This window comes from Salvia miltiorrhiza, chromosome 2 (assembly GCF_028751815.1).
Source record: "Salvia miltiorrhiza cultivar Shanhuang (shh) chromosome 2, IMPLAD_Smil_shh, whole genome shotgun sequence".
In the NCBI taxonomy this organism is placed as follows: domain Eukaryota; kingdom Viridiplantae; phylum Streptophyta; class Magnoliopsida; order Lamiales; family Lamiaceae; genus Salvia; species Salvia miltiorrhiza.
Genome location: NC_080388.1, coordinates 4,543,691 through 4,604,638, shown reverse-complemented (window position 1 = coordinate 4,604,638; position 60,948 = coordinate 4,543,691). Strand labels below are relative to the sequence as shown.

The window sequence follows — 60,948 nt, the reverse complement described above, 5'->3', positions numbered from 1 at the left end:
TTATTGTAAGTCCATCTGTATCTTAACTTCAAATAATTGATCGTTTTCCTTGGGCAAGACCTCCTAGATGGTGTTTTATCACCGAATTGGATAATCATTTTTGGCGTACTATTCTTTACTGTTTTAATATATTATGTGATATTTGTATCATCATACATACTTACTTTATCTGTTGCGAGAATATATGTGTTTGGACACGTGACAATTTCAGTTAACTTTTGGCTTTCACGTAAGATTAAGTGCGATCATAATTTTCTAATTCAGGTTGAATTACAAAAAAAATTAAAAGTTCTACAAATTGACAAAAAGTATTGATTAAAAATAAAAAAATTAAGTATACTTTGCGCATTTATAGATAACTAGTTTTGCGCTCGTGCGATGCACGTGAGACATTATTTTAAAATATTTTTTATATTCAAAATTTAATTATTTATTAATATTATATGTGTATCAAAATTTTTATGTCATATAATATGTGGGTAGGAGCAACTTTTACCCGTTCTTTCAAATAAAATTTATCGTGGATATTGTTGAAGTAGGATGTGTAAGTGCTTGAAACAATGTCTCTTATTAGAACATCATATGATTTAAGCAATATATCTCCAAAGAGATCGATAGATGCACAACCATCATTATCGCTACTATCTGTCCATCTTCGATGCTTACATTTACTAAACATAAATAGTAAATGATTCTCCTATATATATATATATTAATCATTTATTTAGAGATTTATAATATATCAACTTGGCATAACGATTCTTTAGGAGAGTATAATTTAATGTGAAAAGAGGAGGTATTGGGTACAAATTGGGCGTACCGTACAACCGGGTTGATCCGCATCCTGATCTGAATCCGCATCCTAACCCAAGTCGTGTAAATGACACTATTCGATTATACAAATGACACTTGTCTGTAATTGACACCGTTCTGTAATACAAATGACACTGCGTATAAATAACACTATGTATAATTGTAACTATTCAGAAATATAAATGACACCTTCTGTAATTGACACTATAATATTTTAAATGACACTATAAGATTAAAAATGACACTATAACATTTGAAAATGTTACAGTGTCATTTATATAACCGAATAATAACAATTATAGGCAATGTCATTTACATAATTTAGGTCAAGATACGGGTTCGAATAAGGATGCAGGTTAGGGTGTGGATGCAGGTTAATTTGGTTATACGGTACACTCAATTGTATCCAAGTTTTTGTGGTGTAAAAATGCGTGAATTCATATTTAATTTAATGTAAAGTGATTATAAAAGAAAAGATAAATTAAGTTAACTCAAAAAAGAAAATATAGATAAGCAAATACATGTTAAATAAAGAAATATAAATTGTAGTTGGGAGAAGTGAAGCAGGCGGCGTGCCGCCTTGGATTGGAACAATAACTTGTTCCGCACTTGTATTGTATTGCCTCCTCTTTAACGTTCGAGAACCCTCTTTTAAGCCTTAAATCTCGGCTGCCAAATCTAATTATTTTTTAAATCTGCACCTCTTTTAAGAAAAAAAGTTAGTTCAAACCTCTATCCCCATGCAAGATGATGATTAAATAAAACAAGGAAGATATAGCTAGATATCACTTACATTCTCTGACATTTGTATATGTTAATTAGTGAGAGACATGAACGTTGCTGCCTTGCTCAAGATCAAGGTTCTTTCATGGTTGGCCTCTTTCTCCAATTAGCTTGTTGAAAATGCATTGTTGAGCTTATTGCAAAACATTGTGTTCATTTGTCAGGAGCCAAGAAACTGGGTTTCCTGTGGGCATTCGTGTTCGGATTGCCGACAGAAGCTTCAACCTGCACAAGGTACTTAATTAGTTTCTTTCATCATATACATATGGTTGAGAATTATATACTCCCTCCGTCCCATAAAAACATGCATTAGGACGACACGATTTTTAAAATTGGCCCACATTGATTGTGATGCTTAGTGGAAGAATTATTATTATGAATGGAGTATGCATGTTTTTATGGGACGAATGAAAAAAGAAAGCTATGCGTGTTTTTATGGGACGGATGGAGCATTTGGCAGGTCCCACTGAGACGCAAGAGCAGGTATTTGAGGGAGAAGCTGAAAGACGAGGAGACAAAGGAAGTGGAGCTGCCTCCGGATTTCCCGGGCGGAGCGGAGGCCTTCGAGATGGCGGCGCTCTTGATGTACGGCTACGGCGCATTAGTAGAAACGGCCAACGTGGCGGCTCTGAGATGCGCGGCGGAGTTTTTGGAGATGCCGATCCACTGCCAAGGGCTGGACATGTATCTCAATCAGGTGGTCCTGCAGAGCTGGAAGGAGACTGTGACGGTGCTGCAGAGCTGCCGAGGGACGTTGCTCCCCTGGGCAGAAGACGTGCTCCTCGTCACCCGCTGCATCGAGACTCTCGCCTTCATGGCGTGCATGGAGATTCTCGACCCCGAGAGGAGGCCGGGGCAGGCGCTGCAGCTGCAGCTGCAGGCGTGTTGGCCGTGGAGCGATGCCGTGGTGGGAGACGTGATGAGCAGAGATGTGTGGATGCGGGACGTGGTCGCCCTGCCCGTCGCCTTCTTCAAGAGGGTCATTGCATCTCTGAGGCGGCAGGGGATGAAGGAGAAGTATGTGAGCACCATCATACTCTTGTACGCCCACAGATATTCATCATCATCATCAGCTCTTGCTGACTTGCTGCCGGAGAGGGGCAGCAGAGTGATCCCCGTGGGGTTCTACTTGTCGTTGCTGGCCGCCTCCGGGGGTCTGAGGAACGAGAGCGTGGAGAAGAAGATTGCATCGATGCTTCATCTGGCTCAGCCGAGGGATCTGGCTGGCATCGAGTTGTCAGTGGTGGAGAGGATATTCATGGACTCGGACACCAGCTCTCCTGCCGTTGCGCAGTTATGGGACTGCTACCTAACTCAGATAGCTGCTGATCCTCACTTGCCCTGCACCACATTCATAGCTCTCATCCAAACAGTTATTCCCCATTCCAGCAGGCACACACACGATTACCTCTACGCGGCGCTCAACGTCTTCTTCCACTCCCACCCCAGCTTGTCGCAGGACGAGAAAGCCTCGCTCTGCAAATATCTCGACTGCCACAAACTGTCCCTGCCGGTCTGCATTGAAGCCATCAGAAATGAGGTGATGCCGCTGCGGCTCATGGTGCAGGCTCTCTTCGTGCAGCACTTGCACACGAACGACCACGACTACGACTACGAGTCCACCAGCTTCAGAATTGAGAATCTTGAGAAAGAGCTCATGTCCCTCAAGAGGACCCTCCACCTGCAACAAAGGATAAATCATCACAAGTCAGTTCCAGCCAGCTGCATACCAAGTCTCAGTTTTGCTTCGCACAGAAAATACGCAAATAGAATACTCCGGCGGCTCACCCTGTTTGGCGGAGGAAGATCAAAGAGAAACACACCTGCTTCTACTTAGTAATCTACCAAGCCACTCTAAAATCTTTATGTATCTACTTTTATATAATGACAATGAAAAACCAAACATATTTTTATATATATGAAAATCAGTGCTCAAGGCAGCCATAACTTTGCATTATAACAACATGAATGTGACATACAAAACTGTTTCCCCACTTCAACTGCATCCAAACAATGCAGCTGCTTTCTACTGGAAATTAAACTTAAAGGAACTGTATTTCTCTCTGTCTCCTTCCTTCTTGCTTACTCTATCATGAATTTACCTACCAGAACCTAAATCTCAACTCTCCACTCCAAAGAAATTTCAAATGTGCTAGATCAGTTGAACTTCTTGGAGAACGTCAGTACTTGATGCAGCAGCAGCATCAGTCCACAAACTAGACATCACCACCTCTCGGAGATGGTGGTGGTTGGTTATTGCGCAGACTAGGAGACGGGGGCTCAGTTCGCAGACTAGGAGACGGGGGCTCAGTTCGCTGACTAGGAGACGGCGGCTCATTTCTCTGACTAGGAGACGGCGGCTCATTTCTCTGACTGGGAGACGGCGGCTCAGTATCTCCTCCCGTCTTCTTCTGCAGGCTCCAGTACATGATGCTCGCTGTCAAGGTCAGCATCATCTTCTGGTTCACCTGACACCATCAGTTGCAACAGAAAAGGATGTGACTTTTTCATAATATTGGATATGTTGTGTGCTTATTTATGCTTAAAGATCGGACCAAAATCAAGGCCAGAAATAATATCTTTTTCAAGTGTTACTTGTGAGATGGTAAACTAACTAGTAGATAACTAGTTTACTATCAGAATATAGGCCAAGCAAACTGAGTTAATACTGGAATGCGCACATCCTAAATTTCCGCAATGACAAAGCCCAGAAACTACCAGGATATTTTAAATGCAATTGGTGAATGTACCTCAATTATATCCTCAGGCAATAAGAATATGGAGCATCCAAGCTTCCGTGCAACACTGATTATATATGTTGCATTTGATTTCTTATCTTCATCTGCATTTACAATTAAATTCAATTTCAGTTCCAAAAAAATATTAAACCAGGTCATGTTGAGAGGCACAATCAGACACAATAAACAAAAGTAGAGAGAAAATTGACGCAAGTTAATTACGATTTCAGAGAATGGTTAAGGCAGGAGGAATGTATAAAGTTCCCGAAATGTTTTTTGCACATATATAATTAGGAGTTAGGGCTATTGCTTCATTTGGCTCCTAAAATAAACTCCCTTCCTAATTACATCAATTAACATTTCAGCCATCCCAAGCATATATATTTGATTCATTGATCTCATTATCTGCAACAGAAGTTCCTAAATCACGCCATTCCATCTGTAGAGAAGAAGAAGTGATTGTATAGTTCAATAAGGACTCTCATACCGGTTGTGCCCTTTGTAACTAGGGCCCAGTTGACCACCCTTGGCTCCACAGAACTTAAAAGTTCAAGAAAGAATCTCCCAGTTGCGAGATTTTTATCCTGATAATGCCAGACAAAGACATATATTTAATATCAAATATATAAACAAAATGCATGATCAAGGTCTTCAACATTACCTTGAAGCTTTCCATTTGGGAACTTCTACCAGATCTCTTAACTTTTTCGTTTGCCCAGTTCAGTATGTCAGCATCTCCAATTTCCTTTCCTTGGGAATGGAGCCTCAAGTTTTTCAACAGTTGGAGCATACTAAATCTCATTAACTGCCACAGATAAGCTGCAAAAGATAAAAAGATAAAGTTATGGAGATGTTTAAAGGCGAATAAACCAAATCACCAGAATAAATCAAAGCTGAGAGACATCACAGTGCCTCTACTGAGTTTTTGCAGCTATCCATTCACAAATGTTAGTATCTATTATAAAATTACCCACCTCCGTCATCATGCTTACTAAGGAGAATTCTAAGTTAGAGCTGGAAGGGCCACGCTGAGGATGCAATCTTGATAAATAAGTATAGTAAATGAAGGCTTATAGCTGATGGTTTTGAGCTGCTAAAATGATGGTGGTGCAGCTCCCGTATTTAAGCGCAACTTATATAGCTCTTACCTCAGAAGACGCTGTGTCATCTTAGATGCTTTTCACAACCTTATGGTCAAGGAATCACCATGCCCAAATCTTTTCCATCCATTCATTATATCAACTCGATAATATTCCTTCAGTGAGTCATTTAAATTGATGCTTATGTAGAAATTTATTTTCCTCCCGATAAATTGTCACCCTTGCATTATTTACATTTGAATATGGAAAAGATAATTAGTTCAGAAGATTGATTATCTTCCACTAGTTGCCCAATTCTGGTGTTTAGCATGTAGTTTAACATGTGGATTAATATCCCTGACACTGTCCAATAATACTGGAAACAACCACTGCCATTCCAATAAAAATCTATACAGTATTTTATAAATTCACATGATTTCACCAAATAAATCCATTTTTTTCAGCAGAAGTGTGTGACAGTTACATATGGGGATAACATTATTGACAAGTAAACATCATGCAGGTGTCAAAAGAATTCAGTATGATATGAACATATGCAGCATGAAAAGTGAAGCTGTAGTGATAGCCACCCATAATCATTTTAAAATAAATAAAAACTGCATTTTACAGCACTTAAAACCTATGGATGAAACCAAGTTTAATATTTTGAATGAAAACAGGTGGAATCATAATATACTTTTAGCCATGACATAAAGTTGAGCAGTCTTACCTAATATGAGCTTCTTGTTTCCCTGCACAATGTCATTTCCAGCTATATTCACGAGGGAGAAGTTCAAATCCTTCCCAATACTCACAACTTGGTTGGCATTCTCAAGTTTCTTGAAAGGCATTTTAATAGGAGGTTTTGAAGCCTGTTTCCAGTTTACAGACCCAGGAGCAGCTTTGTCAAGTACTTCGAGTAGAACCCATCTGCATGCAGGACAAACCGAAGTAAAATAAACTCATAAAACCAAATGTCAAAACAAAGAAAAGGAACCCTCACCCTGCCCTGACATCGTCAAATAAATTATTGACGTGGGTTTCAACCCCAAGGCTGTTAATCCACAGCCGGAAGCATCTCTCTTCCCGTGAAGTTTGAGCATCATCTTCCATCATGTCAGCAAAAGATATCTTCGACTGGTCCACCGATAGTCCATTTCTGAAACAGTAATTCAATAATAACTACAACTGTATGACTGGACTCTTGGACATTGTACAAAAGGAGCATACTGCGAACACTATGCTTTATGATCTTTCTTTAAAATAAAATCAGAAATAAGCAGTTTATACCAGAATGGATAAATTATCTTCGATCCTATATAATGGGATTAGGCTCCCCTCGTGTCATTGTCTCGTTGAAATAAGCACGGTATGAAAATGTATAAAGGACAGCCACTATAACCGGCATTTCATCATAAAAATATATTATTTTGAAACTTAGCTCTCTTCTTCTAACATTGAAAAACATTACTATTGAAATGAAGTGGAAGGTTAGGTTTGTAGTCTAACCTGTGTTGAAATATTTGAGCAACAAATGCAAGATTTAGATTTGGTGATCCCTCAACAATGTCCTTTGGAGTAACATATCTTTTACACTCTAGTTTTTCAGCTTGCTCAATGATCAGCTTTGCTCTTTCAGTGGGATCTGTTGTTTCCAATGTTGTGTTCGTCCCAAGTTCTGGGGCAAGTGCATTGAGCAAGTGAGCATAAGCTTCTCCATCCTGCAATTAGAACGAGTTTATTGAGCTATGCAGACTAAACAATTGACAAAGTTTTTGTGAGTTCTAATAAGGCTCTTAGAGGCTTCTGCCCCCTAGTCTTTTTCTCAAGTAAGTGTTTTACTTCATTTTGCAGTTTTTGAATTCCTATTCAAGTTCCAACTTGAACATGATTAGTTCAATCTAGTTATCTTTCAAGCTAGGTCTTTTTTTTTTTGAGAAAACAGCTAGGACTTCATTACCATCTCCGATGGACTTCAGTTAGGACATCTAGAAGATCATCTTCCTTATGTATTGTTACACGTAGGTTCAGCATACTTCAATTATCCAAAAGCCCCAGAGAGAGTACATTTTCTTTCTTATATATCTTGTGCAGATTTTGTAGTTTCTATGTACGTTCTTATGTTTTTCTATGATATTATTTATTTTATGGATGTCCTAGTGCTTGGAAGTGCAGCTGCCCTTGTTTTTCTGTACACTACAACTATCCAAAAAAAAAACTCAAATTACTATATGTGTACCCAAACTAAGGTATAGTGGCACGGTCCGTATTTGACAGTCTCATGAAGAATATGAATATTTATGAACAATAGCAATTCTGTTGCAAGTGACTAACAGGATGGGAAGACTCCAAAGTAGTATCAACAATGGGCAAGGACAGTCCTGCCTGTTCTACTGGAGGTACATGCATACATATGAACATAAATTTTTATTACATTTTCAGAAAACTATGGTACTGACGGTCCAGTGCTAAGTTGCCGCATATTTAACAATATCAAAGCTGCAAAGGCCCCTGATTGAACATTTCAAGCCACTGACCCTTTAAAAGTGTACTCTTCTTACCTTCAAATCTGAGGAAAAATTTGTAACCTGCTTCTCGAATCCTGCTCTCTTCAGATGAAAGTTCATCCATTTCAGAAGAACTTTCTCCGGAGGTAATCCCATAAGCTCCTCTACATCCTGTGTCGGATCAATTAAAAGTACACATTAGATGCTATTAGCCATGAGAACAAGCTATAACATGAAAACAACTTTGAGAGTTTGACACCTTGGTATCCTCCACCAGCTCAACAAGTTGAGGAGTCTTCTTTAAATCAAGATCAGATAACAATTGTATCTGATGTTTGAGAAACAAGATAAAGCAGAAGTTAGCTATATTTTCAACTTATGCTATGCTACGGACCTGCAGAGTTTGATTTACCTTGATTATTTGGGACATCAACCCAACAACTAGATGAGGCTGTCAAATAAATAAGGAAGTTATCACAATTGATCCATTGCTGATGATATCTACTATGTATTGAAATTGAAAGATAAAACCACAAACGACTAGCTTACTCTAGCTTCAACTAGGTCTTGAGTGCCAATGTTGACCACAGTGCACCCAATTGCCTTTGCAGAATTGAGGCAAAGGGTATGGTTCTCGTTCCTCTCCCATGGATTTAGAACCTTCTTAGTATTGATGGCTCGCTCATCTATAGTACCAGCTACAGCTACATTTATGAGTTTACTGCACCAAATAATTACATGGGTGAGAAAAGAACAAGAGAATTATTCTTGTTCACATACATATATGATTTTACAGATATTCCATATGACAAGGGAAACTGGGGGGAGCCAGTACCATAGAAGAACGCCATCCTTTGCCAATTCGAAGATAGCATCGCTTGATGGATCTAAGGGGAGATAATCCTTCAAGAATGGATCGTCTCCAAGACAGCTGTTGATGTGGGCAACATAGGAGGCCTTCTCGGATTCACTAATTGTGTGTCGTAGTGTAGTTGTAGTCGCTTTGAGAAACGACGAGGAAGTTTTAGAACCACCCACTTTAGCTGAGGCCCGAGCTTGCAGGTTCAAATAATGCTACACATATTTGAAATATAGGTGATCCTTAGGTGCATGTCTCTATTAATATATCATGAGATCAGGAAAAAGAAAGGCTATTCTGCAAGAAACTCAAATTAAGATACATACCTTAAGGAAGGATTCAAAATCAACTTCTTGGTCCAAATCAGAAGACTCCTCCCTTAAGATGTCCCTGACCTCATCCTCTGTTAACAATTCAGTAACCGCCTTCAATTTCGCCAATACTGGCGGCAAATCTGCTAATGTAACCTTCCCAGATTGGTTCCTTGCCGAGAGAAACTGCAACATAGACATATTAATTTTTGAGTAAACAATGTGCATTTTGTCAAAAAGAATGAAATAGTACCTTAGATTTAAGGCCTCGCAGCTCGACTTGAGTGAATTGGCTCTGAAGCCAAGGATCAGAGACGATTACACCCACGAAACTGGACATATTCTCTTCTACTTCACAATTAAGCTCAGGAGAGCTGAATAAGGAAACTGATGATCTCCAAACGGAAACAAGAAAGATTAGCTGGAAACGATCGATCTATATATATATATCCATCCATGTTCTACAAACAAGGCACTGAAGGTGATCGATTCTGATCATACCAAACGCAGCTAATTAAGGCAATCATGGTATTAAGAAACTAATTCGATCGAATTGCATATTGCATGTGAAATCAAGCAACTATCTGTAATTCCTTATACATTGAAGCATACTAACAAACAATTGATGTGCAAAAGAGATAGAGACCGATTGGATTACCTTGTGATGATGAGTGGAATCAGTGATGATATCTAACGTTTACACAGAAAATGATCAACCCCATGCCATCTCTTGTTCATTTATTTGTAGTATCAGTGCGTGTGATTGGGATCAAGAGTTGAGAATGACAATAGAAATGGAAGTGGAAATGGAAATGAAAATGAAAAAAGAGGATATGATGGAGAAATTGCCGTTTCGGCTTACGGACCTGCGAATACTCAGGGAGCACAACACAACTAACAACTACCTCCAAATTCTATTTTTAGCTTTTCTTTGTCTTTTTAAAATCAGCCGTTAAATTTTTAAATTTACTAATAAAATAGATTAATGAATAGCAAATGCTCTATAAAACTATCCTTATAAATTGTTTAATTTTAAGCTTGCTAAGATGTTTTTAGAATTTATAAGATGTTGAGTATAAGTTGTTATAACACGTAGACAACATAGCTTAATCATAAACACGTCGAAATTGTAATTTCATCGACTAGAATATTTTCAAAAAGAGTTGGGGTTATTATTTAGGGTTAATACTGCTTTATGTCTCGAATTTTTAGCGTTTTTCACAAAATGTCTCAAACTTTCATTTTCTCTTAAAAAATCCTGAACTTTCAGTTTTTTTCATAAAATATTTTGCTATACAAAATTTGGTGATAAAAAGATGAATTATCTCGCTGAAATAAATATTTTGGGAACCGTCATTGTTGGAAAACCATATTAGGAACCACCATTATTGGAAAACGCTGAAAGTTTGGGGATGGCGAGATATTTTATGGAAAAAACTAAAAGTTCGAGATTTTTTAAGAGAAAATGAAAGTTCGAGACATAAAGCACTATTAACCCTGTTATTTAAAAAAAGAACTTCTAGTTATAGTTTTCAACATCTTATTTTGGTAACAAATGAATATCAGTATAAATACCCAATAATAAGTGAGGAAGAAGGGAGTAATACAAGTGACAATTGATCGTCGAACTGCATTGATTTATTAGTATTATAGTGATATGAAACCCTAGTACATTTTTCTTGAACAAATTTGAAAATGAAAATAAACAACTGGTCGTTGTTTATCAATATGAATGTCATGACTCATGAGGATGAGGCTATACGTAGAGAAATCAAATAGATTGATTATTGTTGACTGCTAGATCGATAGAGAGAGACATGAAATCTACAACTTTTGCGAGCTACGTTACATTTACAGCTATATCAACATCAACATATTATTATGATTAATCAACGAGTCTTTGTCTGATATTCATTATTCAAATTAACGTTTGCGAAACTTTATAAACGAGTCTTTGTCTGATATTCACTATTCAAATTAATCGTATAAAATTAGAATAATAAATAAATTAATATAAACTTACGAATATACTACTATTTTTAATGTATGAATAACCATTTGAAATTGAGGCACTCTTCCGTGCAACTAATTTTTGAATGACACTATTTTAACATACAAATGAAGTGTCATTTGTATGTTGAAGTAATATCATTCGGAAATGTTCAAATGTCATTTTTCGAATGAGGTAATGTCATTCTTGAAAATCGATTGCACAAGAGTATTTGGATTTGAAATTTAAGTTCAAATTACTTGAGAGACCTTCGAAAAAGAATAACGATTGAGTTTGATCGCGGTCTTCGTCTTACTTCTTAAAAATGGAAACAAAAGAAAAGGCTTTCCACATGTTATCTTAAAAAAATGTTGGAATATAATGAAATGCAATTGATACATTCTCCAGCAACAAGGTTGGGGAGGTAGGTATACATACATACATGGGGCCTCATCATATACATAACATAATACATGTATTGTAATGGTGGTGTAGATGGAAAATGAATAGCTATAAAAAATGGCGTAAAAGTTATTAAGGAAAAATGGGTATGCAGTGATCCATGAATGTAATGTAATTAAATTAAACTCATACTCAACAAGACAAACAAAGAAATAAACGAGGAGGCTATCAGCAGCATAACATGAGCAGCACACCCACAATCGCCGTCACCACATGGCCGAAACCAATATTCCTACGAGAAGATGTAGCCGCAGATTTCGAGGATGAAGAGGAGGAGGAGGAAGAACCTTTATCAGCTCCCTGCGGCAGGGCTGTCGGCCGCAGGTGGCTCCGCTGCAGGAGCCGGAGCCGGAGCCGGGGGCAACGGCGGGATGTCGGTGCCGAAGATTGCTTCAGGGAGAAGGACTTTATCGGTCTCGTAGATTGCAACGGGATCGGCAGCGTGCACGGCGCTGATGACTTTGGTGCTAGTCCATCCAGAGTCGATGCGGATGGTGCCGGCGTTGTCGGTGAAGTTGAGACCGAAATTGGGGCCGCCGGCGAAGGTGGGGATGGGGTTCTGCAGGCTGAGGTTCCTGAAATCAGAGAGAGAGTAGTAATGCGGTATGGCGTGGAAGGCGAGGACGGATTTGAGCTGGTCGTTGGTGAGATTGGAGAGAGAGGCTGGCTTCCTTATGGATGAGAACGCCTCGTCTTTGGGCACGAATAAGGTGATTCCTTCCTCGGTCTTGTTGGCTTGGTCTTGGAAAGTGTCGATCAGCTTCGTGGACTCGAGGTATTTCAGGAAGATGTGGAACGGCCCCGCCACCGACAGCAGATCAGCCAGATTCACGTAATCGGTGGCCGGCGCCGGCGCCGGAGACGGAGTCGCCACCGCCGCGGCGCTGCTCTTCCTGCGCGTTTGCTGATGCAGCGAAACAGAGCAGCAACAGGCTGCCGCAAGCCATAACCACATTCATTCTTAGCAATCTCAACATCTCCACACTCTCGCTCCACTTGAATTTGCTTCTTCTGCGGCAGACATTGACATAATTAGATCTGATGGAGAGATTTAATTAAATTTCAAAAATGAAAAGTGCTACGAGGAGAGAGCTCAGCACATCATGAGAACTACCAGATCTGGATTTACAAGGCCATGAATTTGCAGAAAGGATAACACATGCATATGCGAGTGAATAATGTGATTTCAGAACGGAAATGCTGCTCTGCTATCAGATCTATAACTTCTAAGACAAGTTAATTAACAAGCAGATACATCATTGGTTAGATTAGGTTAGGTTAAGAAACCAGATCTCGACAAATACAGTTGAAACAACAAGGTAAATCATACAACCAAAAAGTTTGGAAGGAGAAAGAGCTACAATGAGAGACAGAGAGTGACCTTACAATGCAGCAGCAGCAGCAGCAATGCGGCGGAGAGGAGAGGCAGAGCAGTTACTTGAGTGTGTCGATCCAACACAACACAACACAACACAATAATATAGAGGAGGAGATGATGATGATGATGCTGGCAGTGGCAGGGTTATTGCTATTTGTTGATGAATGAAAAGTAGGCAGACAAATACTACTTTAATAAAAATGAGCTGGACATGGCTAAGGTGAATTTCACCCCCACCCACTCCCACTATTACTAGTTCAATACTCCTTTTATCTAAAAAAAACATGAACAATTTTCTCTTATAATAATGTTATTTAGATAAAATATGTTCGAACAAAATATGGTTTAATATTAAAAAAAAATAAATTTATTTAAATTTTTTGGTTAAAAAAATAGTTAATACTATTACTTTCTCTACGTTGTAATTTTTGAATAACTTTTTTTTAATTTTATATTAGCATCAGACTTTCTCTCTTAATCAAAAAGGACAAATCTTTAATTTCTTAAACCGAATTTCAAGAAAACACAACGAAACAGTTTGTTTGATCTATGTAAGGTGAGCTTTCCCCATCAACCTCCCAACTTACTAATTTTTTAACCATGTATATATGTGTATGTATTAATTTTGACTCCCCCAAAACTTGCACGCTAATCAAACCCTCTCTCGTTTTTACTAGTTAAAATTTTCAATCGATCCACGTTCTAGAATTCTAGTCCCCCACTAATCCATTTTCAATAATGTAATTTGTGTCGGTTATACTATTTAGGAATTCTTTTTGGAATAATGCTTGCTTAATTTTATCTATTTTAAAAAACAAAAAATAAAAAATACCCATTATAAAATAAAATTATAAAAACTATTCATTTTGAACTTAAAAGGATAAAATTGCCCTTATTAAAATTGCAAACTTTGTTGACATCGCAAATTTTACTTCACATACTTGACCAATGCAAATCAAGTATGTCGAGAAGTAGTGGTAAATGCACTAATGCTCGACAACTGCGAGTTGAGTATATCGAACATTAATGTATTTATGATAAATCCATTAATGATCGACGTCTGCGAGTCGAGTATTAGTATTAAATATACCAATACTCGACGTACCCAACCATTGGAAGTCGAGCAATTGAACATTATTAGAAAATGCATTAATTCTCGACATTTATCGATATGCCTCACAGTCACAACGGGGGTGGAGGATTGTCTGAGACTCGGAGCTATGTTAGTTTATTGTTTTTCTTTTAAGTTTTACAATATGAAATTGAATTTGCTGAGATTTACTACTTCCTTTTTGGTCCGTTGTTGAAACAAATTAATCACGCGCTCTAACATGGAGACATCCATCGGTTAAGATAATTTTAACTGGAGTTAGAGCACCCGCAACGCGGGTACTCGAGTGGGTACTCGAGGAGAGGGAGGCGGTCGAGGAGGGCGATGCGGGGGGGAGCTCCTCGAGGAGTACCCGAGTTATCGGGTATGCTCGATAGGGGGGAATGGATGGCGTGTGCAATGCGCGCGCCCAATTAAAAAAAAAGGAAAAATTGGAAAATTCGAATTTTATTTAAATTTTATGTTTAATCCAGTATTTAACTATTACAAAAATATGCTATTTAAATTATGCAATAAAATTTAAATGAAAAACATAAAATCAAAACTAATATTATCAAGTAGGCTATCAAGGAACCCCAATGCAGCACTACCTACTCAATAACACAAACACTATCAAGTAGGCTATCAAGGAACCCCCATTGCGGATGCTCTTAGTCTTGGGTCAGACGTGTTATGATGTTATGGTATTTGGCGTATTCCAGTAGCATGATAGTGATTTTATTTACTCTCCAATGTTGTGAAACCTAGTTAGTCCTTGTAATGGAAAGGGACATTCATAAATACCAGACATGCATGCAGAGCCTAAACTTTTGAAGGTAATGAAGTGAAGTTACAATTGGAAGGTGGCATGATTTTGAGAGCAAAACAAACTGTGGAAGCATGCTGGAAACCAAAAAACAAAAGGATGCTTCCAAACTCATTTGACAAGAATTTTAAGAGTGGGTTACTGAAATAAAGTATTAGCATAAAAAGTATGAATCCAAACTTAAAAAAATTGAATAGAGAAGTAACAACTTGTATGCATTAGAGCTTTTAAATTATTTGGTAGATCTCCATATTGTTTATACACTGCATGCCCTGGAAAAAACTAGCAGATAGATGGCGACGAAAATTATAATGACCATATCATGATGTCGTACTCTGCAATCTGCATAGGCAGCCACAAGAAACTCATGCAGATCTGTGTAATTCAATATAAAAAATAAATAACACAAGCAATATAAGCATTTTTACGATAAACACTTACAAGTTCTAACGGATTCTCCGCTTTAGTTTCTGCTTATTCATTTCTTTGTCTTTAATGGCGACGAAAATTAAATACTACAGTAATTATTTGAGTTATTGGCACCTGTATGTATTTTGGTTTTGCACCACACTTTGAAAATTGTGAATAAACACACAAGGTTTAAATATTTTTGTAATTTTCCAACAAAATTCCAATCCATCAAAACGAGTTTTAAGATTTAAACATTATTGTAATTTTTTAACAGAATATCACTCCATCAAAACGAGTTTTACTTATGCAGTGTATTAAAAATAATGATCGATACACAAGCTTCGAATGTGTTAGCTAGGAGTATTAACACTTTCAATTATGCATACAATTAAACTTTGAAAATTATGAATAATTGCACGAATTTAAAGATTATTACTCCAAGCTCTATTAATCAAAATCCACTACAAAAAAAGCGTTGATTACCGACGGCTAAATGCCGTCGGTAACAAAAGACGGCCGCCGGTAAATAGTGTTACCGGCGGCGATAACGGCGGCAAGCTCCCGCCGCTAAATGCTTCGTCGGCAACGACAATAACGGCGGCGAACATCCGCCGTCAGCAGTTAACGGCGGCGATGCCGCCGGAATTGTCGCCGTTAAACGGCGGAGCCTAGCCGGAGAATTAGCGGCGGCAGACACCGCCGCTAGTTACCGAGGGCTATTTTGCCGTCGGTAGAGAGCCACCGGAGTCCGGCTGACCTTGCCGGAAAACTAGCGACGGCGTTTCGCCGCCGGTAGTTAGCGGCGGTGAAACGCCGTCGGTAACAAGCTACCGCCGTCCGGTGGTCATGCCGGAGGATGGCCGGGTATTTACCGAGGGCAAATTGCCGTCGGTAACTACCGACGGCGTTTTGCCCACGGTAATGTTTTTAATTTTATTTTTTTATTTTATTTTATTTTATTTTATTTATTTATTTATTTTATAATATATTGTATATCCACAATTTATTTTCGTATTTATACGGTATTGCATACTTTAGACGAACTTCCCAGTCGGCGACCCGACTTCCCAGTGGGTCACCCATCTTGCTTGTGCTCTGTGTCAAGCACGCTTAACTTTGAAATTCTTTTCGAGTGATCACCAGTACAGAACACTCGTATTATTGATATATCTACATCTATTAATTCATTTAAATGCTATATACTCACTCATATAATTATAACCTTTGAATATGTGGAGATAATACCTGAAATATGTTGTTAATTAGTGAGCGAGTTCGTTTCGGTCCTTATTTTTATCGTCGGTAAAATATTTAATTAATATTTAATAATCAATTAATTATTTTTTTTAACATTAATACACCAAAAGTGTTTTAATTTGGTTATTATAATGTGATTTGAATTTATTTGTTTATGTTAAATGCAATCATCATCATCATTGCCATAAATATATAAAACATATATAGTTTTAATAATTAAAGCACTTGAAATATATAGTTCAATAAAACATAAATTTGAAAAGAAAGTGCAAATGTAATTTTGTTTGAAAACATAAATATATAGTTTTAATAATTCTAAGCATCATCATCATCATCATCGGCATCAGGCCCTGTAGGTGGCTGAGCATTATACATCCTCATAAACGCCTCCAATTGAGCCATGCGGTCCAGCATCTGTTGGCGTTCTGCTTGCTCTGCCGCCATGCGCTCCTCCATCTGTTGGCGTTGTGCTTGCTCTGCCGCCAATCGCTCCTCCAGCGTGGAGATCCGTATCTCATAAAGCTGCTGAGACACCGCAGAACTGCCCGTGCTGCGGATAGACCCCCTACTAGCCTGACTCTGCCCGGCACTCCCGACGCCGTAGATCCGTGACCTATCAATTTGCACCACCTCCAAATACACCTCGTCTAGCCGCTCCTGTCGTCCTGTGGCAGCGGCCAGTCGATGAACCTCGGCCTAATACATACATAACAATGCATAATTGTTAGAAAATAAATACATTCACTAAATATTTGAATAAACTTAAACACTTACGTCAATTCTAGCATCTCTCTCCGACGTATAACTTCCGTCGGCGTACGTGTGGAGGCGGAGGAAGGTGGCACAGTTCGGTGCATCCTGGGGAGTACCAGGATCCAAGCTCTGTAGATGCATTTATATAAGATAAATAAGTTATATTAGTCAATATATTAATTTAATTTATATACTTAATTATTTGTTAATTACATACCATATATTGCTGCAGGATACGAGTCGACTGGGACCCGCCCACATGCCTACTGATCCCTGTACCCTCCCCATCGGGCTCGGACATCCGGTTGGCACGTGCTCGATTTGAAACAGCCTCAACCTCGGGCTGATGCCAGTAATCCCGGAGTCCAGTCCAAAAATCGGGAGTCATCCAGACGGGCCTAGACATCTCTCTCCCTTGGCGGATACACTGCTTGAGATCTGTCTTGTAGTCGCTCATCATGTCGGAGTACCTTTTGCGGGCTTTTGTCTCCCACATTTTCCTCACGTCACGCGCATCATCGGGCTGCCACATAAACTCTTTCTGTTGAAAGAAAGAGAATTAATTTAATATCAAACATTTTAACAATTTAATATGATATATTTATATGTATTATAAATTTAATTGTACCTGTAATTCATCAAAATATTTATCCTTCATCGTCGGGGGCGTCAACTTCCATGTGTACCCGCCTGGGTTTTCAAACATCTTAAATGTGCGCGTGCAAGCTTTGGACAGGCCAGTGGGCTCCAACAAAACACTGTGTACAAGTAATTTTGTCACTTAATCATGGTGTACGAGAAACAGTAATTTTAACTAAAATACTTACCCAGTCGTAGGATGCCTCTGCAATACCGTCCTCCCATCAGGTGCCTTAACCTCTCTCTCTCTGATATCGGCAGCTGTAGGGCCCCTAGGCCTTCTAGCCCGTGAACTACTAGAAGCCTGGGGAGTCTCGGGAGTCCCAGAAATATGCGTCCCAGACCCATCAGATGTATCTGCTGTAGCTTCTGGCGCATTAACGCCAGATCGCCTCCCAAATCCCAAGAAACCTCGAGAGGTAGACATGATGCCTGTTGCATACAATTAAATTAACAAATATATAGCGAAACATAACATTAACAGTAACTAACAAACATAAGAAATTTGCAATCAAATTCAACCAAAATGTGCATTTACATTTATTCATAAGCATCACTACTATCATCATCACTATCGTTAGATGTCAATGGGGAATCATCGTCTTCTGCTTCATCGTCATCTTCAATCTCAACGACTCCACCGAGGGGATGAAGGAGAAGTGGTTGTTCAATGCCTACACTTGTGTGAGTAGGCATAATAGTAACCACTTCTTCTTGAAATGGTTGATCTAATGTTGATGTAGATGTTGCAGTAGACACTTCAACCTTTGATCTTGCGTTGACTTTGCATGCTGACCACCAATTTTTCTTTGATTGGTTCGTACTGGGATAGGGACAGTAAAACACTTGAACTACTTGACTCGCCAAAACAAAGGGATCATACTTCTTATATCTTCGTGTGTGGTTTAGTGAAACTAACTTGAAGTCTGTATCAATAGAAGTTCCCTGAGCCGACAAGTCAAACCATTCACAGTTGAACAAGACTGTCTGCTTAATTGGATACCCCGGATACTCCAGCACGCAAACCTCTTGCAGACGCCCATAAAAGTCTAGCACATCTCTATCACTACCATAGACCGAGCCTTTTATGCAAACGCCACTGTTCACAGTCACACTCTCTCTATCATGATCAGTTGTGTGAAACCTGTAGCCATTCACGAAATAGCCAGAGTATGTTTCAATCTCCTTTAATGGTCCAGCTGCAAGCGACCTAATATAAGGGTTCAACTCGTCGTTACAAGGACGACAAACCTGTTTCACACAAATATCGTTTAAGTTTGCTAGCCAATTTTAGAGTAAGTAAATGTATATTTAACATAAATTTATCGTCTCTTACGTAATGGTTAAACCACACAATAAACTCGTTGTGAAACGCGACTTCAAACTCTGCATCAGTCATGTAAGGATTTGCATATCGTTTTTCCTCCTCGAAGATCCTTGGATACAAAGAATCAAATAAATATGTTAACACCTATATATGATGAACACTTCTTATACGTAAATTGAACGAGAATACTCACTTGCTATATGTCTCTGCAACCTCTGCACAATTGCTCAAAATATACATGTGTGCAGCAAGCCATTCGCGCTCATCCATGTATCTCTTCGTCCCTCGGCCAAGTGAACGTCCAATAGGTTTGAATATGGCGAGACAAAGAGGATCATCATTTTCAGCAACGGGCATCTCAATATTGCGAGGCAAAGTTGTCCACTTTGTAGATATTTGATCTTCAAAGTAAAACGAAGAGAAGGTTGACATTTCTGCAAGTAAGTATGCATTGGCGATGGACCCCTCAACCTTGGCTTTGTTTTTTATATGATTTTTTAATGTCCTCAAATATCTTTCAAAAGGATACATCCACCGATATTGCACTGGACCAGCCAATCGTGCCTCATCTGCCAAATGAACTGGTAGGTGCTCCATTGAATCAAATAAACTAGGAGGGAAGATACGCTCAAGTTTGCAAAGAGTAACAACTATCTTCTCACTCAGTATTCTCATGTCATATATGGCTACGTTGCGGGATGTTAATTCTCTGAAGAAGAAACTTAACTCTGTAATTGCCTCCCAAACATTCTTAGGAAGAAGTTCTTTAAATGCAACAGGCAGAAGGATTTGCATGAACACGTGACAGTCGTGACTTTTCATGTTGTGCATCTTCAGGGCGTTCATGTCAACGCATCAACTAATATTTGACACGTACCCATCGGGAAACTTAAGACTCTTGATCCATCTTCTTCTCTTCCCTGTCAAGCGTATAACATGCTTTCGGATACCCTCGAGTTCCATCCACTTTCTTCAACTCTTTCCGCTTGCAGAAGGTGTTCAATTCTTCTCTAGATTTTTCTGTATCTTTTGTCTTCCCCTTCACATTCAGGACAGTATTAAACACGTTATCAAACACATTTTTCTCAATGTGCATGACATCTAGATTATGTCGAATCAAAAGATGTCTCCAATAGGGTAGATCCCAAAATATGCTTTTCTTTTTCCACCCTACATCTTGATATTTGGCGAGTTGAGCGTTCCTGCCATCGAAGTCTTCGGTAACCTTCACGAAGCCTAACCCCTCGATTTGATTCAAGATTTGTATTCCTGATCTTTGTTCTGGTGGACCAACATTGCATGTCTTATTCCTCAAGAATGAAGTTTTGTTTCTCCTAAACACATGGTTAGGAGGTAAGAACTTCCGATGATTATCAAATCACGATTGTTTTCCACTCATCGGCAAAGTGAATGCTTCTGTATTCTCCATGCAATGTGGACATGCCAATTTCCCAGCTGTACCCCACCCAGACAACATAGCGTACGCTGGAAAATCACTGATAGTCCATATCAGAGCTGCTCGCATCTGGAAATTTTGCTTCAACGATATGTCGTAAGTGTTCACACCAACCTCCCACAGAGATTTTAACTCGTGTATCAATGGCTGTAAGAATACGTCCAACTTCATCTTTGGGTTTGATGGGCCAGGCACGAGGACTGTGAGGAACATGAATTGTTCTTTCATGCACAACCACGGAGGCAGGTTATACGGCGTGACAATAACTGGCCAAGAAGAATATTGACGCCCTGATTGTGCAAATGGGGCAAAACCATCTGTAGAGAGGCCCAATCTCACATTTCTGATCTCCTCGGCGAATCCAGGAAAGACTGAATTCAAATGTTTCCATGCCGGAGAGTCGGCCGGGTGGCGCATTATCCCATCGTCTGTAGAGGTCGCATGCCACCGCATATGTTCAGCAGTTGCAGGAGATGCAAACAATCTCTGCAATCGGGGCGTCAAGGGAAAATAGTGCATCTGTTTGGCGGGCACTTGTTTCTTTCTGCGACTCCCAGATGCACGCAAGCTGTCCTTATATCGTGATTGGTCACAGAACATACAACTATGTAGCTCACTAGTTTCCCCCCAATACAACATGCAGTTATTAACACAGCAATCGATCTTCTCTACTGGCAAACCCAAACCACGTAGATTTCTTTTCGTACTATAGAAGTCTTCTGGACAGTTGTTACCCTCTGGTAAAGCAGCTTTCATCATCGAAGACATCTGATTGTAAGTCCTCTCTGACATGTGGCTTTCAGTCTTTATGCTCATGAATTGAGTCATCCAACTTAATTGTGTGTACGTGTCACATCCTGTGTACAATGGAGTATCCGCTGCATCCAACATGTTATAAATCTGTTGAGCGTCATTATTGGGCGGCTGCTCCAGATTTGGAGGATCTTGATAATTACTAGGTCCAGCATGGTCATGCACCATCCTTTCGTAGTTATTGTATAATCCATCATCCTCATTCATTATAGCATGTTCTCTCGGCATAGACAGCGGTGCTTCCCCGTGACAAACCCAAACTTTGTAATTCAGGACAAATCCACGCCTACTAACATGTTTTCTGACCGTAGGTACATCTAAATACGCTTGATTCTTGCACTTCTTACACGGGCACCTAATGTTACCTTGTCCATCTGTGTACGCCGTTTGATTGAACGCCCACTCAAGGAAAAACTCAAGCCCCGTTTCAAATGCGGTACGATCATTGTATCTCGCGTACATCCACGTACGATTATCACTCATTCTTGCAAATTCTAATTGAAAAAAACAAATAACATATAATAAATTACTTGAAATCTAACAAAATTTTGACAGCATAACCCCACTATCCTAACTACCAAGTGCTCGACTCTACCAGCAACTATAGTGACCATAGTGGTCCTAATTTACTAAGCCTATACTAGGTCTACCCGGCCCCCCAATGTCGAAGCAATAATACAATAATTAAATTAAAAACAATCATTTGTATGGAGAAGATCCTTAAGAAATAATCAATTTGTATCCCAAAGGGAGAAGATCCTTAAGAAATTGATTAAATCTATCCCACAATATATATATATATAATAATATAACATTTCATAAACACATAGCACATAACATTTAATTTAACAAAATTATCCAACATATATAAATTATTCTAACAAACAATTCTTAAACTAATTGATTAAAATTAATATAATTTAAAATTAATCATGCATCATAATTTAAAATTAATCATACTTCATAATTTAAAATTAAACTAACAACATATATTACATAGATTAATATAATTTAAAATTAATCATGCTTCATATAATTTAGTTATAAACAAAATTAATTATAAATTAATTAACTATATATAACAAATAAATCTATTTAATTAATATATAATTAAATACATAAATAAATTCATAATTAAATAAATAAATAAATAAGAGAGCGTACGGTGGTGGTTTCCGGTGGGTGTCGTGAAGAAGGCGGTGAAACGAGGTCGTCGAACTACAATAAATAATATAAGTGAAAATTATATAATTATATATATATAATTAAAATTAATGAGATATATATATATATATATATATATATATAGATCTAGAGAGAGAGAGAGAGAGAGATACCTGCTAGGGCGGCGGCGGCGGCGAAGCAGCAGCAGGCAGGGGAGGGGGGGTGGATTTTCGTGTGTGTGTGCGGCGCAGAAACTGAAAAAAGAAGGAACCCGCTGCCCTATATTTAAACGGTTACCGACGGCAAATGCCGCCGCTAGCTAGCGGCGGCAACTTTGCCGCCGTTAGTTCTATAAAATAAATTATTTAATGCGTATTTTAATATTAACGGCGGCGTCGCCGCCGCTAGCTAACGGCGGGGAATTTGCCGTCGGTAGATGGCCGGTAAATTCGAAAGTTCGGGTCGCCTGGACTGCCGCCGCCGTGCCGCCGTTAGCTACCGACGACAAAATAGCCGCCGGTAGTTTTCGCCGGTAAAAACGCGTTTTTTTGTAGTGATCATCAAAATTGATACAATACAAATTGAATCTATTCATCAAAACCACGCTCTTAGCCAAGACTATATTAGCACTATGAGATCATTGAGATGATACACTTAACACTTTTTGCTTATTAGCCTGGTTATTGTTAGTGCCCTTAAAGAAAATTACACGGAAAATGTCCAAGACTAAGCAAAATTAAACATGCAAAAAAGAGAGGTATTTTAGTGTATCAAGTAACATAAATAAACACGAGATTACAACTTTTAGCAAGAAATGTCCAAGACTTAAGAGCATCAGCAATGGGCTTACTTGATAGCCTAGTTGATAGTGGTTGTGTTATTGAGTAAGTAGTGCTGCATTGAGTTTACTTGATAACCTACTTGATTTTTTTAGTTTTTAAAGAGGAGAGAGAAATTTTTAAAGAGGAGAAGAGAATTAAAAAAAAAAAGAAAAAAAAAGGAAATTACTCGTACATATTCGAAGACTCGAGTAGCACTCACCTGCAACGCCCTACTCGAGTGCAATACTCTACTCGAGTAGGCACTCGAGTAATGTGTTAGTGATGCTCTAAAGCTTCTTCCCCAACCACACTTTCTCATAAGGGGCAGAGAGATTGAGATCCTAAAATCCGTGAGGCGGTATCGGCTTCACGGCACTTATGATTCTGCGGTAAGCAGTCTTTAAGGCCTTCATTCTACTTCACCACTTTTTTTGTCGAGCAGGGCTGTGATCAACAGCCTGCCCTCATCCTCGTATTTCACATAACCAAACAGAGAAACTAGAAGAGCGTGTATGATTTTGTCTGCCTTCTTGCTTTCCTCGTCCTCATTTGGACGATGCTGGAAATTAACATTAATACCTACCAAACCTAAAAGCCCCTTCGAGGCTCTAAGGAGTAAGGTGTAGGTCTCCGTCTTAGAACTAAAAGTTTTAATTGAGGCGTTATTTTTTATTATTATTATTTAATTTAATATTTCATTAAAACTAAAATTGTCATATTACATTAATTAAAATACAATAATTAAACAATAAAATTACAATAACTAAATAAAAATTATGATAAATTAATTATAGCTCGATCGATTAAGATTTTATTTTTTTTAGTGCACGCCTTACATCAAGCCCAATTTCAATTTTAGAGTTCAATTCAAACCAATGGGGTGCACCAACGCAGGGGCAGCTCTAGCGACCGGGCTGGAGTCCACCGCTAGAGCCGCAGTGGAGATGCTCTTAGTTATATCAGTTAAAATTAGGGTTATAAACAAATCAAGCTGCTCGTGAACTACTCGGTGCTCGGCTTGAAAAAAGCTCGTTCAAGTTCGTTTAGAGAAGCTCGATAAATAAACCTACCAAACTTGAGCTTGGTAGTATTCGGCTCGTTAGTTCGTCTGTTCGTCAAGTGATTCAGCTTGAAAAATATAAATTATTAGAACATCCACAGTTGGGGTGACTTGATAGCTGACCTGGTAGAAGGGAGACCATATTGAGTTAGGAGGCCACAGTGGATGACTTGATAGTTTTAGTTTTGATTTTTATATTTTTCATTTAAATTTAAGGGTTAATAGCCGCTAAATACATCAGAAAGTTTTATTTTCTGGTATATATCATGACCCCTAATTTTGGCGGCTAAATACACCAATTTTTAATTTGTCTGATTTTTCCCACGACGAAGGACTCCGGCGAAATCGAAACTGACGTGGCAAGTACTTAAACAAAACGACGTCGTTTCATTATTAATTAAAATTAGTTTATATTTAATTAAGAATAAAATTATTAATTATATCCCCTAATCTAGCCACGTCACCCCCTCCCCTTCCCCCACCCCCTGCGCAAACCCTCCTCCTTCTCCACCCCGGCGCCACCACCGTTTTTCGACCGTCTCCATCGCCGACTAGACCAACGCCCTTCCTCCGGCGACTGGTCCTATGCCGCCAAGCACAGCGCTGCCCCCTCCTCTCTCTTTCCCGTACACAAAGACGAAGAATCGAGCCCTGATTTTTCCAAATCAGAGATCGCAAGCCAGTCCTTTCTCTCTTCTCCAATCTCGCCGCCGTCATTCCTCCTCCGGTGAGGTCAGGCCCAGCCGAGAACGACGCTCCTTATCGGACGCCGGCCACCCCTCTCCCTACGAAATCCCGCCGCTGCAACTTGAAGTCCGCAAAGTACTCGAGCCCCGATCCTTCATGTTCTCCTTGATTCCAGCCGCCGCCGCTGCGTCGACTCCTTCTTCGGTGAGTCGCGAAGAGATTCGGCGAGCTCCCGCATCTGGAAGACCGACGAGAAATCGCCATCCTCAGTCTCAATTCCTGGAATTCGGCGATACGACGTGAGAGATAGAGAGAGTTAGGGGTGTGCAAACCCAACCCGGACCCGCCGAACCCGCCTGGACCGACGGGTTCGGTCCGGACCGAACCGGCCCACTATAGGTGTTTGGTCCGGGTTGGGTCTTATTTTGAGGACCGAAAGTTTTTCGGGTCGGTCCGGGTCGAACCCGGTCGAAACCCGGTGAACCCGGAACCGACCCGTGCTATTTAAAATTTAATATTTAATATTTATATTTAATAATTAATATTTATAATAATAATATAACCCTAAGAATATACTAACTGAAGTCTGCTGTCTGCGCCGCACACCCATCCACTCCTCAATCTAACCAAACCCCCCCCCCCCCGCCGCACACCCATCCACTCCACTCAAACCCGCCGCCTCGCCTACCGGACCGACCACGCCCTGACGCCCAGCACCGCTGCGCTGCGAGCCTGCACCAGACTCCCGGTCTCCTCCCTGCGCGCCCAGAGTCCAGACGCCTCGCCGCACACCCATTTACTTCACTCAAACCCGCCGCCCCGCCTACCAGTCCGACCACGCCCTGACGCCCAGCACCGCTGCGAGCCTGCGCCTGACGCGCAGACGCGGTGTTCCCCTGCCCAGACGCCGACCTGTGATGGAGAGTGTGGGAAAAACTGATAGTGCGCGGGAGGTGTTTGATAAAATGTGTGACAAGAATATTGAGGTTTCTCGAGCATGCAAAGAGAGAAACATGTTCCTTTGCACTGTGAAAGAGGACTATCATTGCTTAATTTTGTTGTGGCCTTGTGATTTGTGAAAGGGAATCAAAATAGGTGAAAAATAGGGGGAAAAAATTAGGTTTTTTAGCGGGTCTGATCTGGACCGAACCGGACCCGTTGCTCGGGTTCGGTCCAGTCCCGGGTCGGCCCGCTCGAAAATTTCGGTCCGGGTCGGTTCGTTTTTCTAAAAATTTCGGGTCTACAATCCCGGCGGGTCGGTCCGGGTCGGTCTGGGTCCGACCCGCTGCACACCCCTAGAGAGAGTGAACAGTGTGTGCGGGTGTGATTTGGCAATTCCGATGCCACGTTGGCATTCCGACTGCCACGTCAGTTTTAATTTGGGGAAACTTTGAATTTATGGGAAAAATCAGACAAATTAAAAATTGGTGTATTTAGCCGCCAAAATTAGGGGTCATGATATATACCAGAAAATAAAACTTTCTGATGTATTTAGCGGCTATTAACCCTTAATTTAATTGCATAAATTTAAATAACACAATTTACTTTAAATTTAAATTGCATTAATTTTAAAAACCTAAAAATTACATAAATCTTAAAAATTTAAAAATATATCCTAAAATAATTATTCCGGCCCTAGAGGTCCGCAACGTGCTCGATCAAATCCTTTTGGACTTGAGCATGTATTTGTCTATCTCGAAGAAGTGCATCTCTTTGCACGTATTCCTCGAAGCTAGGCGGGGTTGCTCGAGCACTCTCCGTCGAGTCATTGCTTAGACGCCCCGTGTCCTCCATATACATCTCTCTAGTGGGTAGCCGCTTCACATTCGTTCTCCACAATCATGTTGTGGAGAATGATGCAACACATCATGATGTCCTTGAGATGCTCGATCGACGTACCAATTTCGCGTCGGACTTTGAATGATTCCCCATTGAGCCTGAAGCACTCCAAAGGCACATTCAACATCCTTCCGTGCTGATTTTTGCATCTTCTTGAACCTCACCTCATTTGGATTGGTCGCCATCGATGGACTCTTGACGAAGCGACGCCATTCCGGATATATGCCGTCACACAAGTAGTAGCCCATCTGGTAGTAGTGCCGGTTGGCCTCAAAGATCACCGGCGTCGACGTTCAATCCAACACGCCAGAGAACAGAGGCGATTGGTTCAGAAGGTTGATGTCATTGTTCGAACCGACGACACCGAAGAAGGCATGCCAAATTCATAAATCGTGGGATGCAATGACCTCTAAGATCAAGGTGGGCTCCCCTTGATCACCGCATGTATATGCGCCATGCTGCGCCTTTGGACAATTCTTCCACGCCCAATGCATACAATCAAGACTCCCGAGCATCCCAAAAAATCTGTGTCGCGCCTCGTGCATCTGAAGAAGGCGTTTGACGTCCTCCGGTGTTGGACGGCGAAGATAATTGGCTCTGTAAGCCCAGATGACAGCTTTGCAGAATCTCTTTAGGAATAGACGCCCCGTCGTGTCAGCGACCTTGAGATACTCGTCGAAAGTATCCGCACTGACGTCAGTGACTAATTGGCAGATAGCCTCCGTGCATTTCTGCAAAGACGTGAGAGAGTCCCGACCTAGTGCATCATGGCTCATCTGGAAGTAAGTATCTTTACCTTGCACAACATTGACGATGCGCAAGAACAACTCCTTCTGCATCAAAAAATGACGTCGAAAAAATGTAGGCCCGTACGTCGGATTGTTGTTGAAGTAGTCTTGCATAAGACGTAAATGAGCAGCCTTACGATCACGGTAGATGTATTATCGGTGATGAACAACATGTGTCGGCTCCGATTGGGAGTACATTTTAGCAATCAATTGCCTCTGCCACTGGATCTCATCGATGATCTCTTGCGCTACCCCATTGGACGAAGACGACGAAGTATCATCGAACTGTTTCGCCATTTTTTGAAGGAAAAGATTATGAAAATGTAGTAGAGAAAGAGAGGAAGATTGAAGGAGAAATTATTTGTGTATATGAATGAAGAAATGAGGGAGAGATATTTATAGAAAGGAAAAAAAAACTTGAAAAAACAGCTAAATAGCCGTTAGAACAAAAAAAAAATCGGCTAAATAGCCGTTAGTTTCAAATTTGATTTTTTTTTATTTGGCGCGTGTCCACACGTGCCCGCCATTTTGAAGATCAGGCCTCACTCGATAAATCGGGTCAACCTTGAGTCCATGGCTGCTGCAGTGGGGGACACGATATGTGGGTGACTCGAGTGGGTGCCATCGAGTCACCCACTGTGAGTGCTAGCTCTTAGTAGATACAACTTATATTTATCCACTATAATTAATAATAATTATATTAAATCTCTAATTAATTTTGTTTGTTATAAGAAAATAATTATTATATTTATTATTTTGAATAAAATAATTTATTTTTAAAATAAAATAATAAATATTTTGAGTATAAATATAAATTTAGAAAGTTCTTATAGGCTCGTGAGCCTCAAAGTATTCGGTAAGTAAGGTTTGAGATTCGATTCGATACTAAACGAACCAAATTTGAACACATCACTTTTCGGTTCGGCTCGGTTCGATTACACCCCTAGTTAAAACGCAAATTCGGGTCTGACGGTCAAACCGGGTCTGACCCGCCATCCGGCCCGCGCCTCCCTCCCCACTTAAACCCTAAAAAGTAATTATTATTATAATAAAAAGCAGTTATTATTATGAAGAAAGGTAACGTTTCTAAATTATTACATTTGTTCACGATAATTGCTACTTTTATTCATTAGAATTTATACTTTTTGTTATTTGATCAAATAATTATTATTATAAGAAAAAGTAATTATAGTCGTAAAAAAATGATCATTTATATGAATAAAGGTAATTTATAAAAAAATAGAAAAAAGTAACTATTGTCTTAATAAGAAGTAATTATTTATATGAACAAATGTAATGTTTCGAAACATTACATTTGTTCAGATTGATTATTACTTTTAGTCATAACAATAATTATTTTTCAGCCCGCGCCCAACCCACCTAGTCTGCTTGTCCAGCCCGCACTCAATCCGCGCCCCAAGCCCCGACCCAACTCGGTCTGATGGTCAGGTTGGTCTGACCCAAGACTAACTCTACTTAAAATTATCTTAATCGATGGATGTCTTCATGTTAGAGCACGTGATTAATTTGTTTTAATGACGGGCAAAAAGTACATAGTAAATCTCAACAAATTCAATTTCATATCGTGAAACTTAAGGCTGTATTTGCTAGGTATGATAATGCTAGAATGTTATTTAGTCTTGCGTTTTATTTGTTATTTGCTAGCGTGGGTTAATTAGCAAGACGATCCGAGGAAGCCCGCTGGCCCGTATTTATTCTTTAGAAATCTCTAGGTTAATAAACCATCGAAGGACGCCGGATTCAGGCCAAAAACGCTAGACACAATTTTCGATTATCAATATTGCCCCCAAAATAGAATTTAGAAATTCAAAACCACAAGTTCCCGCCGTCGTCTTCAAACTAGAAGAATTTTTTGATGCCACCAAGATTTCAAGCATCGATTTTCCCTACGAGATTTCAAGCATCGATTAATTCGGCGATCTGGTATGATTCTTCTCTCCACTCGTTCTATGTTTGAGTGCAACCTCCAGATGCTGAGTTAATAGCTCGATTTAGGGATCCAGAGGGAAGTCTCTAGGGTTCTATGTTATTTGGAATACCTGCAAAAATTATGTGTGGTTCCTTTATAGCAAACGATGCAGTAGTGCGATTTTGTTATAAATTTCAGCTTATGTAAATTGCAATAAAAAAGATACATGGTTTCATTATCGTTACCACGTCTGATAGCTTGTGATTTTTTGACATGCCTGCTTTTTCTTTTTCGTTGGGTAATCAAGTCGAAGCTGCGACGACGGTGGTTGCTCCCTACTCAGGCGAAGATTAGCCAGCGGCGCGGTGATTGCTCCAAGGTATGATTCAATTTAAACTGAAAATCATCGTATACATTTGTCGTGTGGCACACACAATTTCATAGCATTGTTTAGCCTTTGGTTCATACCTGTAATGCCGTATATGTTCCGTTTTTGGCTGAATATATAAAGATCTGTTTTTTCACACATCACTCTCTGTTTTTGCTGCTCTTCTCGCTTGCCTGTGATATGTTGCTGGATTGATGTTATTTTCGTAGGGATGCTCTTTTGATATTGCTGCGCATAATTTTATGAAGCATTGTCTTAAAACAAATAAGCTATGCTTTCTTTGTCCAACTGATTTATGATATTTTTTCCAACACTGCAGGTTGTTGCAGGAAATACTTCAACTGGTAGCATTTCATCCAACATTAGAGAAGGCGCCAGCTTCTATTTATCAAGGGAGATAACTCAGTTCCCAAAAGGGTGCTCCTCCAGCAAAACGACGTTAGGTTGCTTTAAGTCATCACTCATCAGAAATCAAGTAGATACTTATTTTTTGCTTATACGAAGCTGAGATGCGACTCTGCACTTCTTCTTAAACTAGTTTCTAGCTTCTGTCTTCTGACCTTAGGAGCAGTGAGCTTGAATTTCAGTTGAAAATATTTTTAATTGAAAAATCAGATTTTTTACCAGCTATGTGGCCTTGTTTTGTCCAAGTGTGTGTTGCATTCAAGGATGTAATTTTATGGTTACTCGTTTTTTGAGTGTCAATATTGATTGTATAAAGAGAATCCCACCGAAATTTTGGTAAATTTGTACAGAATCACTAGATTTGTGAAGATCCTGAAAAAATGGGGTTAATTCCTTTGTCAAAATTGATTTTTATAGTACTCAATTCTCTTAATTTTATTTTCAAATCTAGAGCTTCAAATTTCACATGTAGTTGGTAATTGGTAAAAAGTGCGTTGGAAATTCAAACAAGGACACGCGTGTCATTTGTTAAATCATAAAAGGGCAAAATTGTAACTTTGCATTGTTATCTAGGTGTTAATATTGGCTACCAGTAAACGCCGCATTTTTTTAAACGAGATTCACTTGTAGTTTTGGGCCCTCCTGTTTATATTTATCTTGTCTTATCCCATAGGATAGGACCTACCAAGTCTCAGACACTCCTCCACCCCCGCTGTGACTGTGAGGCATCTCTAGCCCTCTCTCTCTCTCACACACACATAGAGAGAGAAGACATGAAGGAGGGCAACAGCGGGCAATCAAGTCCGGCGAAACCGGAGAGGCCACCGCTGAGCAAGAAATCCAGAACGACGTCCTCTAATTCCGACGATTCCCAAACCCCACACTTTCCCGGCCCCCTCTTCCGCCGCATCTCCCAAACCCCTCCTTCTAGTTGTTCCGCCGCCTCCTCCACTGCCACCGCCACGTCTTCCTCCGCCTCCACCAGCAGCAGTAGCGAGGCCTTCAGCTTCAATTTCTCGGACCGGGATTACGTCTTCCCTTCGAATCTCGGAGGCTATTCCACTCGCAGGAACGTCTCCGTGAAATCTTCTTCTTCTTTCCCCAAATCACAGCCGCCGCCGCCTCAATTGTCGGCGCGCAGCGCCTCTATGCCGCCTAGCTTGAGCAGTGGTGGCGGAGGGGGTTTGACTTCGCCGCTGAATAAGTTGAGGCTTCGAGCCGATAAGGATTTGAAGGCGCTGTCGCTCCAAGCCTCTTTGGGTTTGGTTTCTGCTCCCGCGGTCGCATCTGTGTCCGGCAATCATGATACGGTGATTCAGAAGAGTTCATCCTTCAACAATTCTTGGAGGGTCTATTTGGTAAGTTCCTCCTCTACTTAATTTCTTCCTCCATTTTTAATTATGTTTCCCATCTCATTTTCTCAGTACAGTTGCGGCTATTGATTTATAATGTGATTTTATCTTTTATTTTGCTATGGGATGGGTTTAGGGTGTTATTTTGCTCGATTTAGGTGTTTAAGAACCTCTTGTTTCGATTGAAGGAAACGAAAAGCTAATCATTCATCGGAGTTAAAGGAAGAAAAACTTGTGTGGATCATGAGCTTTAGAAGTATCACTTTTTAGTTCGAAATATAACACTCTATTTAGAGATAACTGCAATTTGCCCGCCAAAGTAAGTATATTTTCTGACTTTGTCATCTAGAGTTTCACACTTATATAGAGCTAGCTGGAGCTGCAAATTTCTTTTCCTAGGATGTACCCACTCATTAGACACATGTTCTTTGACCATAGTTACAAAAAGGGATAAGGTCCAAATAGCCCCGAGAGAAATTCAAAATCCTCCATCGTTTCACGTTGGGCAATTACATTCTTTATGTTTTTCTTTTCGGGCAATTTGCCCGCTTGGCTGATGGAATGTTAACTGCCATTCGCGTTTTTTCCCCTTTTCTGTGGGTCCCACAATTGGACTTTTCTTCCATTCTCTTTGTTGCACTTGTCTCTGGCATCACCGCCTAAAATGGCCTAATCCTCCCCATCCAACCACAATTTTGTTTCGCGGTAAAAACATAGACAAATTGAAACTTTATGTATTGTCAATTAAATAAAGATACTAATAAAATAACTCCAACAGACGATCCAACTTCTTCTCATTCACTCGCAGATGATTCAAATCAACTTTGCATCGTGTGAATTAGAAAGCATTTGCAATATTTAACTATGTGATAGTGATTTTCAGAGTTGGTCTTTTCAGGAAGTATTTAAGAGTTAAATAGTATTGCTTGCTTTGACTTTAGTTAAAACTGTTGCGCATTGTCCATAAATCAACGAATTACACCAGTTCATGATAAGGAACTAATCTCTTTCTTTTGTTTATATATAGAGGAATTATATACTAGTCACCTTCTGTAAGCACCTTTGGTGAGCATTGCTCACGTTTAGTTCATGTTAGCATTATTAGTTTTTGTTTTATATATTTATTTTGATTCTAATACTTCAGAAATTTTTATTGACATCATTAATTTTACAAATTAATAAAAATCAAACCTCGATTTTTTTCCCTTTACCTTCAAATAAATGAATAAAAAGAACAAATTGAGCATTAATTTTTATGCTATATATAATTTTTTTTATGTCAATATTCAATAATAATTTCTGAAGTATTAGAATCAAAATTAATATAGAAAACAAAATATAATAACATGAACTAAATGTGAACTGTGCTCGCAAAAGGTGATTAGCATATCATTCCTTTATATATCTATATAAACTAGATGCATATAATAAGCTTTGCTTGATGTTTTATTGCTTTTTATAAAATGATAAACAATAATCTTTTTTAAGATTGATGGAGTATTATAATCTTAAAATTAAAGATAATTCTAACTAAGTAAACAGCTCCTTATTCTAATTAGATTGGATACGAATATGGGTTTAAACTCTTTATGATTTGAAGCCCACCAATGCTACCCTAAACTTAAATCTACCTCAATCCTGTTCTAGTGCTTAATTGTCCTTTAACAGCAAGGAACTTCAATTGAGTTTGGTATTGCCAAATCTTGACACATTTATACTAGCAACTAATGTGCAAATACTTGATGTGTCAAATATGAAGACTGTTGATGTGGTACACCTTAATATTTTAATATAAACAACATTATGTGGGATCTTTTGAACAGCATGGACTTCTTCTAAGATGTGACTCAAGATCCTCCCTTTTTGCTCACTCTTTGCAATTTGCCAGTACTCTCTGATGATAACTGCAACTTCTAGTTCTCCTTTTTCCTGTTCCTGTTCCTGTTCCTTTCCTTTTTCATTTTTCTTTCTGTAATACCTTCCCACAGGACTACATTCTTGATTTGTTCTTTCTCCATATTGTTAGGTTCCATACACCTTGATTTATATTAATGTGTCCATACCTGTTTGTTCTTATTAAATTTGATATGATATGACTCTTGTTATATATTTTATCAGTTTCACAAATGTAAGGGAAAAGGACAGAATAATTTAGTCTTTTGTCCTTCTTTTTCTGTTATTTTGTTGTCAAATGTCAATGATTTTGAGGCTTTGATTTTATTGATGAGCTTGGCTCTGATATATGTATGATTTCACTCGCAGCTCAAGTTTTTCTGCTTTACATCTGCTACTTTTGCAATATTCTTGCGAAATGAAGTCTCAAGGTTGAAGGTATGTTAGAAGTTCCAAGTAAAATCCCTGCATATACTTCCGTACTATGTAAAACTATAAAACTATAATGTTTCCTCCATTTATCTTCGCCTTCTTCTTTCTGTACAGCCACCAAAGTTATGTCCCTTGATCTTTATGTTAATCGGATCTCAGTATACATAAAACTAAATAAAATCTTAAATCAAATTTACCCTCTAAACATTTGCGTATATCATCTTATGAGATATGTTCATATTATTGCAGGACGAGTACGCCAACCTTCAAAGGTTTTGTAGTAATGAAAATCCTGATCACAACAAACACTTGGAAGTTTCAGTAGAAAACGGAAGTTCATTTTTGTCTTCAGTGAACAGTGACCCTAGAGCTATAGCTCTGTACACAGTTATTGTTACCCTTGTAACACCACTCTTGTTGTATGAATATCTTGATTATCTGCCACGAATCAGAAGTCTTTCAAAGTGGACAAAGGATTGCAAAGAGGAGGTTCCTCTGAAGAAAAGAATTGCCTATATGGTTGATGTGTGTTTTTCAGTTTATCCTTATGCAAAGCTTCTTGCACTACTCTTTGCGACCTTGTTCCTCATTGGATTTGGAGGCTTGGCATTATATGCTGTAAGTGACAGCAGCTTTGCTGAAGCTCTTTGGCTTTCTTGGACATTCGTGGCAGATTCAGGAAATCATGCTGATAGGGTTGGTACAGGGCCGAGGATTGTTTCGGTTTCTATTAGTTCTGGAGGCATGCTTATATTTGCCATGATGCTGGGGCTTGTTTCTGATGCTATTTCAGAGAAGGTGGATTCATTGCGCAAGGGCAAGAGTGAGGTTATTGAAAGTAACCATATTCTCATTCTCGGATGGAGTGACAAGTTGGTAATGCTTTCAAGTTATTCATGTGGTTTATTTTTATTTTTACAACACATGGGGGCTCTAACTGTTGCTATTGAGCACTTTATGTTGATCTATTAATTGTTATTCTAAATTGTGACCTTTCTTGTTTCTTTGTAGCATCCTGTTGTTTGCAAGTCATCACAGAGAAGAAATCTTGATTCATGAAAATCTTGCAAGTATAGACTGGTTAAGTCATCAATTAAACCATGTCGCTTCAGCAATGCACACATGCTCCAATTCCTTTACATCTATTAGATCATCACATATGTGGATTTGTGTCATATCATATAAACCAAAATGTAGTTCATGGCGTTTGATTTATGAAACTAGGCCTCCTAGTTTTAGATTTTTTTTACTTCGTAATAGCTAGTCACTATACTCTTCACTACCACTGAATTCTATGCTATTAGTATATTTAAACTTCACATTGAGATCATTTTGCGAAGGTTAATAAACGATCCTTTGCTGCAGGGTTCACTTTTAAAGCAGCTGGCAATTGCAAACAAAAGCATTGGCGGTGGCGTTATTGTTGTACTTGCAGAAAGAGACAAGGAGGAAATGGAGATGGATATAGCAAAGCTAGAGTTTGACTTAATGGGAACATCAGTTATCTGTAGAAGTGGCAGCCCGCTTATACTTGCTGACTTAAAAAAGGTACTTTAGCGCTGCCAGTTCCAGGGCCGGCACCAGCATTTCTCTACTCTTGTTTATTTCTTCCTAATTCTTGTTTTTTTTTTCGCCTTAGAATATATCTCGTGACATAATAGTTTTTCGTAGCATTGAATTCTATTCGTGATCCCTTTTCTCTTGATTAAGTTCTACAGTCATTCTTCACGATCTTTTCATGAAGGTCTCTGTCTCCAAAGCACGTGCAATCATTGTATTGGCATCTGATGAGAATGCTGATCAGGTTATTACTTATAGTTCTGAAAACCTCTTACTACAGTTCATGTTTGGCAAATGATTTAATGCTTATTGTTGGAACAGAGTGATGCACGAGCTCTGAGGGTTGTGCTTAGTTTGACGGGAGTAAAGGAGGGCTTGAGGGGTCATGTTGTTGTAGAAATGAGTGATCTCGACAATGAGCCCTTGGTGAAGCTTGTTGGAGGTGAACTCATAGAAACAGTTGTTGCACATGATGTCATTGGAAGACTGATGATACAGTGTGCCCTTCAGCCTGGCCTTGCACAGGTCAGATCCCGTAACATGTCTTTGGATCATGTTAAAAAGAAAATGTGGGATATCCACAGTTCACTCTTTCGGAGAACATAATGCTCCCCCCCTCCCCCGCTTACCCCTTAAACTAAAATGGAAGGAACTAAGAAATTATTGATAATAGGGAAGACAATGTACTATGTAGCAGAAGTTTGTAGTTGGGCTCCCACATCAAGTGATGCAAATGGAAGAGGACTCCAGTTCATAACCCTGGAGTCTCAGTGCTCCGTATGGATATGAATATTACTACCTAGTTCTGAATGGCCCATGTTTGGGTGTTGAACCCATGTGAGGGTTTGCTACCAAGTCTAACATGAGTCATCATATGCATCTCTATCAAGAGTTGTGTTACGTGCTGCAGTTACCAAGTGAAGGTGCTAGGTGGTGTTGTTAAGGATCGAGTCTACACCTCCCGTCGAGGGAAACGGGTGTAGGGTGCTGCCCTAATTATATAGTTTCTTGATTTCTATAATGTTATTTCCTTTCTTACTATTAGTTATTAGTTATTTTGGGTTGCGGGCTCTTGTATGGGCTTTGGTGAAGGTCATAATAAATTTTTATAGCCGTCACAATCCTAGGACAATTAGGAACTATTGTGAAAGATCGAAATGGTGTTAGCGCTTGGACTAGAGAACTCTTCTCCTGGTAGTCTTTTATCTTTCAATTATGAGTCAACTATTCAGTTCAGTTCTAGTTTACTTTAATCTCTCTTCTTTACTGTATCAATTTGGTCCAACCTGCTGGCACAGCTAATGCCACTAACCCGTTCGAGTACCCCCTAATGGAATCTGAAAATCGTTTGGCGACGCTAGAGAAGAGCCTGAAGAGGAGTGATGAGATGTCATTGGAAATTGATTGATTTTTGTGATTCATTAATGGTAGACCATCCGATCTTATTCAATCTAATGTGGTAGTTGGTTTTTAGCTCTCATCTATAGGGTGATCCTCACTATATCCCACCGTTATATATAAAATAAAAACTTTCTTATCATGAGAACGTGAAAACTTTTGCATAGAATGTACTCCCTCCGTCCCCCAAATAACTTCCTATATTTAATTATTTAAGATGCTCCCCAAATAACTTCCTATCCATTTTGGGATATTACCCACCACTAATAATACTTTATTTATTCTTACTTTTCAACCTTTCATCATTTCCAATACTAATTATAATGCCTTTTCACCACTTTAATATCAATATTAATTATAACACTTTTTCTTCACTACCAATACACTTAACAACTTTTCCTTAAAACCTGTGTTGTCCCCTACTAGGAAGTTATTTGGGGGACGGAGGGAGTACAACGTAGATGCACTATGATTATGCACTAAAATATAATATTATCATAGATGAATTACTTTATATATTAAATGCATTTACTTTATACGTTCTGTGCAAGTACTTTATATATTCAATGAAAATGTTCTCACCTTCTCATGATAAGAAGGTTTTTATTTGAACTCCTTTGTATATACATATATATATATAGGTAAAGTATCAAGTGAGAACCATATCTTTTCGTGAGAACTAAGAACTATGAACAAACACATAAAATACATGAAACAAGAGAGAGTCAGATCGTGAATATAACATGTTACATGATCTAACCATCTCTTGGTCATGTATTTTATTTATTATAATTGTTCACGATCTGATCATCTCTTGTTAATGTATTTCATGTGTTTGTTCATGGTTCTCAGTTCTCACGAAAAGATGTGGTTCTCACTTTTATATATATATATATATATAAAGAGAGAGAGAGAGAGAGAGAGAGAGAGAGAGAGAGAGAGAGAGAGAGAGAGGTTCAAGTAAAAGTGTAAAACCACAAGATAAAATAAGAACAAAGAAACATTTTCAGCCCTTCGATCGTTAAAGATCCACGGTGGATGCATCACCAAAGATGAATGCAACATCTGAGTCTGAATCCTTAAGGGGAGCAATTTTTTTTTTTTTTTTTTTCTAGTGTAGTAAATTTAACAGCGGATGCATTAATTTTTATAGCATATGCAGTAATTTTAATGGTTCTCACATTTTTACGAAAAATTATAGTTTTCACTAGAACCACACACTCTCTCTCTATATTACATGCTTATTGCGGGTGGTTATTATAAGAGCTACATTTTTCGTGAGAACATTGCGGTGAATGTATAAAGTCACTGTATTCGCAGTGAAATTCACTGCACTAAAAAAAATAAAATTTTTGGACCTCTTCGGATTCTAACTCAGGTGCCGCATTCATTGTAGATCTTCGCGATCGAAGGGCTGAAAATGGTTATCTTGTTCTCATTTTAAATAAGAGTTCTCATTTGAATCTTCTCCTATATATATATATATATATATAAAGTAATTTGTATAAGCTTTACTACTATAATTTACTTCCCTAGAATAGTTTTAGCCTATCTTGTTTGCATACTTGCATATAGTTGATGAATATAGAGATATATTCACTCACATATGTTTCCACAATAGTGTATTACAAACAAACAAATTGAATCATGAAGAAATGCAGTTAAACTCAACAATTAGTTGAAGTCTTTAATTTGGTCAAGTCAGTCATGGATAATGAGTTAGTGAACTCCATAAGGGCTGGTATTTTCTAGATTGATTTTTACATTTAACTTCTTAAAATTTGAATCTTATGATCGTTATATATTGGGGTCTCATAATTGTTGGTTAAGTTCATTATGTTAAGAAGGAAATTTTATTGTCACTGTTTCATTCTTCTCTTCCTGGTTGTTCCACTAACAAGTATAAAACTTGCTGCTTCTGATGATCAACCGGTAGTCCTTGGACATTTTTTCTTTTTTTCTTTCATTCCAACTTTTACTTTCTTTATTCATGAACTTACTTGAAATGCTGAAATTTCTTGTTTTGGCATGACGACAATCTCAACAGCCGTTTCTGTATCTTTTTCATTTTTGTTAGGTGTAATTGAATGTTGTCCTGACTTCGCAGATATGGGAAGACATTTTAGGGTTCGAAAATGCAGAATTCTATATAAAGAGATGGCCTGAACTAGATGGCTGTTGTTATGAAGAGGTTCTGATTTCTTTCCCTGATGCAATTCCTTGTGGAGTAAAGGTTCATGCAGATGGTGGAAAAATTAAAATGAATCCAGATGATAGATATGTTCTTCGAGAAGGTGATGAAATCCTTGTCATAGCTGAGGATGATGATACATATGCACCTGGTCCCATACCAAAGGTCCTCCTATCTTCTCTGACCATATGATGTGTTGGATAACTTCTCTGAATTGGTATCAGGCCTGTTTGCCTCTTCAATGTAGGCAAATCTCATATATGAACTGTATCCTCTGCAGATCCGGAGAGGTGTATATCCTAGAACAACCGATCCTCCAAAATTTCCAGAGAAGATTCTATTTTGTGGTTGGCGACGTGACATTGATGATATGATTATGGTATTTCTTCTTACTTCTTACATCCCTTTCGTACAATTTTCATGTATCTTCTGACTTTTATTCATAAGTCATAATTTTTATATTCATTGTTCTATCATTTCTCCATCTTTGGTAGGTGCAAGTGGGTTAAAATTAAATATGTTGCCAGAGCAAGGGTTGCTGCTAGAAAGAATTATTTTACTCGTGATATGGTACTATTTAATGGGTAGAAACATGTTTTAGTAATTAATGAAAAGACGTATTTCCTTTAACTTGTTAGGATAATAGAGGAGAGGAGGATTGATTCCTTGACCTCCTCTCTAATACAGTCAGCCCAGTATAAAGTCTCCTAACTTGATAATCTTTCTTCCAGTTCTCATTCGTCAATCGTCATAGTTCACTATATCAGAATTGAAGACCAAACTTTTAGACCTGTGATGCTGATGCTATTCCTAAAGTCCTTACCACTTTGTCGCACCATGACATGCTTCCACTATATTAGAATTGAAAATCAAACTTTTAGACCTGTGATGCTGATTCCTAAAATCCTTCTTACCACTTTGTTGCACCATGACATGCCTCTACTCTTACCAGCATGCTCTAAGGTGTACGATTGCTGACTGATTCATGCCAATCCAAATTGGCTTAAGGCAGTGTCAATTTACTTTTTGAATTTCTATATATTTGGGGAGTATATGCTACTCTCTATAACCAAGGAGGCTACTCAACACTGAACACTCAACACTAACACTTATTAAAAATCCAATACAGTATGCTGTTTAAGTAGTGCGTCCTTGTACATTTTATTGTTGGATCTAAGTGGTGCGTAAACTAGCCTATTCAGCTTTCTATAACCAAGGGTGTGTATTTGTTGACCAAATAGAATACAACTCATTATGGAGAATGATCGATAATAGATGTCGACAAATATGTGTACAAAAGCTTCATGCATATGCTTCATAGTTTGTCTGTCTAGAAATGTGTAGAAATCCTAACTGTACTTTTTACTCTTGTACTTGCCTCAGTTATTCTCTAAACCATGAGTGCTATCTTATGTACTCCAGTTCTAAAAGCAAGTATAACTATGACTTGTTCTGATCAAATTCAGCTGTCATAAAATCACATTCCAATGAAGTTGCACTCTATATTGCTGGTTGTTTGATTTACAAATCATGACTGAGATGTGCTTGATTTTATTTTTATTCAATGTGGGATTATACTTGGTTTGTAATATTTAGAGAGCTTATTAATTTCAGCTTGTAATAGTTTAGGATTCTTACTTTTTTAATTATTCTGTAAAAAATTGTTCTCTCACAATCCTATTTGTAGGTTCTAGAGGCACTTTTGTCTCAGGGATCAGAATTATGGATGTTCAATGAGGTTCCTGAAAAGGACAGGGAGAAAAAGTTGACAGAGGGTGGGCTGGATATTTCTGGATTGGTAAATTTAAAACTAGTCCATCGTGAAGGGAATGCTGTTATACGTCGCCATCTGGAGAGTTTGCCCCTAGAGACATTTGATTCTGTAAGTATGATTTTGCTACTCTTATATCCATGTCTCAACACCCCATGTGTTCACCATCCTTAGTTAATGATTCCAGATTTTAATGTTCAAGTCACAGGGATATTGTTTGGGTATGGCATTGATGAAGTTTTAACTAGGATAAAATACTTGAGATGTTGAAGAGTATAATCTGCGTAATATAAACTAAAGAGATCAATAAGTTACTATGTTCTGCATTACTGTTTAGGGATAAATGTCATTAAAATCACGATCTTTGACCCAATTTGCAATTTCGACCTCACCTTTAAAGTGTTATGTTTCAATTTTTGCAATTAAAACTCCAAATCTACAGGTCGTTATAATACAAGAATATGAAGAAGCAACTAAATAACCGGGGTTAAATGACAGATAATAAATTGAAAATGTTAGAAAATTGTGAAAGGTCCGATGAAAATTATGCAATTTTGGGCACAACTTTCATAGTGCTTCATTTGTCGAATGACAAAGATAAACATGGAATAATGTTATACTCCATGAGAACATTAAACTCGTATATTTTAAGTCCACAACGATGAATGAGAAATATAAATCCAAAGTGTGAGTGTTTATTATTAGGTTGTTTTAGGCACCTAATTGTGTTCACACAAAATCATACTTAGAGGGGGTGTTTAGGATTATAAGCTCTTGGCAAAATAAATTCCTAAACAACTTATAAGCAACATATTCGTAAACATCTTATAAGCATCCAAAAATATAAGATTCTCAACCCCATCTTATTTCATGATCTTATAACCAACAATTAGTTTACAAAAATAGCCTTAGTATGTTTTCTATATTAACCATATATCCTATCAATTTCATCTCTCTCTCTCTTTCTCGCTCTCCTGTGTGCGTGTGGAATGGAGCAGTTTATTTAACTATTAACTTATAAATTAGAAGCAGATCAACAGTCAACTACTAATTGGTGTTATTGTAAATTTATTTGTTGAACATTGATTATACTACTAGTTGAATCTTCCAGCTAACCAAAGTTTATATTTGGATTTACATATGTTTAAATTTAATGTTACAGAGCCTAATAAGAACATTGATTGGTCAGAGATGCGTATATATAGGGTTATGATCAAGTGTGAACCACATCTTTTCGTGAGAACTGCAAACCATGAACAAACACATAAAATACGTGAACAAGAGACTGTCCAATCGTGAACAATTATAATACATAGTAAAATACATGAATAAGAGATGGTCACATCTTGTATACGTGTTATATTTAACTGTTCACGATCTGATTGTTTGTTGTTCATATATTTTATGTGTTTGTTCATGGTTCTTAGTTCTCACGAAAAGATGTGGTTCTCACGTGATCATTTACCTATATATATATATATATATATATATATATGAAAAAAACTTCTTATCGTGAGAACTGTGAGAGCCATTGCACGAGACGTATAAAGTAAAATGTGCGCAAAGTATAAAGTATCTGCACTATGATAACATTATATGTTCAGTGCGTTATCATAGTGCATTTATTTTATACATCATGTGCAATGGTTCTCATAGTTCCGAAGTTTTTATTTTAACCCAACCCATATATGTGTTATTGGATTAATAATTAAAACTCTCGTGTAAAATTAGTCTAAATGAACTGAATCCAAAGTAACATTAGATTTTTTTAGATACAGTAACATTAGATTGTTAATTTAGAGGTATTTGGTATACTAAAAAAATTAATATATCTGATCGTACAATTCTCTCTAACATATGTATCTCTTTTTTTAAAATTATTGAACTTCTTCAATAAGAGATAAGTGATGCTTAAGAAAAAATATATGTTCATAAATGAGAGAAATTAGTGAAATGAATTATGTACGTTTTGGTCATTATACATAAAAAGAGCTTATAATGCCAAAACAGTTTTACCATTTTATAAGATTTTAAAAGAACTTATAAGCTGAATTATCCAAACACTTTGACAACTTACAAGCTATTGAGACTTTACATCTTATAAGCTTTTGAAACAAGCTTAGCCAAATGCCCACTTAATCAAATAATGAGTCAACATTCCATGCCTGAATTCTCACGCCCATTTTTTAGTGTATAGAAAGGAGCAACATTCCATGCCCGATTCACACCAATAAGTATTCTTACTTTCTTCAAAAAGGAGCAACATTCCATGCCCGATTCACACCAATAAGTATTCTTACTTTCTTTATCTCTCTCATTCTCTATATCAAGTCTACACACTGCCTTCAGTTTGGTGGAAGTCCACCGGTCTTCCGATTGTATCCTCAAAAACATACACATATACGGGGAAAATCTGTTACGCATCGGGTTTCCTACTTCTATTGCATTACAACTTATTCATTTGTTTCTGTTTCTGTTTCTGTTTCTGGGTGCTGAGAAATGGTTTTGAGAGAATCTGTTGTCAGAGTTAATTACATTCTCCTCAGAGGAAACTCCATCACCAAATGCATGAAGCATGATAGTATCCAAACAAGTTTGCATATGTTGGCTAAAATCTCTTGGATTAAGTCGGGTCAGAACATCCATTTTAACTTATCATTGTTAAGAAATGAAGTATGTAACCAATTTTGTAAGACGGAATCAAGTAGCTTAAATGATATGGCATTAATGGAAACTTTCTGGACAGGAAGAAGTTCCCGTGGAAACCTCACTCCTCGTATTTCTTTTTCAATACAAGTGCTTTTGTGGTGTTACATCTCTCATTTGTTAATATACCACCCCTGACTCTATCAATTGGTTAAATATTACAAAAAACTAATTCAAATTAACACTTCCTAATCCTAATTAGTCACAATCACCATATTTAAAAACTAAGTAAACCTACGAGTAACTGTCCAATATGTTTCTGGGTTCCAATGCGAAGGCATTCACTAACTCTAAGAAAACAGATTTTAATTCTTGCAGACGAATCAATGGAAGACTCTATTGTTCACTCTGATTCACGATCTCTGGCTACTCTTCTCCTCATCAGAGATATACAGGTGATTCATATTTTTGCTTCCACCTAGAGCATGCACATGATTGTTTTATTAAATCTCATCAACCCCATTTCGGTTTCATACGTTTCTTGCGTCATTGGCATGTTTTGGCCTTATTCTTTTTACAGCTGCCCAACCCCACCTGTAGTACTCTTTTTACCTTTTCTTATTTGAGAGTTCTCTTTAGCCATAATTCTTATTTGTCTTGAGGATCAAAATCACAAGATTTGAATGACAGTTATATGATGTAATCTGATTTGACATGACTTAGAAATGCACAATAGTAAAGTATTACTCATCTAGCTTGTGCACAACAGCCTTTAAATTCTATAGATGTTGAAAATTGTATGTGTTGCTGCAGTCAAAACGACTACCTTACACCAAGTCATCATCTCCTTTGAGCCATTCTGGATTTTCCCAAAGTTCGTGGATTCAGGAAATGCAGCAAGCTTCGGATAAGTCGATAATCATAAGTGAGATATTGGATTCTAGAACTAGAAATCTTGTGTCTGTAACGAGGATCAGTGATTACGTACTGTCAAATGAGCTGGTGAGCATGGCATTAGCCATGGTGGCAGAAGACAAGCAAATCAACCGTGTGCTAGAAGAACTTTTTGCAGAAGAGGTACTCTTCAACATCACTCTGCATTTCTTTGTCCTTTTCTTGGCCTTGAGAGAAATCAGGACTGCAGTTCTTCTCTTTCATTTTATTCTTTCCCATTGCCAGATTATCATGATTTGGGATACTTCTGCTGCTCAAATCTATCTGACACAATTAAATAATATAGATGTTATACTAAGGCAAAAACCTGTGTACATCCGGATGTACGGTGCATCCACTCTAATTTTATTCAGTTAGGGTTCATCAATCCCAATTAGGGTTTATTGACCACAATTAGGATTTAATTAGGATGTATGCACCGTGCATCTGAAGGTATCACAGTGTGCCTCAATAATAATATCCGAGAATGTTGTTTCTGGTTATAACACTTGAGTTTCCCCTTTCACTCCAATATTTTATGGTGAAATTGTCGATTCTTCGTATGCAAATAACCCAAGAAATATTGAAACTAATCCAACTATATTTGTCATATCAGTGAGCCTGTTGTTTGTATAGTGGCACAATTGAAAGAGTTTTGTTTAGTATTATACTTCATAGACCAAGATTTACACAAAGTTGGTATCTGAATATGTAAAAGCTATATCTTCAGGTAAGGCGTGTGCGCCTCCGAACAACAAATCTCCGTGGCACTATTTACTCTAAACTCCTAAGCTGAAAAAAAATTATCAGCTTAGTGTGCGTTCTCTTTGATGGAGAAAAGGGTGGAAAACATATAGTACTATTTTTTTAATCATTTTTCCACTCTTTTCACAAGTTTTGTAGGGTGTATAATTTTTGTCGGACATGATAGAAAATTTTTCTGGGTAGCCTGTTTTTTCCTCATTTTCACTCCAATCTATGATAATATTCCATGGGGTATTTGACGTGATAATATTTCATTAATGTTCAGAGAACATGAGATAAAAAAGTGGGGACCACTAAAATATGATTAGATTTTTCAATATTTCATTTTCTTATGATAGATTTGCAATCAAACACAACACACCCTTATTAATAAAAAGGTGGCCTTATTGTGAGTCTAGTAGAACCTACAGTAACATAATTTCTATATTTTATTTGATCACAATGCTTTACATTATGTTGAACTTTCAAATTCTATGCTAAAGCCTATCTAGTAAAGCAACTACATTCTGAGGGGTACTTTATGTTCTCTACGATTTTTGATAGAAATCCTTATTACTCTCTTTGTATGATATGCAGGGAAATGAGATGTGCATAAAGCCTGCAGAATTCTATCTCTACGACCAGGAAGAACTATGTTTCTATGAAATAATGATTAGGGGTCGTCAGAGACAGGAAATTGTGATCGGATATCGACTTGCAGCAGCGGAGCAAGCAGTAATCAACCCTGCAAATAAGTTGACACCATGTAAATGGTCCATCGATGATATATTTGTAGTCATTTCCAAAGGGGGGTGATAACTATCCAAGCACTTGACATATTTCACAAATGTCATTCTTTGAAGAAATACCAGATGCCTTGATCCTACCCTAATTTCATCAATAAATTTGAAGTTGAAGATAATGCGAAAAAGAAAAGAGAATGGTGGATATGATAATCCTTGGATTAGGTCTAAATCAAGGGGAAGCTCTTATATTAGGCTAAGAAACAAAAGTTGATGATCGTGCCAACTACAAGGAAAAAAATGAGAGTTCTGTAGGTATTTTTTTTAATACTTGGATTAGGTCTAAATCCAATGATGAGTGATGGCTAATGTCCATTGGGGATTTAGGAAGACTATTTTTATCATGAAATCCATAATGAACACTATAGTGGAAGATTGCTACCGTAGAAAAATGATACTCCCTTCGTCAACAAAAAAGTTTACCACAATTTCCTTTTTAGGGTGTCCTCAAAAATTTTCCCAATCTCCTTACTTTTTTATTTTTGTACATGTGCTCATTATCAACTTTGCAATTATAATCATTTAAACACTATTTTTCTATATAATTCAACCATCAAACAACTTTTTATTAGTTTTTCTTAAAATTCGTGTCCCATTGGGGTAAGCTTTCGAGGGACGGAAGGAACAAAATAAATTGCTTCTTGCAAATAATAGTTTCACCATTGCTGTAATTGGAAATGTCCTGTGACAGAGAGACTACCTTTCGATTTAGCAAAGGTTCTGGAACATCTCCACAGACAATCCTTTGAGCTAACCTGCAACACAGATGTGAATTATTGTTTACTGTGCTCTATGCCTCTATCCTCGATACCTTCAATTACATATTGTTTTCAGATACAATGTATGAAATCTACAATCTGTGCTAGAATTTCTCTAAGAAGTTATTGTCTGTCCGAAGAATGTTGCGGCGACTACAAGTGAAACTCTTTGTTCGGATCCGTCGAATGGCGTGAGAATCGTCCCAATCCGTCGAGTAACGAAGGAGATACGACCAAAACTGTGGGGATCTGCGTTTTCCGTCAAGGGCTATATCCCATTTCTTGCACAGTTTTTTATGCGGAAGTCTAACGTAAATTTCGACCGCATCGGGCTGTAGGGATTGGAATAAGGTTTCCATAGACGCATGAATCGCCGCAATCCGATAAGTAACGAGGGAGATAAGACTGAAACATTATTTCGCAAGAAACGGGGCCAAGACAACAGAATCCAAGTCGCCTCCATTGGGCTCCGTTTCGCGGTAGACGTCCACTGTTTTGGCCATAACTCATTCGTTATGTGTCGGATTCATGTCAAACCAACGCTGATTTCAAGCTAACTCATAGGGCTACGACTGTGGTCAGGCTGATCCGCACGATCCCGAGTGCATCATGTTTGAAGAACATGCGGTTCAGAACAACGATGAATCGGGTTTTATGTGCAACTTTCCTTCGTTACAAGTTGGAATGGCTTGATTCTTTTGCCTTTGTAATCCATATGTGATGGGGTACAGTGACAATCCAACCACGTTCCGACCGCGTCTCGCTTCGGGTCGGGAGTTCGAGATCGCTCGGTGCGTGGATTACCGGTCAAACTGCCCGATAATTTTTCAACGGACTGGAAATGCGATTTGGACCGGTTGGAATTATTGTGGGACTCTGAGTTAGCTTTCCTACGGAGCAAGAATCATCCCAATCCGTCGAGTAACGAAGGAAATACGGCCAAAACAGTGGGGATCTGCGTTTTTCGTCAAGGGCTATATTCCGTTTCTTGCCCAGTTTTTTGTGCAGAAGTCGAACGTCAATTTCGACCGCATCGGGCCGTAGGGATCGGAATAAGGTTTCCATAGACGCGTGAATCACCGTAATCCAATAAATAACGAGGGAGATAAGACCGAGCGATCTCGCCCTCCCGGCCCAAATCGAGATGCGGTCGGAGCGTGATTGAAACGTACAGTGACGTTGCAACCACGCTCCGACCGTATCTCGATTTAGGCTGGGAGGGCGAGATCGCTCGGTGCGTGGATTACCGATCAACTTGCCCGATAATTTTTCGGCTCCCCGAGCCACTTAATGTAGCTAAAATGGCCTTGGCGAACCACTCGCCCAAAAATCGACTGACACGGATTTCTATTCTGATCATGCTCCCACGTAGCCACCCGAGAAATATTTCCAACGGTCATTGAACTGACCAAATCAGACAATGATAGGTTGGGAAACAGAGGGGTCGTAGCGCCGTCCCCCGACGGACCGTTTTGCCAATATCTCCCTCGTTACACGTCCGAATTGCATGATTCTTGGGCCCTTGGTTATCTTTCATGATGGGGAACATGTGGTGAAATTCTCTCACCGAACCGCTTCCGTGCCAAAATCGAGATTTCGGCTCCCCGAGCCACTCAATGTAGCTAAAATGGCCTTGGCGAACCACTCGCCCAAAAATCGATCGACACGGATTTCAATTCTGATCATGCTCCCACGTAACCACCCTTAAAATATTCCCAACGGTCTTTGAACGGACCAAATCAGATAAGGATAGGTTGGGAAACGAAGGGGACGTAGCGCCGTCCCCCGACAGACCGTTTTGCCAATATATCCCTCGTTACACGTCTGAATTGCATGATTCTTGGGCCCTTGGTTATCTTTCATGATGGGGAAGATGTGGTGAATTTCCCTCGCCGAACCGCTTCCGTGCCAAAATTGAGATTTCGGCTCTCCGAGCCACTTAATGTAGCTAAAATGGCCTTGGCGAACAACTCGCCCAAAAATCGACCGACATGGATTTCAATTCTGATCATGCTCCCACGTAGCCACCCGAAAAATATTCCCAACGGTCTTTGAACTGGCCAAATCAGACAATGATAGGTTGGGAAATGGAGGGGACGTAGCGCCGTTCCCCGATGGACCGTTTTGCCAATATCTCCCTCGTTACACGTCGGAACCCATATGTCATGGGAAACGTACAGTGACGTTCCAACCATGCTCCGACCGCATATCGGTTCGGGCCGGGAGGGCGAGATCGCTCGGTGCCTGGATTACCGGTCAACCTGCCCGATAATTTTTCAACAGACTGGAATTGTAATTTGGACCGGTCAGCATTGTTGTGGGCCTCTGAATTAGCTTTCCGTCAAGGGCTATATTCCGTTTCTTGCCCAATTTTTTGTGCGGAAGTCGAACGTCAAATTCGACCGCATCGAGCCGTAGGGATCGTAATAAGGTTTCCATAGACGCGTGAACCGCCGCAATCCGATAAGTAACGAGGGAGATAAGGCCGAAACATTATTTCGTAAGAAACGGGGCCAAGACAACAGAATCCAAGTGGCCTCTATTGGGCTCCGTTTCCCGGTAGACGTCCACTGTTTTGGCCATAACTCATTCGTTATGGGTCGGATTCATGTCAAACCAACGCTGATTTCAAGCTAACTCAGAGGGCTACGACTATGGTCATGCCGATCCGCACGATCCTGAGTGCATCGTATTTGAAAATCGTGCGGTTCAGAACGGCTTACGAACGATTAATCGGGTATTATGTGCACTATTCCTTCGTTACAAGTCAGAATGCATTGATTCTTTCGCCTTTGGAACCCATATGTCATGGAAAACGTACAGTGACATTCCAACCACGCTCCGACTGCATATCGGTTCAGGCCAGGAGGGCGAGATCGCTCGGTACGTGGATTACCGGTCAACCTGCCCGATAATTTTTCAACGGACTGGAATTGTGATTTGGACCGTTCGGCATTGTTGTGGGCCTCTGAATTAGCTTTCCAACGGCGCGAGAATCGTCCCAATCCGTCGAGTAACGAAGGAGATACGGCCAAAACAGTGGGGATCTGCGTTTTCCGTCTAGGGCTATATCCCGTTTCTTGCCCAGTTTTTTGTGCAGAAGTCGAACGTCAAATTCGACCACATCGGGCCGTAGGGATCGGAATAAGGTTTCTATAGACGCGTGAATCGCTGCAATCCGATAAGTAACGAGGGAGATAAGGCCAAAACATTATTTCGCAAGAAACGGGGCCAAGATAACAGAATCCAAGTGGCCTCCATTGGGCTCCGTTTCCCTGTAGATGTCCACTGTTTTGGCCATAACTCATTCGTTATGGGTCGGATTCATGTCAAACCAACGCTGATTTCAAGCTATCTCAGAGGGCTACGACTATGGTCATGCCGATCCGCACGATCCCGAGTGCAACGTATTTGAAAATCGTGCGGTTCACAACAGCTTACGAACGATTAATCGGGTATTATGTGCACTATTCCTTCGTTACAAGTCAGAATGCATTGATTCTTTCGCCTTTGGAACCCATATGTCATGGAAAACGTACAGTGACATTCCAACCACGCTCCGACTGCATATCGGTTCAGGCCAGGAGGGCGAGATCGCTCGGTACGTGGATTACCGGTCAACCTGCCCGATAATTTTTCAACGGACTGGAATTGTGATTTGGACCGTTCGGCATTGTTGTGGGCCTCTGAATTAGCTTTCCAACGGCGCGAGAATTGTCCCAATCCGTCGAGTAACGAAGGAGATACGGCCAAAACAGTGGGGATCTGCGTTTTCTGTCTAGGGCTATATCCCGTTTCTTGCCCAGTTTTTTGTGCAGAAGTCGAACGTCAAATTCGACCACATCGGGCCGTAGGGATCGGAATAAGGTTTCTATAGACGCGTGAATCGCTGCAATCCGATAAGTAACGAGGGAGATAAGGCCAAAACATTATTTCGCAAGAAACGGGGCCAAGATAACAGAATCCAAGTGGCCTCCATTGGGCTCCGTTTCCCTGTAGATGTCCACTGTTTTGGCCATAACTCATTCGTTATGGGTCGGATTCATGTCAAACCAACGCTGATTTCAAGCTATCTCAGAGGGCTACGACTATGGTCATGCCGATCCGCACGATCCCGAGTGCAACGTATTTGAAAATCGTGCGGTTCACAACAGCTTACGAACGATTAATCGGGTATTATGTGCACTATTCCTTCGTTACAAGTCAGAATGCATTGATTCTTTCGCCTTTGGAACCCATATGTCATGGAAAACGTACAGTGACATTCCAACCACGCTCCGACTGCATATCGGTTCAGGCCAGGAGGGCGAGATCGCTCGGTACGTGGATTACCGGTCAACCTGCCCGATAATTTTTCAACGGACTGGAATTGTGATTTGGACCGTTCGGCATTGTTGTGGGCCTCTGAATTAGCTTTCCAACGGCGCGAGAATCGTCCCAATCCGTCGAGTAACGAAGGAGATACGGCCAAAACAGTGGGGATCTGCGTTTTCCGTCTAGGGCTATATCCCGTTTCTTGCCCAGTTTTTTGTGCAGAAGTCGAACGTCAAATTCGACCACATCGGGCCGTAGGGATCGGAATAAGGTTTCTATAGACGCGTGAATCGCTGCAATCCGATAAGTAACGAGGGAGATAAGGCCAAAACATTATTTCGCAAGAAACGGGGCCAAGATAACAGAATCCAAGTGGCCTCCATTGGGCTCCGTTTCCCTGTAGATGTCCACTGTTTTGGCCATAACTCATTCGTTATGGGTCGGATTCATGTCAAACCAACGCTGATTTCAAGCTATCTCAGAGGGCTACGACTATGGTCATGCCGATCCGCACGATCCCGAGTGCAACGTATTTGAAAATCGTGCGGTTCACAACAGCTTACGAACGATTAATCGGGTATTATGTGCACTATTCCTTCGTTACAAGTCAGAATGCCTTGATTTTTTCGCCTTTGGAACCCATATGTCATGGGAAACATACAGTGACATTCCGACCATGATTCGACAGCATATCGGTTCGGGCCTGGAGGGCGAGATCGCTCGGTACGTGGATTACCGGTCAGCATGCCCGATAATTTTTCAACGGACTGGAATTGTGATTTGGACCATTCGGCATTGTTGCGGGCCTCTGAATTAGCTTTCCAACGGCATGAGAATCGTCCCAATCCGTCGAGGAACGAAGGAGATACGGCCAAAACAGTGGGGATCTGCGTTTTTCGTCAAGGGCTATATCCCGTTTCTTGCCCAATTTTTTGTGCGGAAGACGAACGTCAAATTCGACCGCATCGAGCCGTAGGGATTGGAATAAGGTTTCCATAGACGTGTGAATCGCCGCAATCCAATAAGTAACGAGGGAGATAAGGCCGAAACATTATTTCGGAAGAAACGGGGCCAAGACAACATAATCCAAGTGGCCTCCATTGGGCTGCGTTTCCCGGTAGACGTCCACTGTTTTGGCCATAACTCATTCGTTATGGGTGGGATTCATGTCAAACCAACGCTGATTTCAAGCTAACTCAGAGGGCTACGACTATGGTCGTGCCGATCCGCACGATCCCGAGTGCATCGTATTTGAAAATCATGCGGTTCAGAACGGCTTACGAACGATTAATCGGGTATTATGTGCACTATTCCTTCTTTACAAGTCAGAATGCCTTGATTCTTTCGCCTTTGGAACCCATAGGTCATGGGAAACGTACAGTGACATTCCAACCATGCTCCGACTGCATATCGGTTCGGGCCGGGAGGGCGAGATCACTTGGTACGTGGATTACCGGTCAACCTGCCCGATAATTTTTGAACGGACTGGGATTGTGATTTGGACCGTTCGGCATTGTTGTGGGCCTCTGAATTAGCTTTCCAACGGCGCGAGAATCGTCCCAATCCGTCGAGTAACGAAGGAGATACGGCCAAAACAGTGGGGATCTGCGTTTTCCGTCTAGGGCTATATCCCGTTTCTTGCCCAGTTTTTTGTGCAGAAGTCGAACGTCAAATTCGACCACATCGGGCCATAGGGATCGAAATAAGGTTTCTATAGACGTGTGAATCGCCGCAATCCGATAAGTAACGAGGGAGATAAGGCCAAAACATTATTTCGCAAGAAACGGGGCCAAGACAACAGAATCCAAGTGGCCTCCATTGGGCTTCGTTTCCCTGTAGATGTCCACTGTTTTGGCCATAACTCATTCGTTATGGGTCGGATTCATGTCAAACCAACGCTGATTTCAAGCTATCTCAGAGGGCTACGACTATGGTCATGCCGATCCGCACGATCCCGAGTGCATCGTATTTGAAAATCGTGCGGTTCAAAACAGCTTACGAACGATTAATCGAGTATTATGTGCACTATTCCTTCGTTACAAGTCGGAATGCCTTGATTCTTTCACCTTTGGAACCCATATGTCATGGGAAACGTACAGTGACATTCCGACCATGATCCGACAGCATATCGGTTCGGGCCAAGAGGGCGAGATCGCTCGGTACGTGGATTACCGGTCAGCCTGCCCGATAATTTTTCAACGGACTGGAATTGTGATTTGGACTGTTCGGCATTGTTTTGGGCCTCTGAATTAGCTTTCCAACGGCGTGAGAATCGTCCCAATCCGTCGAGTAACGAAGGAGATACGGCCAAAACAGTGGGGATCTGCGTTTTTCGTCAAGGGCTATATCCCGTTTCTTGCCCAGTGTTTTGTGCGGAAGACGAACGTCAAATTCGACCGCATCGAGCCGTAGGGATTGGAATAAGGTTTCCATAGACGCGTGAATCGCCGCAATCCGATAAGTAACGAGGGAGGTAAGGCCGAAACATTATTTCGCAAGAAACGGGGCCAAGACAACATAATCCAAGTGGCCTCCATTGGGCTCCGTTTCTCGGTAGACGTCCACTATTTTGGCCATAACTCATTCGTTATGGGTCAGATTCATGTCAAACCAAAGCTGATTTCAAGCTAACTCAGAGGGCTACGACTATGGTCGTGCCGATCCGCACGATCCCGAGTGCATCGTATTTGAAAATCGTGCGGTTCAGAACGGCTTACGAACGATTAATCCGGTATTATGTGCACTATTCCTTCGTTACAAGTCAGAATGCCTTGATTCTTTCGCCTTCGGAACTCATATGTCATGGGAAATGTACAGTGACATTCCAACCACGCTCCGACTGCATATCGGTTCGGGCCGGGAGGGCGAGATCGCTCGGTACGTGAATTACCGGTCAACCTGCCCGATAATTTTTCAACGGATTGGAATTGTGATTTGGACCATACGGCATTGTTGTGGGCCTCTGAATTAGCTTTCCAACGGCGCAAGAATCATCCCAATCCATCGAGTAACGAAGGAGATACGGCCAAAACAGTGGGGATATGCGTTTTCCGTCTAGGGCTATATCCCGTTTCTTGCCCAGTTTTTTGTGCAGAAGTCGAACGTCAAATTCGACCACATTGGGCCGTAGGGATCATAATAAGGTTTCCATAGACGTGTGAATCGCCGCAATCCGATAAGTAACGAGGGAGATAAGGCCGAAACATTATTTCGCAAGAAACGAGGCCAAGACAACAGAATCCAAGTGGCCTCCATTGGGCTCCGTTTCCCTGTAGATGTCCACTGTTTTGGAGATAACTCATTCGTTATGGGTCGGATTCATGTCAAACCAACGCTGATTTCAAGCTAACTCAGAGGGCTACGACTAGGGTCGTGCTGATCCGCACGATCCCGAGTGCATCGTATTTGAAAATCGTGCGGTTCAGAACAGCTTACGAACGATTAATCGGGTATTATGTGCACTATTCCTTCGTTACAAGTCAGAATGCCTTGATTCTTTCACCTTTGGAACCCATATGTCATGGGAAACGTACAGTGACATTCCGACCACGATCCGACAGCATATCGGTTCGAGCTGCGAGGGCGAGATCGCTTGGTACGTGGATTACCGGCCAGCCTGCCCGATAATTTTTCAACGGACTGGAATTGTGATTTGGACCGTTCGGCATTGTTGTGGGCCTCTGAATTAGCTTTCCAACGGCGTAAGAATCGTCCCAATCCGTCGAGTAACGAAGGAGATACGGCCAAAACAGTGGGGATCTGCGTTTTTCGTCAAGGGCTATATCCCGTTTCTTACCCAGTATTTTGTGCGGAAGACGAACGTCAAATTCGACCGCATCGAGCCGTAGGGATTGGAATAAGGTTTCCATAGACGTGTCAATCGGCGCAATCCAATAAGTAACGAGGCAGATAAGGCCGAAACATTATTTCGGAAGAAACGGGGCCAAGACAACATAATCCAAGTGGCCTCCATTGGGCTCCGTTTCCCGGTAGACGTCCACTGTTTTGGCCATAACTCGTTCGTTATGGGTCGGATTCATGTCAAACCAACGCTGATTTCAAGCTAACTCAGAGGGCTACGACTATGGTCATGCCGATCCGCACGATCCCGAGTGCATCGTATTTGAAAATCATGCGGTTCAGAACGGCTTACGAACGATTAATCGGGTATTATGTGCACTATTCCTTCTTTACAAGTCAGAATGCCTTGATTCTTTCGCCTTTGGAACCCATAGGTCATGGGAAACGTACAGTGACATTCCAACCACGCTCCGACTGCATATCGGTTCGGGCCGGGAGGGCGAGATCGCTCGGTACGTGGATTACCGGTCAACCTGCCCGATAATTTTTCAACGGACTGGAATTGTGATTTGGACCGTTCGGCATTGTTGTGGGCCTCTGAATTAGCTTTCCAACGGCGCGAGAATCGTCCCAATCCGTCGAGTAACGAAGGAGATACGGCCAAAACAGTGGGGATCTGCGTTTTCCGTCTAGGGCTATATCCCGTTTCTTGCCCAGTTTTTTGTGCAGAAGTCGAACGTCAAATTCGACTACATCGGGCCATAGGGATCGAAATAAGGTTTCTATAGACATGTGAATCGCCGCAATCCGATAAGTAACGAGGGAGATAAGGCCAAAACATTATGTCGCAAGAAACGGGGCCAAGACAACAGAATCCAAGTGGCCTCCATTGGGCTCCGTTTCCCTGTAGATGTCCACTGTTTTGGCCATAACTCATTCGTTATGGGTCGGATTCATGTCAAACCAACACTGATTTCAAGCTATCTCAGAGGGCTACGACTATGGTCATGCCGATCCGCACGATCCCGAGTGCATCGTATTTGAAAATCGTGCGGTTCAGAACAGCTTACGAACGATTAATCGGGTATTATGTGCACTATTCCTTCGTTACAAGTCAGAATGCCTTGATTCTTTCGCCTTTGGAACCCATATGTCATGGGAAACGTACAGTGACATTCCGACCATGATCCGACAACATATCGGTTCGGGCCGAGAGGGCGAGATCGCTCGGTATGTGGATTACCGGTCAGCCTGCCCGATAATTTTTCAACGGACTGGAATTGTGATTTGGACCGTTCGGCATTGTTGTGGGACTCTGAATTATCTTTCCAACGGCGTGAGAATCGTCCCAATCCGTCGAGTAACGAAGGAGATACGGCCAAAATAGTGGGGATCTGCGTTTTTCGTCAAGGGCTATATCCCGTTTCTTGCCCAGTGTTTTGTGCGGAAGACGAACGTCAAATTCGACCGCATCGAGCCGTAGGGATTGGAATAAGGTTTCCATAGACGCGTGAATCACCGCAATCCGATAAGTAACGAGGGAGATAAGGCCGAAACATTATTTCGCAAGAAACGGGGTCAAGACAACATAATCCAAGTGGCCTCCATTGGGCTCCGTTTCCCGGTAGACGTCCACTGTTTTGGCCATAACTCATTCGTTATGGGTCGGATTCATGTCAAACCAACGCTGATTTCAAGCTAACTCAGAGGGCTACGACTATGGTCGTGCCGATCTGCACGATCCCGAGTGCATCGTATTTGAAAATCGTGCGGTTCAGAACGGCTTACGAACGATTAATCGGGTATTATGTGCACTATTCCTTCGTTACAAGTCAGAATGCCTTGATTCTTTCGCCTTTGGAACTCATATGTCATGGGAAACATACAGTGACATTCCAACCACGCTCCGACTGCATATCGGTTTGGGCCGGGAGGGCGATATCGCTCGGTACGTGAATTACCGGTCAACCTGCCCGATAATTTTTCAACGGATTGGAATTGTGATTGGGACCATTCGGCATTGTTGTGGGCCTCTGAATTAGCTTTCCAACGGCGCAAGAATCATCCCAATCCGTCGAGTAACGAAGGAGATACGGCCAAAACAGTGGGGATCTGCGTTTTCCGTCTAAGGCTATATCCCGTTTCTTGCCCAGTTTTTTGTGCAGAAGTCGAACGTCAAATTCGACCATATCGGGCCGTATGGATCATAATAAGGTTTCCATAGACGCGTGAATCGCCGCAATCCGATAAGTAACGAGGGAGATAAGGCCGAAACATTATTTCGCAAGAAACGAGGTCAAGACAACAGAATCCTAGTGGCCTCCATTGGGCTCCGTTTTCCTGTAGATGTCCACTGTTTTGGCGATAACTCATTCGTTATGGGTCGGGTTCATGTCAAACCAACGCTGATTTCAAGCTAACTCAGAGGGCTACGACTATGGTCGTGCTGATCCGCACGATCCCGAGTGCATCGTATTTGAAAATCGTGCGGTTCAGAACAGCTTACGAACGATTAATCGGGTATTATGTGCACTATTCCTTCGTTACAAGTCAGAATGCCTTGATTCTTTCACCTTTGGAACACATATGTCATGGGAAACGTACAGTGACATTCCGACCACGATCCGACAGCATATCGGTTCGGGCTGCGAGGGCGAGATCGCTCGGTACGTGGATTACCGGTCAGCCTGCCCGATAATTTTTCAACGGACTGGAATTGTGATTTGGACCGTTCGGCATTATTGTGGGCCTCTGAATTAGCTTTCTAACGCGTGAGAATCGTCCCAATCCGTCGAGTAACGAAGGAGATACGGCCAAAACAGTGGGGATCTGCGTTTTCCGTCTAGGGCTATATCCCGTTTCTTGCCCAGTTTTTTGTGCAGAAGTCGAACGTCAAATTCGACCACATCGGGCCATAGGGATCGAAATAAGGTTTCTATAGACGTGTAAATCGCCGCAATCCGATAAGTAACGAGGGAGATAAGGCCAAAACATTATTTCGCAAGAAACGGGGCCAAGACAACAGAATCCAAGTGGCCTCCATTGGGCTCCGTTTCCCTGTAGATGTCCACTGTTTTGGCCATAACTCATTCGTTATGGGTCGGATTCATGTCAAACCAACGCTGATTTCAAGCTATCTCAGAGGGCTACGACTATGGTCATGCCGATCCGCACGATCCCGAGTGCATCGTATTTGAAAATCGTGCGGTTCAGAACAGCTTACGAACGATTAATCGGGTATTATGTGCACTATTCCTTCGTTACAAGTCAGAATGCCTTGATTCTTTCACCTTTGGAACACATATGTCATGGGAAACGTACAGTGACATTCCGACCACGATCCGACAGCATATCGGTTCGGGCTGCGAGGGCGAGATCGCTCGGTACGTGGATTACCGGTCAGCCTGCCCGATAATTTTTCAACGGACTGGAATTGTGATTTGGACCATTCGGCATTGTTGTGGGCCTCTGAATTAGCTTTCTAACGCGTGAGAATCGTCCTAATCCGTCGAGTAACGAAGGAGATACGGCCAAAACAGTGGGGATCTGCGTTTTCCGTCTAGGGCTATATCCCGTTTCTTGCCCAGTTTTTTGTGCAGAAGTCGAACGTCAAATTCGACCACATCGGGCCATAGGGATCGAAATAAGGTTTCTATAGACGTGTGAATCGCCGCAATCCGATAAGTAACGAGGGAGATAAGGCCAAAACATTATTTCGCAAGAAACGGGGCCAAGACAACAGAATCCAAGTGGCCTCCATTGGGCTCCGTTTCCCTGTAGATGTCCACTGTTTTGGCCATAACTCATTCGTTATGGGTCGGATTCATGTCAAACCAACGCTGATTTCAAGCTATCTCAGAGGGCTACGACTATGGTCATGCCGATCCGCACGATCCCGAGTGCATCGTATTTGAAAATCGTGCGGTTCAGAACAGCTTACGAACGATTAATCGGGTATTATGTGCGCTATTCCTTCGTTACAAGTCAGAATGCCTTGATTCTTTCGCCTTTGGAACCCATATGTCATGGGAAACGTACAGTGAAATTCCGACCATGATCCGACAACATATCGGTTCGGGCCGAGAGGGCGAGATCGCTCGGTATGTGGATTACCGGTCAGCCTGCCCGATAATTTTTCAACGGACTGGAATTGTGATTTGGACCGTTCGGCATTGTTGTGGGCCTCTGAATTATCTTTCCAACGGCGTGAGAATCGTCCCAATCCGTCGAGTAACGAAGGAGATACGGCCAAAATAGTGGGGATCTGCGTTTTTCGTCAAGGGCTATATCCCGTTTCTTGCCCAGTGTTTTGTGCGGAAGACGAACGTCAAATTCGACCGCATCGAGCCGTAGGGATTGGAATAAGGTTTCCATAGACGCGTGAATCACCGCAATCCGATAAGTAACGAGGGAGATAAGGCCGAAACATTATTTCGCAAGAAACGGGGTCAAGACAACAGAATCCAAGTGGCCTCCATTGGGCTCCGTTTCCCTGTAGACGTCCACTGTTTTGGCCATAACTCATTCGTTATGGGTCGGATTTATGTCAAACCAACGCTGATTTCAAGCTAACTCAGAGGGCTACGACTATGGTCGTACCGATCCGCACGATCCGGAGTGCATCATATTTGAAAATCGTGCGGTTCAGAACGGCTTACGAACGATGAATCGGGTATTATGTGCACCATTCCTTCGTTACAAGTCAGAATGCCTTGATTCTTTCGCCTTTGAAACTCATATGTCATGGGAAACATACACTGACATTCCAACCATGCTCCGACTGCATATCGGTTCGGGTCGGGATGGCGAGATCGCTCGGTACGTGGATTACCGGTCAACATGCCCGATAATTTTTCAACGGACTGGAATTGTGATTTGGACCGGTTATCATTGTTTTGGGCCTCTGATTTAGCTTTCCAACGGCGCGAGAATCGTCCCAATCTGTCGAGTAACGAAGGAGATACGACCAAAACAGTGGGGATCTGCGTTTTTCGTCAAGGGCTGTATCCCGTTTCTTGCCCAGTGTTTTGTGCGGAAGTCGAACATCAAATTCGACCATATCGGGCCGTATGGATCATAATAAGGTTTCCATAGACGCGTGAATCGCCGCAATCCGATAAGTAACGAGGGAGAGAAGGCCGAAACATTATTTCGCAAGAAACGAGGCCAAGACAACAGAATCCAAGTGGCCTCCATTGGGCTCCGTTTTCCTGTAGATGTCCACTGTTTTGGCGATAACTCATTCGTTATGGGTCGGGTTCATGTCAAACCAACGCTGATTTCAAGCTAACTCAGAGGGCTACGACTATGGTCGTGCTGATCCGCACGATCCCGAGTGCATCGTATTTGAAAATCGTGCGGTTCAGAACAGCTTACGAACGATTAATCGGGTATTATGTGCACTATTCCTTCGTTACAAGTCAGAATGCCTTGATTCTTTCACCTTTGGAACACATATGTCATGGGAAACGTACAGTGACATTCCGACCACGATCCGACAGCATATCGGTTCGGGCTGCGAGGGCGAGATCGCTCGGTACGTGGATTACCGGTCAGCCTGCCCGATAATTTTTCAACGGACTGGAATTGTGATTTGGACCGTTCGGCATTGTTGTGGGCCTCTGAATTAGCTTTCTAACGCGTGAGAATCGTCCCAATCCGTCGAGTAACGAAGGAGATACGGCCAAAACAGTGGGGATCTGCGTTTTTCGTCAAGGGCTATATCCCGTTTCTTGCCCAGTGTTTTGTGCGGAAGTCGAACATCAAATTCAACTGCAT

General features: G+C 40.6%; 5 protein-coding genes across 8 annotated transcripts; 2 read left to right on the top strand and 3 right to left on the bottom strand.

Annotated features, from left to right (window-relative positions):
- The first annotated feature begins 1,535 nt into the window (after nt 1-1,535).
- On the top strand, nt 1,536-3,559 carry LOC131012734 (BTB/POZ domain-containing protein At5g48130). 2 transcript variants are annotated; one of them, XM_057940730.1, is made up of 3 exons: nt 1,536-1,684; nt 1,761-1,830; nt 2,057-3,559. In XM_057940730.1, the coding sequence occupies exons 1-3, from the start codon at nt 1,644-1,646 to the stop codon at nt 3,431-3,433; spliced, it is 1,488 nt and encodes a 495-aa protein (XP_057796713.1). In that variant the 5' UTR covers nt 1,536-1,643; the 3' UTR covers nt 3,434-3,559. The 2 variants fall into 2 exon arrangements, with proteins under 2 accessions (XP_057796713.1, XP_057796714.1); XM_057940731.1 differs by having other exon boundaries at nt 1,588-1,673.
- On the bottom strand, nt 3,488-10,011 carry LOC131012720 (fimbrin-5). Its single transcript, XM_057940714.1, has 15 exons — nt 9,749-10,011; nt 9,344-9,485; nt 9,106-9,276; nt 8,756-8,994; nt 8,470-8,641; nt 8,333-8,371; nt 8,180-8,248; nt 7,975-8,091; nt 6,923-7,134; nt 6,417-6,572; nt 6,144-6,343; nt 4,996-5,153; nt 4,822-4,918; nt 4,347-4,438; nt 3,488-4,064 (listed from the first exon to the last, which is right to left on the bottom strand). The coding sequence occupies exons 2-15, from the start codon at nt 9,428-9,430 to the stop codon at nt 3,813-3,815; spliced, it is 2,061 nt and encodes a 686-aa protein (XP_057796697.1). The 5' UTR covers nt 9,431-9,485; nt 9,749-10,011; the 3' UTR covers nt 3,488-3,812.
- A 1,424-nt stretch (nt 10,012-11,435) lies between these two features.
- Nucleotides 11,436-12,501, bottom strand: LOC131012755 (fasciclin-like arabinogalactan protein 7). Its single transcript, XM_057940760.1, is given in 3 exon segments — nt 11,436-11,848; nt 11,850-12,434; nt 12,436-12,501. Coding segments are annotated over 3 exon segments (789 nt in total). The 3' UTR covers nt 11,436-11,710.
- Nucleotides 12,502-27,446: 14,945 nt separating this feature from the next.
- Nucleotides 27,447-27,902, bottom strand: LOC131007873 (uncharacterized). Its single transcript, XM_057934787.1, has one exon. The coding sequence runs from the start codon at nt 27,900-27,902 to the stop codon at nt 27,447-27,449; it is 456 nt and encodes a 151-aa protein (XP_057790770.1).
- Nucleotides 27,903-31,194: 3,292 nt separating this feature from the next.
- Nucleotides 31,195-46,416, top strand: LOC131012710 (probable ion channel POLLUX). Of its 3 annotated transcripts, XM_057940697.1 has the most exons (12): nt 31,195-31,932; nt 34,189-34,257; nt 34,501-35,127; nt 35,617-35,799; nt 35,996-36,055; nt 36,133-36,336; nt 39,317-39,565; nt 39,681-39,779; nt 41,088-41,282; nt 44,180-44,272; nt 44,631-44,894; nt 46,092-46,416. In XM_057940697.1, exons 1-12 carry the CDS (start codon nt 31,348-31,350, stop codon nt 46,308-46,310), a joined length of 2,847 nt encoding a protein of 948 aa, XP_057796680.1. In that variant the 5' UTR covers nt 31,195-31,347; the 3' UTR covers nt 46,311-46,416. The 3 variants fall into 3 exon arrangements, with proteins under 3 accessions (XP_057796680.1, XP_057796683.1, XP_057796681.1); XM_057940700.1 differs by lacking the exon at nt 46,092-46,416 and having other exon boundaries at nt 44,196-44,272; nt 44,631-44,910; XM_057940698.1 differs by lacking the exons at nt 35,996-36,055; nt 36,133-36,336 and having other exon boundaries at nt 31,206-31,932.
- Nucleotides 46,417-60,948: the final 14,532 nt, after the last annotated feature.

Excerpts from the sequence above, each read along its gene's own strand:
- LOC131012720 (XM_057940714.1), bottom strand. The coding sequence starts at position 9,430 with ATGTCCAGTTTCGTGGGTGTAATCGTCTCTGATCCTTGGCTTCAGAGC. Across the intron at positions 8,995-9,105 it reads ATTTTGAATCCTTCCTTAAG|CATTATTTGAACCTGCAAGC; the intron begins GTATGTATCTTA and ends AAATATGTGTAG. Across the intron at positions 5,154-6,143 it reads AAACAAGAAGCTCATATTAG|CTTATCTGTGGCAGTTAATG; the intron begins GTAAGACTGCTC and ends TATCTTTTGCAG.
- LOC131012710 (XM_057940697.1), top strand. The coding sequence starts at position 31,348 with ATGAAGGAGGGCAACAGCGGGCAATCAAGTCCGGCGAAACCGGAGAGG. Across the intron at positions 34,258-34,500 it reads ATGAAGTCTCAAGGTTGAAG|GACGAGTACGCCAACCTTCA; the intron begins GTATGTTAGAAG and ends ATATTATTGCAG. Across the intron at positions 36,056-36,132 it reads CTGATGAGAATGCTGATCAG|AGTGATGCACGAGCTCTGAG; the intron begins GTTATTACTTAT and ends TTGTTGGAACAG.
- LOC131007873 (XM_057934787.1), bottom strand. The coding sequence starts at position 27,902 with ATGCAGAAGGAGTTGTTCTTGCGCATCGTCAATGTTGTGCAAGGTAAA.
- LOC131012734 (XM_057940730.1), top strand. The coding sequence starts at position 1,644 with ATGAACGTTGCTGCCTTGCTCAAGATCAAGGTTCTTTCATG. Across the intron at positions 1,685-1,760 it reads AAGATCAAGGTTCTTTCATG|GAGCCAAGAAACTGGGTTTC; the intron begins GTTGGCCTCTTT and ends TTCATTTGTCAG. Across the intron at positions 1,831-2,056 it reads GAAGCTTCAACCTGCACAAG|GTCCCACTGAGACGCAAGAG; the intron begins GTACTTAATTAG and ends AGCATTTGGCAG.